The sequence below is a fragment of the Vipera ursinii genome, assembly GCF_947247035.1.
Source record: "Vipera ursinii genome assembly, chromosome: 5".
Taxonomy (NCBI): Eukaryota; Metazoa; Chordata; class Lepidosauria; order Squamata; family Viperidae; genus Vipera; species Vipera ursinii.
In genome coordinates, this window is record NC_139518.1 from 80,795,741 (window position 1) to 80,860,002 (window position 64,262).

The 64,262-nt window shown below is 39.8% G+C and overlaps 1 protein-coding gene across 1 annotated transcript; it reads left to right on the plus strand.

The window, feature by feature from the left end:
* The first annotated feature begins 6,389 nt into the window (after positions 1-6,389).
* PSAP (prosaposin) lies at positions 6,390-32,835 on the plus strand. Its single transcript, XM_083364801.1, has 14 exons — positions 6,390-6,517; positions 11,217-11,353; positions 16,183-16,257; positions 17,098-17,223; positions 17,491-17,685; positions 18,438-18,581; positions 19,433-19,489; positions 22,178-22,291; positions 23,999-24,094; positions 24,478-24,658; positions 24,807-24,970; positions 26,609-26,689; positions 28,600-28,707; positions 30,990-32,835. The coding sequence occupies exons 1-14, from the start codon at positions 6,472-6,474 to the stop codon at positions 31,023-31,025; spliced, it is 1,560 nt and encodes a 519-aa protein (XP_083220927.1). The 5' UTR covers positions 6,390-6,471; the 3' UTR covers positions 31,026-32,835.
* Positions 32,836-64,262: the final 31,427 nt, after the last annotated feature.

Genomic DNA, 64,262 nt, shown 5'->3' on the forward strand with positions numbered 1-64,262 from the left:
AGTCTCAACATCTTTTTGACATCATGGTGACTAAAACTGGATGCAGTATTCCCAGTGTGGCCTTACCAAGGCATTGTGAAGTGGTATTAACATTTCACTTGATCTTGATTCTATCCCTCTGTTAATGCAGCCTAGCATTGTGTTGGCTTTTTTTTAGCTGCAGCACACTGCTGGCTCATATTTAAGCGATTGTCCACTAGGACTCTGAGATCCCTTTCACAGTTACTATTATTGAGCAAGGTACCCCCTATACTATACCTGTGCATTTGGTTTTTCTTGCCTAAATGTAGAGACGGGGTCTTATTTTGGGGGACACATGGTACAAATGAGCAGGCAACTATTATTGAGCATGCTTTCTTCACAGTTATTTTCTATCTTGCGGGAAGAATTTGTTAAGCATTAATCAAAATAAGTGCATTTAATTGAATATTAAATCCATTCTTTCTTCTAGGAAGTAGCCAGCTTGATCTAATGGTTATTTATTTATTTATTCATTCTATGTATATGCCTGCTTATTAGGGCTTTCTTGTTCTTCCTTGTTCCTGTCACTGCACTTTTTTTTAGTCTGTCAGAAAAGTTCATTTCTAACTGTACATTTCCCCTGCTCTCTGCACCTGTGGTGATAGCTTATCTGGTAACCATAGTGACTCTCATATGTTCAGCTATGTTATGGTTTCAGACTGTTTTGTGCGCATGTCTAGAAAACGTTTCTCAGAGTTATTTTTTTATTCTCTTTCACTTTGCTGTTACTGTCTGTTACGTTAGGATGTAGTCAGCTAGCTCTCTTTATAATATATATTTAGTTTTTATATTTTTGTAATTAAAAAGGTATTTAGTAAGATTATGCGTCGTGTTTTATTTACTTCCTTCATGCACATCATGCATCCTCTGAAGCACGGTCCTTCGCCCTCTACTAAGGTGATTTATACCTTGACAGTTCCAGAGTTTTTTATGTCCGAACCTAGAAGCTATAATTCAAGTGGGGTGCAATTCTAGATAAACTGGAATGAAGAAGAGCACTCAAAATGATCAATGAAATGAAAAATGAGCCTTATAAGGAAAGGCCAAAGGAACACAAATCAAGATCAGCACATTTCTTTGATTTGTATTCATTTTATACAGGAATTATATAAAGGTCTTGGAAGAGACCAAGACTTACTACACAATACTGTCTTTAGAGCCCAGTTTCCAAGTCTCCAGAAGCAGCGGGGGGGGGGCAGCAAGGAATCCAGCTATGCCAATTGCAGTGATTATGGCATTTACGACGTGCAAGCTTGCTTCCTTCCATAATATAACTGGGCTAGATGCCAGAATAGTCACTTGAATGTTTTTTAGCTTCCTACAGCAAGAATGTGTGGTGCAATCCCAGTTCTGCTAACTATAAGATATTTCCCTTTAGGGTGTGTATGTTTTTATGCATCTGACACTGTCTAACCCAGGGGTGTCAAATTCAATTTCATTGAGGGCCGCATCAGCATTGCAGTTGCCCTCAGGGGGCCGGGTGGGTGTGGCCTGGGTGGGCGTGGCCTACTGGGTGGGCGTGGCTAGAGTGCATATGGCCTACTGGGTGGGCGTGGCCAGCTCTACATCGTTCGCCTCAAGGGTGCCTATGGGGGCCTGGGCAGGAGTGGGACAGATCTGAGGGTCTCTGGCAGAAGGAGGGTCTCAGGGCCAGGGCCAAGGCAGTGGGGGCCGTTCCCTCACTGTTTCCAGGATGGCTTCATGGGCCACATGAAACCACTTTGCGGGCCGGATACGGCCCCCGGGCCGTGTGTTTGACATGTCTGGTCTAACCGATATTCTGTTAGCTAATTATTATGGGCCATCACTTTGCAATTTGTTTGATCAAAGATATGGCTGGACAAGCGAGATGGCTTTATAAACTAAGGTAGTCAATTGCATTAGAGATGCAGAGGGCATAGGATTATAATAATAAAAAAATAAGAGTGCTCTGGAGCAGCTTTTAATCCATTAAATAGGATTTCATCCTGTTTGCCGGTCAAAACTTTTCCAGTAAGTACTTTTTAGTCAAGCTGGAATGAAGGAAGGAAAAGCAGAATCAAACACATTCTCAGTCCATGAGGGAGCTCGTGGTGTAGTACATTTCTCCTCGACTTAAGACCACAATTGAGCCCAAAATTTCTATTGCTAAGTGAGAAATTTGTTAAGTGAGTTTTGCTCCATTTTACGACTTTTTTAGTCACAGTTTTTAAGTGAATCATTGCAAGTATTTTTTTTTATTTCTTTTATTTTAATTCCATTTATATCCCGCCCTTCTCCGAAGACTCAGGGCGGCTTACAAGCTTAGCAGTAGCCTTCATTCTATGTATATGCCTGCTTATTAGGGCTTTCACACACACCCCACCAAGCGGCATTATTACAAAGTCAGCTTAATTGCCCCCAACAATCTGGGTCCTCATTTTACCTACCTCGGAAGGATGGAAGGCTGAGTCAACCTTGAGCCTGGTGGGATGCGAACCTGCACTAATTGCAGGCAGCTGGTGTTACTTAAGGAGGCATTAGCCCACTGCTCCACCAAGGCTCATTTTTAAGTATTAAGTTATGTGGAAAGAAAAATCTCCATCAGGGTCCAGTTTAAGCTGGGAATAATCAAAATGGAGACTGCTTTAGAAAGAAGGTTGCAGTTTATTGAAGAGGAGACTCAGACAGAAAGATGGCTCTGGGAAAACTGACCACATGTAGCAGGGAGTGGTGGGCTTTTATACCTTTCTGGGCTTTGTATTTGGAGTGCTTCCTGTTTGAGGCTTTGTATTTCCTGTGTCATGTACTTTAACTTGAGTCTGAGTGTGTCCTTTTGGTATTGGTGGGTTAATCCTATTATGCCCGAAAGGCAGGGCTTTTTTTCTCATAGAACGCTCAGAACGGAGTTCTGGCACCTTTTTTGGATGGAACCTTGTAGGGTAGGCAAGGCGGGTTGTATGACATGTGTGAGTTCTGGCACCTTTTTCTTTTACAAAAAAAGCACTGCCCAAAGGTCATATCTTGCTTCCCTGGGGCTGATGGCTCATGAGTGTTGGATTATTTTTTTTTTGATGTGAGGGATTGTTGATTCTAGGGATCTTTATCTTTCTAGTCCCACCTTCCTGGCTCCAATCTTTCTGACAAGATTATCACATCTGCATTTCTGCAGACCTGGTTTCTGTTTGGGGGAGAGAGACTTGGGGTGGGTGGGCGGGTGGGTTTCTGCCTTTAAGATCCTTTGGGGAAATATAATACTCTGCCTTTTAATATTCTCAAAAATATTTCTTTCTCGGAGGGGAGGGGCTGACTTCCCACAGTGACAAGGTTGTTAAATTAATCTAGCTTCCCCATTGACTTTGCTTCTCAGAAGGTTGCAAAAGGGGATTACATGGCCCCAGGACACTGCAACCATCACGAGTCAATTCCAAGTGTCTGAATTTTGATCACATGACCGTGGGGATACTGCAATGGTCGTGAGTGAAAACTGGTAATAGGTTAGTTTTTTTCAGCGCCATTGTAACTTCAGATGGTCACTAAATGAACTGTTGTAAGTCAAAGACTACCTATAGAAACCAAGAGATTCTGAGTTCTACTCCTACTTTAGGACTTTGGGCTGGTCCTTCTCTCTTAGTCCAACGTATCCCAGGGGGTTGTTATTATGGGGAAAAAGGAGGAAGAAGAAATATTATGTACGTTTGCTGCCTTGAATTACCTCATAAAGTAACAAAGGCAGGATTAATAAATAAATAAATATATAAAAGAAAAAACAGACGTCTGGCTTAAATGGAATAATATAAATTCAGCGACTTTTTCCAACCACGCTAGTGGGTAATGGGTGAGAAATGAGGAAGAGAAGGCCACTGACTAATTGTGGAGCTTATCTGTAATGTTTGCAAGTGAGGAACAGAGACTGCATCTTCCAGGAGTCTGCTCACAGATATTCAATAGTTGTTACATTTGATCTATTATATACCAAGATTTGGCTTATCTCTATCTAGAGCGATAATACACAAAAGGCACATTGATTAAATCTTTCACATTCAGAAAGAGAGCCAAGGACAGCAGTATAGCTGTTTAAAAACTTACAACAAAAATTTTTTTTTGTTCTTTTCATGCACACAACTGAAGTTTTTTAGACTCGCTGAATTAAAAATATGCACATGATAGAAGAAACAGTTCAGTTCCCCCTGACATTAAGATTTCCAGATATAGAATAGGGCTTACATTTTCCATTAACCAGAGGTCACTGATGACTTTGAGTGTGTCATTCTCTCTCAACCTAACCTATCTCGCAGTATTGTTAAGATTAAAATTAGGGAAAACCCCATGCAATCAATAAAGAAACTTCCACCAATCAGACAGTACATGCAAGAGTCAGAAATATCCGAGGTATAATATAGAACCGGAGGCATGAAGTAATTATGAGGGAGGTTACGTACAAGGGAGTAGTGGTTTGCAACTTGCTTTTAGAAGATAAATAATAGCACTCGGGTACTGAAGAACTAAACATGCCTAACGGTTACCTGATCTCGCATTTATTTGAACAAGCCGGCTTGGCCTGATGGGGAGGGGGTTGGGTTTTATTGTTCTTAACATTTGTATTTATTGTTTTTTACCTTGGGCATTATGTTTAATTCCTTTTAACTTTTGTATTTTTTGTATTTTATACATTTGCCCTGTTCACCGCCCTGAGTCCTTCGGGAGAAGGGCGGTATATAAATAAAATAATAATAATAATAATAATAATAATAATAATAATAATAATAATAATAATAAATAATAATAAATAATAATAATAATAATAATTTATTATCTCATAACGGAGTAACACATTATGCAGCAACGTTTACAGTCTAGTCCAGGGATAGGCAACCTCGGCTCTTTTATGACTCATGGACTTCAACTCCCAGAATTCCCGAGTCAGCATAGCTGACTCAGGAATTCTGGGAGTTGAAGTCCATGAGTCATAAAAGAGCCGAGGTTGCCTACCCCTGGTCTAGTCGTTCCCAAGTTTATTTTCACTGTAGATTCCATTATTTATTTATTTAATTTATTTTAATTTTATTTAATTTATATACCGCCCTTCTCCCCGAAGGACTCATTATTAGGCACGCACCCTTTTTAAACTGCTTTCACATTTATTTTTTAAGGATGACGGGGATTGTCAATCCCGCCTAGAGACAAACGGAAGGTCGGAAGGCTTGCAGGGCAAGCGGCGTCTCTTAAACATCGAGCCGCTAAACAAACCAGCAAGATTATTGAAAGTATTTATAAATCGTTTTTCCAAGCTGGCTCGCTTTGGATCAACCTGGCGGTTTGCAGTTTCGTAACTTCACCTTTGGCTCTTACAGTTAAATCCTCCCCCCCCCCCCCCGCGCTCCGGATGAGTCAGTGTCAGCAGATGGATGGGATGGGGGGGGGCGGGGAAACTGAAAGGAGACACAAACGCGCAAGCGCAGATCGCGAAAATATCGAGCGAGCGAGAAGGGACGGTCGCGCTTTCTTCCCTTGCGCAACGACCACAGAGCTTTGGAGGGCCGGCTTCTCCCGTGATCGCCCATCCACCGCGGCGCACGCGCAGTAGCTGCCTCCCTGCCTCTCTCCCCCCGCCCCCTCGGAGGCCCGGGTATATGCAAGAGTCAGAAATATCCGAGGTATAATATAGAACCGGAGGCATGAAGTAATTATGAGGGAGGTTACGTACAAGGGAGCAGTGGTTCGCAACTTGCTTTTAGAAGATAAATAATAGCACTCAGGTACTGAAGAACTAAACATGCCTAACGGTTACCTGATCTCGTAAGGGAGTAACACATTATTTATTTATTTGTTTGTTTTTTGTTTGCAGCAACGTTTACAGTCTAGAGCAGGGGTCTTCAAACTTGGCCCTTTTATGACTTGTGGACTTCAACTCCCAGAATTCCTCAGCCAGGCACGCTGGCTGAAGAATTCTGGGAGTTGAAGTCCACAAGTCATAAAAGGGCCAAGTTTGAAGACCCCTGCTCTAGAGTCTAGCTGACTCAGGAATTCTGGGAGTTGAAGTCCATGAGTCATTGCCTACCCCTGGTCTAGTCGTTCCCAAGTTTATTTTCACTGTAGATTCCATTATTTATTTATTTTAATTTTATTTAATTTATATGCGGCCCTTCTCCCCGAAGGACTCATTATTAGGCACGCACCCTTTTTAAACTGCTTTCACATTTATTTTTTAAGGATGATGGGGATTGTCAATCCCGCCTAGAGACAAACGGAAGGTCGGAAGGCTTGCAGGGCAAGCGGCGTCTCTTAAACATCGAGCCGCTAAACAAACACAACGCTTTGGAGGGCCGGCTTCTCCCGTGATCGCCCATCCACCGCGGCGCACGCGCAGTAGCTGCCTCCCTGCCTCTCTCTCTCTCCCCCCGCCCCCTCGGAGGCCCGGGTATAAAAGCGGCCATCAGCTGATTGCTCCCGCATTGCAGACGGCGGAGCTTCTGACGGCAGACGGTGACGATGCGGCGCTTCGCTTTCCTCCTCTTCCTCTGCGCGCTGGCAGCGGGTAAGCTTTTTTTCGCTTTCCGACGGCAGCCCCAGGGTGGACGCCGTGTGGAGGGTTGGCTCTCGCGCCCCCAGCCGCGCTGGTCTGAGGGGGAAAGGAAAAAAAAAAAAGCCCGTTAGGGCTGAGAACGAAGCTCGGTTTCCGCGGCCTGGGCCCAGGGGGTAGGCCACCTCGGCTCTTTTGTGACTGGCGGACTTCAACTCGCAGAATTCCTGAGGAATTCTGGGAGTTGAAGTCCGCCAGTCACAAAAGAGCCGAGGTGGCCTACCCCCTCCCCGGCTTTTGGGCCTTGGCTGGATTAGGCGCCTCAAAACTCGGCCAGTCGCTCCCCCTGTCCTCCGGCTTTCAGTGCCGGAGTCGGGCTGGGAGAGTGTGGGGATTACCGGCCTGGAGAGCACCGGACCGGAAAAGCGTCCAATAGGCCTCGCCCAATCTTTCCTGGCCGCTGGCAGAAACTGGGCTGCCGGTCCTTTGGGCCTGCTTTCGCCCGAGTCCCCGGCCTTGCGCAGGGGCTTGGCTGGGCGGTGTTCTTGTTTACCCGTGAGAGAGAGAGAGAGAGGGCGTCGCCTTGGGAGCTGCCCTCCTTCCGCATCGCGACTGAAATCCTAGGCCAGGGGTCTTCAAACTTGGCCCTTTTATGACTTGTGGACTTCAACTCCCAGAATTCCTCAGCCAGCTTTGCTGGCTGAGGAATTCTGGGAGTTGAAGTCCACAAGTCATAAAAGGGCCAAGTTTGAAGACCCCTGGCCTAGGCTTTCCTGCCCCCTTAAACTTGCCTTCCTTTTTATTAATTAATTAATTAATTAATTAATTAATTATATTTTATTTTATTTTTATACCGCCCTTCTCCCGAAGGACTCAGGGCGGTGTACAGGGCAATAAATACAAAAACAGGATACAAAAAGTTAAACGCGATTAAAGAAATGCCCAGGTTAAAACAATAATTAAGATGTATTAAAACCCCAACCCTAACCCATCAGACCAGGTCAGACTGGGGGTGGGGGTGGGGCTTTCATTTTCTTTCTCCCGCGCTCTTTAATTTAAAAATCCCAATAATTTAAATTAGAGTGAAAAATTCAGCTCTGGGGTAGCAATTATCCCAATAACCATGGGTGCTGTGTGTGGGTGTGGGTGTGGGTGTGAGAGAGAGAAGAAATGGTATAGCTGCCTGTTAAATGGCTTTGGTCAAGTTTCTTTGTCTCACTTTTGCGGTTTTCTCACTCAGGCTGCCTCTGAACCAAGGACAATGGTTCAACTGTTGTGGTTTATATCCTGACTTCCCTGTGTTCTTTTAAGGCAAAGCTGTGGGGGTTTGTTGGTTGTTCGCCTCTTCTTTGGGATATTTTTTTCCCCTCCCCTGTGGATAAGAAGGGACCTAAATGAGCAAGATACTGAATTTACCCAATAGGTGGATGGATAGCCTTTGTCAGCCACCTAACAGAGCTGAGGAATTGTTTTACCCAATCCTCTAGAAATTGTTTCTTGGCGTTAGTGCAGTTTTTTTACAATGAAAGCTGATGTAAAAAAATATTCTAAATAAAATACGTGGCAGAGCAGAATGTGGAGCACGCTATATAGCACTGAAGTTGGGATTTGGTGGCATTTATTTTTATTTTATTTTAATCCCATTTATATCCCGCCCTTCTCCGAAGACTCAGGGCGGCTTACAATCTAAGAAGCACAAACCAATGTGCTTAGCAATAGCCTTCATTCTATGTATATGCCTGCTTATTAGGGCTCCCCCCCCTCCGCAAGCGGCATTATTACAAAGTCAGCTGATTGCCTCCAACAATCTGGGTCCTCATTTTACTTACCTCGGAAGGATGGAAGGTTGAGTCAACCTTGAGCCTGGTGGGACTCGAACCTGCACTAATTGCAGGCAGCTGGTGTTACTTAAGGAGGCATTAGCCCACTGCTCCACCAAGGCTTTGAATTGTTGCTACATGGAGTTTTGTTCCGTTTTGGCATATTGACAAGCAAAAGGGCTGGGGAGGATAAGTGTATTGAATAGGAATAGAAATAGAGCTGGAAGGGACCTTGGAGGTCTTATTATACTCCAGCCCCCTGATGAAGCAGGAGATATGGATATGTTCAAAAATTGCCCTGGTGGATTGCTAACCATAAATTACCTAATGTTTTGCAGCTACATCATTAATTATTTCAACCCCTCAGGTGATTATTACTCTGATTCAGTAATCCTTAAGGGTGGTGAAAGCTAAATGATTGCACTTCTATCCCTTAATTATATCACCTACAACAATTTTGTGAGATAGGTTGAGAGAGAGTCAACAAGCCTAAAGTCATTCAGTAAAGTCCGTGGTTGTCTGAATCCAGTTGGTCCCGGACTACACTCCAAGGAAAAGCTGAACTGCTTAATCATGGTTTTTTAAAAAAAATTCAACTAGGCTTATAAAATTTTGTAAAATATAATGAACCACTGGAGAGTCAGGTTGCTGTAGTGGTTAAAGTATCTGGCTAGAAACTGGGGAATATTGAGTTTTAGCCCTGCCTTAGGCACAAAGCCTGCTGGATGTCCTTGGGCTGATCAGTTTCAGCCCTAGGGAAAAGGCAGTGGCAAACCTGTTGGGGGGGGGGGGGAAACCCTGCCAAGTAAACTGCAGAGGCTTGTCCAGGCAGTCTCTTCAGAATTGGGCTTGATTGAATGGAAGGAACAGAAAAAGGAACAAAAACTGTTTTAATGCAGTTGGCTTTTGCTTTCAATTTATTTTCTTAAAAAACACAGCACGTGCTATTCCTCAGATTAACCACCTACATGTTTTATCCATTTTGAGCAAGATTAGCATACTATTAATGAATATGAGCCAATACGTTTTCTCATGTCCATAGAAATGCAAGATATCCTTATTGGCAGTATGGCTTTTTTTTTTGTCTTTAAGCTTAGATTTGTCGATTGCAAATACTGGGGGGAAAACATCCTGGAATTCAACTGGATTAGTTCTTTGTTATTGTTAAGAGATTCTTGCATATTATTCTAATCGTATCTCGCTGGCTATTGACCTGTAACTGTTCAGTTATGGTTGGAGTGGCAACAAATGTAGCCAAACTTGTTGGTACCCATCCTATTTTCCCTCAAACAATTCCAATTTGCTAAGCAATAAGTTAACACTGACCCAAATAAACAGAATCCACTCTTCTTCTATACTTCACAGAGCAGACACCAATCTTTTCACGGATGACTTAACATACTCTTGTAAATAACAAATGGAACATAATATGGGCATAATTATTGGTATTCCCAACCTAATATTTTTGCAGCACACCCTTTTGAGACAATCACATACTTTCTATAGCTCTGAATAAAAGTCTTACACTTCTCAATTGGCAATTTGTCCCATTCGTCTTGAGCAAATTACTCCAGTTGTCCTAAGCTTCCTTCTCCCAACTCTGAGTTTCAGACTTTTCCCTAGATGTTCTGTTGGATTCAGATTGGGACTTGTAGCAGGGGAATTTAGAACAGTCCAATGTTTGCTTTTCAACCATATTTGTATGTTTGAGTCATTTATTCTGTTGGAAGGCACATACCCGTGACAGAGAGCTTTCTAACAGTGGCTATTATGTTTTGATCCAAAATTTCTGGCTAATCTTGTCATTTCGTTGTGTCTTACACAGATTTAAAGCACTCAGTGCTGGAAGCAGCAAGGCAAGCCCATAACATTATGGCACTTTGTCTATGTTACACAGTAGGGATGGTGTTATTTTCTTTAAAAGCATTGTTTTTTTTTCCTTCTGTGAACATAGAGCTGCTGTGATTTACCCAAAACGTTTTATCTGTCCAGAGGATATTGTCCCAGAAGTTCTGTGACTTGTCAATTTATATTTTAGCAAACTCCAGAATGGCTTCTTTTATGTCTGTCTTTTAGAAGTGGGGTCTTCTACCATGGATGCCACTTTCGATCAGATGGCAACAGAAAATATGACTTGATAATATCTCTATTATTAGTATGACTATGACTACTAATAATGTCTGTTATTGGTCTGACTATTCTGTTCAACCTGGGATCAATTTTCCTCTTGCAGCCCCATCTAAGGAGGTTAGTTATGGTTCCATGGACCTTAAACTGCTTGATAATATTAGTAAAGATGGTTGCGGGAATATGAATCTCATTGATAATCATTTTGTAGACTTTACATTTACCTTTACCGTTGTTGGCTATCACCTTCTCCTTTTTCTGCCCAGACATCTTTCTTCCTTTCTCTTGTCCAGCCATACAAAATGGCTGATTGAATGCTTTTTTCCTGATAGGCTGAATGATTGACTGATTTGAAGTCACCTATGGTACTAATTAAAAGGTTTTCTTGAAACATCACTAAAATAGAATAATCTCTTTTTAACTTCTAAGAAGTGCCAAAAAATAGTGTCCATACCATTTTCATTTATCTTATTATTTGCAAGAAAAAGTTATGTCATATTTAAGCCTAGTAAAAAAAAATAGCGTGAAACTGTAATGAAATGTAATGTAGGCATGTCTAACCTGCAGCACTGGACAGCTACTAATGCAAACCTACAAAATCATAATTAAAAAATAATAACACGCTTTATTTTTTTTATATATATACATTAACTGTATTGTATATTTGATATGCGGCTCAAGAAAATTCCTCTTTCTTCCGTGTGGCACAGGCAGGCCAAAAGATTGGGCATGCGTGATCTAATGCATTCTAATGCATTTATTTTCAGTTGCTTTGACAACTCCCCTGCTCTTGAAGAAAGACTGTGCAAAAGGTCCAGAGGTATGGTGCCAGAATTTGCGAACTGCATCTGTTTGCAAAGCAGTTAAACATTGTCAGCAAAATGTGTGGAACAAGCCTACTACGGTAAGTTATGTTATTGCTTTGCTGATGATTTCAGCTCTGTTTTTGCAGCTTGCCAAAGAAGTTTTCTTCTGCATGTAGACAGGAGTTTTCTTCTGCTCGTTGGTGAGATGGAGTAATGGAGCTCAGATCCCAAAGACCTGAGCCCTGTTTCTGCACCCCACCGAAGGCATTGCCGTCTGCACCCAGAGGAGAGATCTCCTAGAGATCAGAATGAGCTGAAACTCGAGCAGTGAGTTGGTTAGGCAGATAAGGCCAGCAGTGCAGGGTGCCTCAGGTGGGTTGGAATAAACACAGGAATATCTTTTCTTCATGGGCTGAAAATCCTACTTGAATTTTTCTAAATCTTCCCCTGGCACACCACGCTCCTCCCTGGAATTATGCTTAATGGTCTGTGTCGTTTAACAACTGCAACCAGGAGTGCCAGGATTGCATTTGACTCAGTCACGTGACATCTTGCTTAACGGCTTTGCTAAGCGATTGAGATTCTGTGCTCAGTTAACAGAAGTTTATTTATTTATTTATTTATTTATTTATTTATTAATGGGATTTATATCCCGCCCTATCTCCCAAGGGACTCAGGGCGGCTAACAACAACAGAACTTAAAGGTCTCTGTACAGTAAATTAAAAATAAAAATTTGAAATAAATTAAAATAAATTAAAGAATAGAGTTAGAGTTGAGGACTACCTGTGCTACCCCACGCTCAGTGTAGCCATAATTCCTCAGAAATAGATTATAAAACTTTGGGATACAATGAAACATTTAATATGAAAGGGTTCCTCATAATTGTGCTTATGTGTGTATGCTAAAATACTATTCCAAATATTGTAGGTTTTTTTCATTGTAAGCAAGAAAATCCGTGAGCCATCCTTTCAGATAAATTCTTTGGGGTATCAAGAAGAAGACTCGAACAGAATGGAATGTTTTTATGAATTAACTTGAATCTTAAATTCAGTAAAATCAATTTGACATTTTTTTAGACCTGCAATCACTGATGTTCTGTTACCAGCTGTTCCGGTTCTTTAATCCATAATTTAAAAATATCATTAGTGGTGAAGATGAAAGTACTCCTTAGTTTTTGATACAAAGATTTTCTGGGTTTAGTTTCAAACATTAACTCCAGCAGAGATGAAAGCACCCCATGGTTCTTGGCAGCAGCCAAAGAACCTGATCCTTCTTGAATTATCAAGATGTAGTTTTATTGACGGACATAAGTCATCCTTGTTCAGTGACTGCCTCATTTTGCAACTATTCATAGTTGCAGTGGTGATGAAAAAGTAACCTTGCAACTAACCTCATCCTTTGTAACTTTTTCAGGTTTGTAAAGCAAAGATTAGCTGCAGTGAGACTGTAAGCAGAGATGTAGAGTCACTTAGTGATTGCTTCATTTAACAACCAATTTTCTGGTCCCAAATGTACTTGCTAAATGAGGACTATATTTCAGATTCTGCCCTTAGTTTTCAGTATAATATTTTCCCCCTGTTTTTAAAGCAGAGTTCACCATTGAAGCGTTCATGGTTCTCAACGTTAGCATCCAGTCCATAGGTTAATTATTTCCGTGATTTCTGACATCAAATATGGGAATACAAGATTGCAGATTTAACAGTTCAGGAAACTTAATATTACTAATATAGTTATGTACAATATTATACTTTAAATTTTATAAGAAAATAAAATTGTAACGTAGCTTCTATAAGAACTAATAAAACAGTGTGTAAAATCTAATACAAAATAATTGTAACTAATCAGAGCTTCTGTACTGGAATCAAATGGATACTGAAGATTTTTTTTCTACAACCAAAGACTCATGTAAAATATTTAATGGAAAACACCGAAAAAAGCAAATTGCTTACTAAAGAATGCAGCCATATGTTTTGGCTGTACAGACTTATTTACAAAAAGACTTGGGCAGACAAAAATTATATTGTGATCAGTGAACAGTTCATGGAAATGGCTTAAAGGGCTATCACACGAAATTTTGCAACATTGTATGTAGTAAAAATAGTATTTGTTTTTTTTAGCAGTAGACAGATACAGAATTTCTCTGGTCAAATTGATGCAGAAGGAACTGTAATTTTTGTAAGAGAAACAGTGGATAGTGTTTGCTCTTATTCCAGCCCATAAGTGCAGATGCTTGCATTTCTTATAAAAGATGTTTTGGGATATGCCCTGATCTGTTTAAAAATATTTATCAAATCTCTTGAGTGAATGCTCTTCTGTGATTAGGAAAGGGCACTTTTTTAAAAAAAATCCCATTTACGGTATATCCCACCCTTCTCCAAAGACTCAGGGCGGCTTACAATTCTAAGGCACAAATCAATGTGCTTAGCAATAGCCTTCGTTCTATGTATATGCCTGCTTATTAGGGCTTTCGCCCCCCCCCCCCAAGCGGCATTATTACAGAGTCAGCTTATTGCCCCCAACAGTCTGGGTCCTCATTTTACCTACCTCGGAAGGATGGAAGGCTGAGTCAATCTTGAGCCTGGTGGGACTCGAACCTGCACTAATTGCAGGAAGCTGGTGTTACTTTAAGGAGGCATTAGCCCTCTGCTCCACCAAGGCTCTTTCAGGGCTCTCTCTTGCCCTTTGTGTATCAACTTCCCTCCTAAGTTCCCCTGTTTGAGACCCTAGTTTTGTCTGGTTAGCTACATCTTCAATTCTTAGTGTTACTTTTGCTTGCTCATGGCCCAAGGAAAATAGAGATAAGTGAAAAGGAGCAAAACTACAGAGATGTGGCATGCTTTCAGCTAGATTGAAAGCTGCCAGAAAAATAAGTGATTTTTTTTCCCCCAACTAATAGTTGCTAATTGTTAGCCAAGCTCTTGTTTCATGCTTTGAAGATCAAACTTCAATCATAAAATAGCACATGAGACATATCTAGGCAGCTGAAAACTTGTTCTAAAGCAGTGGTCTCCAACCTTTCCAGCTTGGCAGATCGGCGAGGGAGGGGTGAGGGGGGATGGTTTCATGTGCACACGCTGCTTTCACAAATGCAGCCGCATATGCACTTCTGTGGTCGCCCACCACTTCTGTGGCCTGGTTCCGAATGGGCTGTGACCCAGCACTAGGTTGCGGGCTGGGGACCCTTGTTCTAAAGAACTTGTGAACTTCAGCCAGGTTGTGTAACATAGAGAACCTGGCCAGGGCTGGTACAATTACATTAATATGTATCAGCTCTTCTTTGTGGAAAATAACAATCAGCATAATTGCTAAAAAAAAATTAATCCCATTTATATCCCGCCCTTCTCCGAAGACTCAGGGCGGCTTACAATCTAGAAGCACAAATCAATGTGCTTAGCAATAGCCTTCATTCTATGTATATGCCTGCTTATTAGGGCTTTCGGTCCCCCCCAAGCGGCATTTTTACAAAGTCAGCTTATTGCTCCCAACAATCTGGGTCCTCATTTTACCTACCTCGGAAGGATGGAAGGCTGAGTCAACCTTGAGCTTGGTGGGACTCAAACCTGCACTAATTGCAGGCGGCTGGTGTTACTTAAGGAGGCATTAGCCCACTGCTCCACCAAGGCTCTTCAAAGCTCTTTAAAGTTCCTTTAAGTGCCAATATAAGAAGTTCTATTTTTTTTTATTTATTAATTTCTACATCACCGATCTCACATAATGATTCTCACAGCTTACAACATAATAAAACCTATCAATACATGAATAAAAGCATATATTAAGAACAGAATTAAAAAGGTTAAATTTCCAAATAAAGATAAAAATAAAGGTACAAAATTCAAAAAGGAAGTTAACAAGAATAGTAGAAAGACACTACAGTATTCTTAGAATATTTAATTTATTCCATCTTTTATACATTCTTGAGACAATTATGCAGCTTAAACCCCATTTCATTAGATTATTAATCAGAATGTGGAATATTTTGTCAGACATTTTATTGAAATTAATAGTTATTACGTCCGTCAATTTGCAGTTCCACAAAGTTCAAAGTAAGCTGCCTAATGAAAAAAATTAGACAAGATTTATCTGGCAAGACAGTGAAAAAATCCACAATAACTTCTGGTTATTGTTGTGTTTTGAATTTTATTTTTTAAAGTTGTGCAGAATATTTGATTTAGAAACATATCAAGTGCAACATTAATAAGCTCTTAAATTCTTCTCTCATGCCTCATCCTTCAAATACAATTTTTTATTTTCTAGTAATCATTTTCTGAACAGGCAATCTCATAAGAACATTTTTAGCACAATCCATAATGAAGGAATTGTTGGCAAAGAAGACAGAAATGGTTGAGATGGCTAAATTCACTTCTTTGATCAGAGAAAATAGCGTTATCTATGTTTATTGCTGATTGGACACCCGTTATGGACTATTTGTGTAAAATAGGAAAAATGAACTTGTGATTTATGGTTTTGTTGATTAAATAGGATCAATTATAGAAAGCAGAGAATTATGCTGTAACCATAGAGTAAGAGGTAAATTTTTCATTGTACTTGTAACTGCTATAAAGAAGATTCGGAACTACTTTTTCTTTTTTTTCTTTCCCCTCCCTTAGCTTTCTCCTTGATTTCTTTTTATTTTCTTTTTCTTACTTTATATTAGTTTGCATTTATTCTTTTCTTCCTTTTATAAATCATTAATAAAAATTATACTAAATAACATTTTCAATATCATCTGGAGCATTGGTCTAGAAAGGTTGGGAACAAATTTAATGTATTTGTACAGCATGTGAACTAGAAAATTTTAATAACACTGTAAACCTAAGTAGTATTTGCAGCAGGACTGTCTTAACTGCATTTTCATTAGATTATACTTTTATCTGTCTAAAAATTAAATGTCATTTTATTTATCAAAATGGTCTTTTTTCCCCTCAGGAGAGTATTCCCTGTGACTTGTGCAAAGAAATTGTACGAGTGGTAGGAAAACTCTTAAAGAAGAATGATACAATGGTAAGAATTCTTTTCTTTAAAAAAATCCAATATTTTTAATCGAGAAGCAAAGTGCAGGATCTAAAAATGGGAGCCACTGCTATGTTGAAATATGCCTTTCAACCAAGGTTTACCATGAACGTATTTCCTAAAATTGAAGGTATTTTGATATTAAAATGCCAATATTGGATTGCGTTTATTCTTAGTGGGAGCTTCTAGGCCTATATTTTTTCATATTAGTACAAAAATGAGCTCATGCCTTAGAAAGATATTAATCAGATATACAATATAAAAAAATCCTTTAAATCCTTCCATTGCATAGTAAAAGACTGATCATCAGTTATACAAAATTCTCACTGCTTCTCCTCTGATGACAGAAGTTAAATCATCTGAATATTTATGTGATGCTTTGTAAAGGTTTGACTATGCTTACTTTCACAGTGTATATAATATTACTTTTTGTAGAAAGTACTAATTCCGCCTAGTATAGAATCTAGCAGAGATGGGTAATATATAGCTAAAATCACGTAACCAAAATTTAATGGCAAAACAAACAGTTTGGGCATAACATTTTCTGTTTGAAAGATGAGAATGGAAATGCAAAGCAACTCTTTGGTGTAATTTTTTCGAAATTATGTTAAAGTTGAAAATGTACAGTCTTGCCTGTTCTTTTCATGTGTCACATTGCTAGAAGACTTCTTGTGTCCTGCTGACCAATAAGCAGGCATAGTGACATCCAACCCAAAACGTTGCCCATATCTCTCTCTAATGTGATTTAGGAATTGAGCATTTCTTCCTGAATGAGAAAGGTGGGAAAATGTTCCTCTATGTTTATACCAATATACCTATCTTCTATTATAGGAAGAAATAGATGAATATTTCAACAAAATGTGTGAATTTCTTCCTGAATCAGACATGATAGAGCAGTGCAAGGACATAGTGGAATCTTACTTGCCAAGTATTCTGGATATGGTCAGATCAGAACTTGTAAGTATTCACTAATGCTACCAAAGCAGCTGATTTTATAATTTTTTTTAATAAACTGGACAAAATTAGTGGGTTTTACATTTTTCTTAACTCAATATTCCAGAATTCTCTGCAGCAGGGATCTTGGGGAAACATTGAATAGTAAAAAAAAGTCTAATGATTTCTGGAAGATTTGATTTTCTGGTTTTCAGGGGTACTTAGCTGCTTAGCTTTTACCGCATTTAGCATAGATAAAAATAAGTAAATTTGTGTGCTTTTCTACTCTAGGAGAATCCTGAAGTTGTATGCAGTGCACTCACACTATGTCAGTCTCTTCAGAAGCACCTGGCAGAAGTAAAATTACAAAACCAGCTTCAGTCCAACAAAATTCCGGAACTAGATTTCTCTGAACTGGCATCTCCATTCATGGCTAATGTGCCACTACTTCTTTATCCTCAGGATAAACCTAAGAAAGAAACTAAGGTGGGAATTTAAAACCGAAAATGGGCTATTAGGGCTGCTAATAACATCTATAATAACATCTGTAGTTGCTATTAACTTTTAATCTTGCTGACAGTTGAATAAAGAAACTCACAAATATCCAAAGCTAAAACTTTCCTCTAAACCCATTACCTTAATCAGAAGCCATAAAGAAGAAACTTTCAATATGCAAATACATTGCTTAATCATGTATGTGATGTTAATATAAAAACTATGATTCTTTATTCCTAAACTTTATCATGCATTCTAACTAAACCAATTAAAGGATGCTATTGTAACATTAGGAAAACTCAAGAAAGTATAAACAATTGTGGTTAACTCAAAGAGTATTTTGAGAGGTAAATGAATAAGTGCAACAAGACTATATGCTTTTCCTCTGGATTCTTGTTTTGGAAATCTTACTAGTGTTGATTCTGAATAAAAGCATGTTGCTGTTCCCAGTATACCTTTACTAAATCTTGTTAGGTTAAAATTACCTGATGCAGTGATACGGAAAAAGTAACGGCCCAGGTCAGAATGTTGCAGGGTAAAATTGTCTAGACTACTCAACGTAACTAGATTCATCCAAAATCTCACCAGCAGTGAATTGTCAGCAGATTTTACAGAAGATGTTTTCTAGTGCCTGAAGGCATGGAGTGTGTAAGACATTAATTTTTTAAAAAAATTATATAGCCATCCATCTGATGTTGCAATATTATGATATGGTTAAGATTTGCTTCATGTTTAACCTACAGGGAAGTGGAAATGTGTGTAATGACTGTATTCAGCTGGTAACGGATCTTCAGGACGCTGTCAGAAACAATTCGACTTTCGTTAGTTCTTTAATTGAACATGCCAAGGAAGAGTGTGAACATTTCGCCCCTGCCATGTCTGAAGTGGTAATTTTTTACTTAGTATTATTAATTTAATATTAGTGGCAAATAAAGTACATTGGCTTGGCATTTTAATTTCCTCAGCTTTGTCAATTTAGAAATTAAGTTGCCATCTTTAAAAGCAATATAAATGAAAAATCTGATTCTGACTATGAAGTAAATTTTATGGTCTGTACAGAATATGTAAGGGCAACTTTAAGGGGATTGTGTAAATTTGAATCAAAGCTTGTATTACAGAATAACTGGATGAGTGCCCACCTTTTAATAGCATCATTGTCACGAGAGAAACGTAAGATGGCAATTATGTATGCCTGCCTCCATATTGTATATAAAAAAGTGTGTTTGTATACATACGTGTGCGTGCACGCACACTATATGTATGTGTGTATGTGTATGTATAAAAATAAATTTGTTTTCGTAGATTTTCACGGGTACAGGTATGTAGGTCTTGGCGTATTCAGGTCTTTTCCCATGTAAGATTGAGAGTGTCTTGGCGACGTTTCGATGAGGTCCCACTCGTCATCTTCAGGCTGGTGTCTTCAGCTTCATGCTTCTTTGCTCGCACAAGCATATATATATCTGAACACGCCAAGACATACATACATACATATATATACATACATACATACATACATATATATATATATATATATATATATATATATATATACACACACACACACACACACACACATATATATATATATATATATATATATATATATATATATATATACACACACATATACATATACATATACATATATATATATCCCAAATATGTATTTGAAGAAGTCATTACATAAGAAATACAGTAATAACATCCATCCCTAATGTTTCTTTTCCTCTTTTAATAGTGTAAACGCTACATTTCTGAATATTCCTCCCTGGCAATTCAGATGATCACGCAAATGGTAAGATTAACATTGCTTATATTTTACTATCTTGCTCCAAAAATATAAAAAAGTAGGTCTGATAGCATCAAAAGTTATCTTGGCTAATCCTGTTGTACCACCAGGCTCCATTTTTTTAATTCTTGAAATTATTTATATTGAAGATACCTATAGGAATATGGTAGTAAGGACAAAATAATATTCATACTGGGAATCATACAGGGTTGACTGCATCACAGCATTTTTCATATGGCATTCAGTTGTGCTAATGTCCATTTGGAATATATAAACATTGAACTAATTTTATTTTGTAAAAATAATCATTATATTGTTAATTGGCCCTTCCCACTTGCATGTAAAGTTGTGGTGTGAACCATTTAGATACTTGATTGATTTCCAATTGTTAACTCTCTTGTGTTTCTTTTTCTCTATCCTGTCAACAGCAAGAGCAGGTATGTGAGAAACCTCCTCCCTCACTTAGAGAGTGTTGCTTGATCTCTTGCTAATGTAGTTGACAAATGTGATATTTTTGACAGATTCAAGGGATAGCGTGGCTGTGGAAAGAATCATTTTTGAGTCTAAAATGAAACCTTGGCCATTCTGAAACATTATGGGGCCTGCTTGACCCACATGGCTTTGAAACTAAAATTAATGCACAGAAAATATTACAAAGCCTGTAGCCATAATGATCAAGATAGTTTTAGGATATGATTTGGGAAGAGATATTGAGCTTCCTAAATAAACCTCTTTGGACCTTGCACCTGTCATGGTTTGGTTGTCAATTGCATGTTGCATGTATTTATAACTCGAGCTGTGGTGTTTTGTTTGCCAACTTTCATATGCCTTAATGAGGAAAACAGTGAAATGAGAAGGAGGATATTTCTTGGGCTGTGTAGAGATGGCATTTGTCGTTGCTTTCTTTCTGAGCCTAGAAGAGAGTTACTGGCCCAAGGTCATCCCACTGGCGGGACTAAAACCTAATCACTTATATTAAAACTGGTTCTCATGTCTTTCATAAGTCCTGTTTAATAAGCCGGTTGCATCATGCAGAGGCCGCGTCCACCTGAGCTCCGGCAATGCGAAAAAAGTCACGATACGTCACATCACGTCACGTGTCACAGCGAGTTTGACACCCGTGCTGTAGGGTTATAAATTAGAGACTGTTTTTAAACACTTTTAATGTGAAATACTAACTGAAAGGAAATTAGGATTTGGCACTGAATGTGTCATGGTTCCGATAGATGAATGACCGCTAAAAATTATAATAATATTTATATTTTCCTGGGCTCCAAGATCACTGCAGATGGGGACTGTAGCCAAGAAATTAAAAGACGCTTGCTCCTGGGGAGGAAAGCTATGGCAAATCTAGACAGCACACTAAAAAGCAGAAACATCACCCTGTCAGCAAAAGTGCGTATAGTCAAAGCTATGGTCTTCCCAGTTGCAATGTATGGCTGTGAAAGTTGGACCATAAGAAAGGCCAAGCGCCAAGGAATTGAGGCCTTTGAACTCTGGTGCTGGAGAAGACTCCTGCGAGTCCCTTGGACTGCAAGGCGATCAAACCGGTCAGTCCTAGAGGAGATCAACCCTGACTGCTCTTTAGAAAGCCAGATCCTGAACCTGAAACTCAAATACTTTGGCCACCTAATGAGAAGGAAGGACTCACTGGAGAAGAGCCTAATGCTGGGAAAGATTGAGGGCAATAGAAGAAGGGGACGACAGAGAATGAGGTGGCTGGATGGAGTCACTGAAGCAGTAGGCATGAGCTTAAATGGACTCCAGAAGGTGGTAGAGGACAGGAAGGCCTGGAGGAACGTTGTCCATGGGGTCGCAATGGGTCGGAGACGACTTCGCAGCTAACAACAACAAATTGAATTTAATAAAATGACTGCATGTATCTTGTAGAACGCTCATGTTTCATTGAAGTTCTGATTTTTTTTTTAATATGCACTAATGGACAGTTATGAGACATCAGGAAGAACACAATAATCTACACTTCTATTTGTTCTAAAGTATTTAGCTTTGTAAGAAAAATCAGTTGTGGACACATGTAAGCTGCTGAAATAAGTTCTTTGATTAAACTTAAAAATAACTTGTCCTGCTGTGGAATAGAAGTGCCAAAATTGAATAAAATTCAACCTGAAAACATACATAACATTTGAGGATATACTAAACAAGCTGTATGTGAACCAGTTTTTTGGGATGGTCCATATCCAGACAAAAGCATGCATTTTTTCTTTTGGATATATACCGAAGCATCATGTTGAAAAGAGAAATGTTTGAGAGAGGTAGAAAGCAAGAACAATCTCAGTCATGGGTGACAGATGTAAGGAAAGAGACTAAGTAGAGCGGGGAGGTCAGTTTTTTGACTGCACATAGAAAAGAGAAGAGAAAGAAGCAAAAATTAGTCAATTTTGTAAGACCAATGTGGATTTGATTTGATTGAAACCTGAAACAACCAAAGCTTTCTATCTTTTGATTCTACGGAACCACCGTTTGTCTGGAACAGTTTGGCAGAACTTCAGAGACACACCATGTTTTGGGCTTGAAAGAAAATGCGTTTTTTATTTCATGTACAAATAATAATATCTACTATTCTGCATGGTGCTTTGAGTTGCTTTTACATTACTGAAATTAGAGTGATGTTAAAACTAATTTGCTACCTTGTAGACTATAGAAGTAACTTACATTGGTGTTTTATGTCTTCAGCAACCACAGGTTATTTGTAATACAATAGGATTTTGTTCTTCTCTGAAATCTATACCCCTCCAAGCTCTGGTGCCTGCTAAAGTTATCTCTACAGCAAAGATGGACCCAGTTGAGGTAAGGCTTAGTACATAGCTATCTGAATGTCATTTACAGAAGCAAGAAGGAGATGAGCGTCGTAAATAGTGAAAAGCTCTAACTTATGTGATTATTTTTATGGATGTAAGTGAGAGATCAGAAGCCTGGAGATGGTAAAGGAGAGAAAATCTAAGAGACAGTGACAGAGGGAACCTCCTGATAAGTTAGAATAAAATGATATAGAACAAAAAGCTCCAGGAACGTAAAATTTTCATCACAGATGCTTGGACATCCTGTCCCAAAGTTCATTAATGCACTTTAGACTCATGGTAGCCTGAAAAATTGAACAAAACAATTTCTGAATGGCTCTTATGGGCTAATAAGAGTCTAATCTTGGCTAGTCTTCCACTGAGACCATCTTGGCCCCAAAATCATTGCCATCAAGATCTCAGTTGACTTAACCCTCTGGTGATGCAAAAACTAAAAGTAGTGGCACCAGCATCAAGGATCCCTGAACTTTGAGGGTTCCTAAGGCCCGGAAAAATAAACTACTGTATGAACAAGCACACTGTCTATGGTGGCTTGGCGTTCTTGGACTCTCCTCTCGCTTGCAGTGATTTAGTTTCTTTACGCGGGTCTTGACCATTCGTATCATTTTTTTTTAAAAAAATCATATTTTGTTTTCTTGGTAGCCATTTTGCTACCCTTAACCTTGACTTGAAAAGTTGGACTCCAGAGGTTTCTTCCGGTGGGGATCTGTTCATGCTGCACCTGGATGAAGTGGTTTTAAGGCCAGATTCCCCCCTGCTTTAAACTCGGGCCAGATCCGCATTTCATCTAGCACAAAAGAGCGTGCTACCGAACTGCTCAAGCCAAATCTTCTCTAATTAATGCATCTGGCTCAAGCTGGGGCTGCAATAAGACTCTGAGAACATACCCTAAAAGTACCTCAAAGGGATAATGGGTCAATTGTTTGTCTCTTCCAAAGAAGAAAACCAAAGGATTTTTTTGTCCTGTTTAGCAGAGTGTCAAAGAATTCCCTGGCATGTGTAGCCAGGAAGAGCAGCCCTTCCTTCCTATTGACAGCATACCCCATAAATGTAGAACTTGTGTCAACAGCCATAATAGTTACCATTAATAGATATTTGTAATGCAAATCCTTATAAAGCGCTATCAAATAGATAAATGTCTGCTCCTTTGGGCCTGGACCTATCTTCCCTGAGTTACAGGGAGTGCCGTGATTTATGATATTGGCCCATTGTGGAAAGATTGCTGCTGTAATATTCTTTTCATGTTGAAATGAGTGAGAATGGAAACTTGGGTTAATGTGAATTAACGTTTCTGGACGCTAGAAGGAGAGGGTCTGCAGTCCTACCCTAATTTAGAAAGAAATGAAGTAGCCCAAGGGTTGACAGCTAAGTTTTTTTTGTTTTTACTGCATTGTGCTAACCATTGTACAAATGCCGCAGTAGTTGCTAATTTTATGGTGAACAATTGAATATCCAATACTGAAGTCAGAATATGAGTAGAGAGGTTCCTTCAGGTGACAGCAGGAAGTTTTAAGCCTTGCCTTCTTAACTAGTGAGATAGAGTTAACTCTTTCTAGTCAGGTCCAATTTCCAGTGACCCAAAATATACTTCAGCGTACGTCCAACTACTGTTTCATGTTTCTGTAGCTGTGGATGTCTTGTTTTTTTTTTTGTAATAATAACTACTGCAAATAATTCTTTTGGCTGAAATGTATAGACCAACCCGAGTCACAAGGAAGCATTCTCTCTCTGTGAAGTATGTACTATCATGGTAGAAGAGGTGGCCAGCCTTCTGGAAAGCAATAAGACGGAGGTATGCATCTTCCACGAAATATATTAGACTGCTAATATTACCTGTTATATAATACAGTTTGCTCTCCACGAGCTGTGCTTTGTCTAATTTGATCAAATGAGGTGACAGGTGGCTTCTGACAAAATGGCTTCCTTTGCGGTGGCAAAGAAAGGATCACCAGAGGAGCTCATCTTGCAATGTTCTTGCCGTACAAAATGAATATCTACTTTATTCACTTCAAATAAATAACCCATGCTTATTTTGTAAATTACGATTTTTAAGGCTGCATTTCAGTGTGCCATTGAACCGTACTATAGTTTGCATGTTGCTAATTTGACCAGATGCTTAGAGGCCTTGTGATGATTAAACGTGTTAAGTCTCAAAGTAATTGTCTTTGTACTTAGGAGGAGATGATACATGGAATGGAGAAAGTCTGTTTAGTGCTACCGGAAAAAAGCCGAGAGGAGTGCAAGGACTTTGTGGAAGTTTATGGGAAGTCTATTCTTGACATGCTGTTGGAAGCTACTAGTCCTAAAATGGTGTGTGTGATGCTGAGATGCTGCAAAAATAACATTTTACCACCTGGTGAGAACTTGGAATAATCCTTTGCTACATAATCAGTGCTTCTGTGTTTGATTTGGATTTTACTTTGCCCGTATTGCTATTTTTTATTCAGTTATGTAAATATAGAAATTTAACTTGACATAAAGACCTTTGCTTTGTGTACCCTCAGAAGAAATTGTTCCAGTGCAATCAGAATTGGGAAATGTCTGTGATGTGTGCAAGATGATCGTTGCTTATGCAGACAAGGAACTAGCAAAGAATGCTACCACTGCGGAGATTGAAATGTTTCTGGAACGAGTCTGCCACTACTTACCAGAGTCTGTTAGTGACCAGGTAATTAATGTGCTATTGTGTGTTAAAACTGCAGTGCTGTGAATGAATTCTTCTGAAAATTTAATCTGTGAAAGCAGAAAGAGTACAGTTACAAATGATTGCTACTTTGTAATGACCTCCACAAAGCTGGACACTTTAGGTTCCAGCATGTTAGAGTTGGGTTCTTTCAAATCATTGCCTAGTGTTGTGAAAACAGACCATTTTATTGGGTTAGCTTGCATCTGTTATGATGACATTTTCAAAATTTAACACTTAACATAAGGAAACAGTTGCCTTGAGCTGTAATGTTAGGGTTGCTTCTTTGAGGAGCAGATCACTTCTGTGCTTTAAAAGAAGTTGATGTACTGTAGAGTAAGTGAGGTCCTGTTTGTATTTCATAACATAAGCTGTTCTGAAGTTGCAAGCTACAAGCATGATGCTTAGGAATTTGAAATATTCCTTTGCTTTTCACCTGTCTATATGATACTCCAGTGGATTTGTGTCCAAGAATCAGTGGATGCATTTTAATTTATCTACTTCTATACCAATTCTGTACACAGTCATTCCCTGCTTAGTGATTATGACAGTAATAACAATACAACTCAGAATTGATGCAGGGTGTACCATCAAGATTTCATGGCCTGTTATCAAAAGCCTTCAGCTTGAAACCAATTGAGGTCTAGTCAGTTTCAGGCAGGAGCCAATGTTCTAATCACCCACAGGCCATCCTGCTTACAAACAGTAATTGGACGTGGAACTTTGTTCCTAAGCAACATAGTTCTACAGGCCAATGTCACATGACCTCACTCATGTGCAATGGCAGATCTGGCAGTTCTAGTTGCCATTGTTAGGCAAACCCTGTACCATCACTTTGACCTCTTACTGGGTTTCCCCGTGGACTTTGCCTATCAGAAGCTGGCAATGAAGATTGCAGATGATAATCAAATGTAGGAATTCTGCAACAGCTGCAACTATAAGGACAGGTCAATAAATGCCCCTGATTCAGTGCCATCATAACTTCTAACCACCATTGAACGTTATACAAGGTCTACCCGTAATTGCAGTCACAGAGCTGAGCTTATTAAACTTGCTGTTATTACTTTTTAGGGAAATGCTATGTAGTGGAGAAAAGCGGCTAAGGAAAAGTTAGCTTGTTTAAGCCATCTCTTTGTCCTGCAAAAAAAAAAGGGGAAAATGGATCAGGCACAGGACACAGTATGAAATAACTTGTATCTGAATGAGGTGGCAGCAACTAGCAGTCTTCATTGTGTCTCTCTGTCACACACACATACACACACACACACACACACACACACACACACACACACACACGTTCCTTTACAACCATTTCATATGACCATCTGTCTGCAAGCAATATAAATCCTTCCGCTCCCCGCCATCTAGTCAGATTCCGGTCCCTAAATGAGAGGATTTATTTAACTTTGTAACAAATAAGTTATGTGGTTAGATTAGGTCTGCAAACTTAACTGTGAAAAATCTAGCAGATATCAAATATCTCATTGAAATCAATAGTAGCTTTGGCTAGGTGGCACTTGGTATAACAAAAGGCTCTTAAATTCAAAAGTTTCCATCTAAGTTACATAATCAATTAGTAGATCCTATTCCATTTCTCATTGATGCTTTATTTGCTATAAACAGTGTGTCCAGTTTGTGAAGGACTATGAGCCAACAGTTGTGGCACTTCTGGCAGAAATGATGGATCCTACTTTTGTGTGCAATGTAAGTACCGCAAATTAGAATATTTACTTATGAACTACACTTCAGTGTATGTACTGTTAAATAAATAATTGGCTTGGCATTTAAATGGTTACAGTGAGGGGAAAAATTATGTGATCCCCTGCTGATTTTGTATGTTTGCCCACTGACGAAGAAATGATCAGTCTATAATTTTAATGATAGGTTTATTTTAACAGTGAGAGACAGAATAACATCAAAAAAATCCAGAAAAACGCATTTCAAAAAAGTTATAAATTGATTTGCATTTTAATAAGTGAAAATCCACGGATTTTCTATGAGATTAAGGTCTGGAAACTGGCTGGGCCATCCACGACCCATTTTCAATGCCCTGGCTAAGGGAAGGAGGTTCTCACCCAAGATTTGACGGTATTTAGCCCCGTCCATCATCTCTTTGATGCGGTGAAGTTGTCCTGTCCCCTTAGCAGAAAAACATCCCCAAAGCATAATTTTTCCATCTCTGTTTTTGACGGTTGGGATGGTGTTTTGGGGAGTCATAGGCAGCATTCTGCCTCCTCCAAACATGGCGAGTTGTGTTGATGCCAAAGAGCTCGATTTTGGTCTCATCTGACCACAACACTTTCACCCAGTTCTCCTCTGAATCATTCAGATGTTGATTGGCAAACTTCAGGCGGGACTGTACATGTGCTCTCTTGAGCAGGGGGAATCTTACGGGCTCTGCAGGATTTCAGTCCTTCACGGCGTAGTGTGTTACCAATTGTTTACTAAGTGACTATGGTCGCAGCTGCCTTGAGATCATTGACAAGATTCCTCACCGTTCTCATGATCATTGAAACTCCACCAGGTGAGCTCTTGCATGGAGCCCCAGACAGAGGGAGATTGACAAGTTATTTTGTGTTTCTTCCATTTGTGAATAATCACGCCAACTGTTGTCCCTTTCTCACCAAGCTGCTTGGCGATAGTCTTGTAGCCCATTCCAGCCTTGTGTAGGTCTACAATCTTGTCCTTGACATCCTTGGACACCTCTTTGGTCTTGGCCATGGTGGAGAGTTTGGTATCTGATTTATTGATTGCTTTTGTGGACAGGTGTCCTTTATACAGGTAACAAGCTGAGATTAGGAGCATTCCCTTTAAAAGAGTGCTCCTAATCTCAGCTCATTATCTATATAAAAGACACCTGTGAACCAGAAATCTTGCTGATTGATAAGGGGATCCAATACTTATTTCACTCATTAAAATGCAAATCAATTTATAACTTTTTTGAAATGCATTTTTCTGGATTATTTTTTTTTGTTATTTCTCTCACTGTTAAAATAAACCTACCATTAAAATTATAGATTGATCATTTCTTTGTCAGTGGACAAACATACAAAATCAGCAGGGGATCAAATATTTTTTCCCCCTCACTGTAGATACCTACTGTCACAACTGAAAGCTATTTATGGATAGCAGGTACCAAAGAAAACTCAATAATGCTTTATCTTAAAGTGATTTATTTATTCTGGATTTATCTAATCCAAAATTAAAGCAGAAAAATAAGAATAAGAATCTGGCTTCCCCATTGTCTTTGCTTGTTGGAAGGTCGCAAAAGGGGATCACATGACCCTGGGACACTGCAACCGTCATAAATGTGAGTCAGTTGCCGAGCATCTGAATTTTGATCACGTGAACAGGGATGCTGGAACGGTCATTAGTATGAAAAACGGTCATAAGTCACTTTTTCCATTGGCTAAAATGCCCTTTGAAAAGCTGGGGTTTGTTCTTATCTTATTTTCTGACCCAACCAAGGCATAACATAACTTGTCCGTTGTAACGACAGAGATTTCTTTGGTTCCTTTAGCATTCTTTGTAGAAATCCTAATAAGTGAACGGACGGATCACACTTTTATTACAGTGAAACAGTTAAACTGCAGTTACTGCCTTTCACTTTACAGAAACTTGGAGTTTGCTCAGCATCCACTAAACCTCTTTTGGGATCGGAATTGTGTGTCCGAGGACCAGGGTACTGGTGTAAGAACATGGAAACTGCAGCTCAGTGTAATGTAAGTATTTTTGTGTACTTCTGAGCAGACATGTAGATAGAGACAGAAACCCAGCAAGCAGCATTTCCTTATGCCAGCTAATATGGGAGAGGTTTTCTACAAAGCAAGAGCACCCACTAGAAGGCATGAGCAGGATCCACTGCATGCTGCAGTGACACAGCAGGGGTGCAGCTTATGCACCTAAAATTAGTTGTCACCATTTGGGATTGGTGAATGCCACAAAAAAAAACTATAGTTTCTGCCTTTTTGAAGGAGGCTGTAACACCAAAACAAGTAAATAGAGAATCCTGAGTAATTAAAGTTTCTAAACAACAAAGGTGTTTAAAATGAACACATTGGTGGATTAAAATGCCTTTGAGAATTAAAAACCTATTTGACCACATAAAAAAAAATACAGACCCTGATATGTTTACTGGAGAGTTCATTCCAAAAGGTTAAGCTTGCCATTGAAAAGGCTTGTCCATCACATCTCTAATATGAGAGAGTATCAGAGCAGGATGCAATAGCGAAAGAATGAAATGTTTTTGCTTCTCTTCCGTTGTCTGTACTGAATAAGCTCAGTAATGAGCTCTTAGCTATTCCCTCAGACACGAGTTTTCTTCTGTCTGCATCCTAATCCTGCTTTGTTGTCAGCGGAGGGATATACTAAGGAAGTGAATGGATTGTGCATAGCAGAAGAGAATGCAGAATGTCCAGAATCAGTCATGTCACATGGCCAGCTCCTCCCCATTGTCCATGGCTTCATGGATTTTAATTCGGGCTTCCAAAAGGAGCACCTGCATGTAAGCTGGAAAGTTGTCCAGCATCCTTTGGAATCAGCTAGCTTCTGGGGATAGGCCACGAAGTCGTAAATTGCTGTAGTCGTGGCAGTCCTGCCTTGGATGTTCTGGAGAAGATCAAATCTAGTCTCATTTCTGTCAGTTGGGTAGTCAAGCAGGATGGGCAGTGAACCCTCAGAACCCAAGTGCCTGATACCAGATGTAAACATTCTAGAATGACACGGAAATGGAAGAGAGAGCCTGGTGAGAGTAAAATAATTTCTATAGACAATGCCAGTTCCCTTTTGCAATTCCTTGATTTGTTTTAGTATTGTACTAGCAAGCTAATCCTACCCAAGTCAAACTGTGGATGAATGAGGAAAATGTTATGACTTGTTTATTTGGTCACAGTACGGCAGGCCAAAATGCTTTACCCTAATTTCATCTAGGGAGTGAGTATCCAAAAGAGGGGATGCTGTACTGGTTACCTGGCACCTCTTTACCTGGAATGGTACTGTCTTGCACAATGCCATATGTATCTTCCCTAGGAAGGCATTCCTTTGTGCCTGTTTTGTTATCTCTGTATGGCAAGCAGACGTTTTTTGTTCGAGAAATTTTTAATTCCACTTTGAAACGTATTAACTACTGTGCCACATTTGGCTGGAACGTGAAATAAAATTAAAAAATGAAATAAAATGGCCCTCATTCAACCTCTGGAACAGCTCCCTCCCCCTTTGACGTAAATCTCATGGTTTAGGCCAGGGGTAGGCAACCTTGGCTCTTTTATGACTCGTGGACTTCAACTCCCAGAATTCCTGAGCCAGCATGGCTGGCTCAGGAATTCTGGGAGTTGAAGTCCACGAGTCATAAAAGAGCCAAGGTTGCCTACCCCTGGTTTAGGCTAACACGAGTAGGATTGTTCATAAGGGGTCAACCTTATTAGTTTGTGATTATTATAGCACAAACTGGAAATCATAGTTCAGAGTACAGCAGGAAAGGTAAGTGGGAGGCTGGGTGGAGCCCAAGTTGTAGCTAGGCCAGGGGTAGGCAACCTCGGCTCTTTTATGACTCATGGACTTCAACTCCCAGAATTCCTGAGTCAGCATAGCTGACTCAGGAATTCTGGGAGTTTAAGTCCATGAGTCATAAAAGAGCCAAGGTTGCCTACCCCTGAGCTAGGCTGTCAGAGCTGCGCTGTGAGAAATTTTCAGACCGCTAGATGGCATCAAAGCATTATGGTTTCTATCTCTCTTTCCTGCCATCTAATGATTATCTAGATTTTTTTCCCCAGTTTAGATTTAGCAAACTGAAGTTTTGAGCCAGCTAAAACTTATGATGTTGGTTGAAAAAGTTGTAAATATTCAATAAGCAGCAACTTTATAAAATCCCAGAAATTTTTGGGAATGGCTTCCAGGCACACTTTGCATAACCCTGATATAAATCATGTTTCCTCTGATTATGCCTTGCATATCTCTTCTCTTTCTCTCTCACACACACACCCTTCCTTCTCTCTTTCTCTCCCAGGCTGTTGAGCACTGCAAGCGTCATGTGTGGAACTAGGAAGATACATCATTTTGGCCAGTTCTTTTTTTTCATTCTTGGAAGAAAATGGAAGCCAAGGGTTCAGCTAGTAAAAGCTAAATCTTAGTGTCTTGATCTTCTCCCACTCCATTTCAAGTACCTTTTTATGAATTGCTTAGTAGCAGTGCTACTATCTTGGAAGGATCCACTGTTTTGACTTACTGATACTTCTAATTCCAGTTGTAGGCCTTTGCGGTACGTGAGAACATACTGCCAGTCATTGGTCAATTGGGTTCAGTGTTTCCGAGAAGGAGTAATATTGTGTGTGTGAATGTAAGTAAACTAAGGACAGTGCTGGTGTGTCTGGATTTTAATTATTATTTTTTTAAAAGACATTCTTGCTGATAATTAAACCTAAAATGTGGGACTGCAGTGCTCTCTACTGAAATAGCTGTTGATACCCTTTTGTGTGATCAGTTAACTTTGTAGACAAATCTTCCAAATAAATTCTTAATTGCTGGCTTAAAACTATATAGACAGAGGCAATCCCGTTCCTTCCGAAGGGATAACTTAGGTATGCCCACAATTGTGTCATAATTAAAAGTCTTAAGTCCCAATGCCTGTGTAGCTAATAATGAATGTTCATTCACAACGTAAGGAGCAGGCAGGACTAGTTGATAGTGCAAGTTTGAAATGCTTACGAATGATCAGCCCATTATTTTTTTTAAACAAATTTAGTAGCTTCTCTTTCAAGAGGTGCATTTCATTTGGCCCACCTAGACATCTAGTGCATGGAGCTCTTTCCCTCCATTTTGGTAAGGTGTATTTTCTGAAATTAAAATAAAAAAAAGCTTGGTAGAAAAAAACAGGCTGAGTATCAGTTTTCTTGTTGGATTGTACATTTATCTGTTAGGATTGTCTTTTCTTAACAACCTATCCCTCTACAGAAGAGGTCCCCACAACCCTAGGCTGTGGCCCCCAGGTCGCGCAAGCAGTGGGGGCCACGCGTGTTCATGCACAAAGCTCCACGCGCCCACTGTTTTCCAAGTAAAGATATGGGACCACTGCTCTTCAGTGTTACCTCTACTTGCATAAGTTGACATTTTCTTGGATTGTAGTGGGAATAAATCAGAACCACGTATGAGCAAAATGTTAACTGGTAGTCATGACTTTTACGTGAAGACAGCTGGGGTGTGCTGGGTTGGGGTGGGGAGCAAGTACACAGACTCAAAAACAGTGCCGCTTCTTGAACATAGGTAAACAAACCATAAAGCCCTTAAACTTCTGACTTGGTTTAAAATACAGATTTGTAGAATGGAATTCCTAAAATAATCAACTTCAGCATTATTGTTACAGTTAGGAATATTTTTTTTTAAATTTTATATATCTTGGGTGCACTTTTGAGGGCATTGACTTGAATTCTTCAGACTGATAATTTTTTGTTTTGCCTGCTACTGGCTCCAAATTCTTGCTGCTTTGAAATAAGTATATAATGAAAAAGAACAGCAAGTTAATATAGATGTTTGTTCTGTAGTGTTGTACTTAATAGTTCCTTTGTAAGAGATTGTAACGTGTTGCTGGAAATTATAATACACTCCCTATAAAAGAAAAATGGCATTCTGTGAGGTAAAACACATTTATGTATAGAATCCAGTTTCTTGCTGATACGAAACGATTTCATACTTTTTGGACAAATTCTTACAACTTAATGTAAATATGATGTGCAGAATAATGTCTTTACCTTCAGAAATGAGCTGGGAAGATAAGCAGCTGCTTTAACAAACCACTCTATTCTGTTTCTTTTTTTTTTGCACTAAAGCTTCTGTAATTCAATAAATATGTAACTACATTCGTCAGTATTTTTTTAAAATTATTTTAATTGTTAACTTGGAAGCTAATATATTGAGAGATAAAAGTTGAAATGTTGATAATTTGTGAGTAGTAGAGCCATATCCTGGAAATTTTAAAGAGTAGCCTAAATGAAGAGGGATGTCTAGAGCTCCTGTATAATGTTATAACTCTTTTTGAATATGGTCCCTATTCCCTATTCTCCAAACACATAGGGTGGGTTTAATGTACTATTCTCCCTATTTGTAAAGCTGAAATATTAAATTTGAAGAGCCCCAATTCATGTGAACAATTAAATCATTTCATATAGCTTATAAATTCCCTTTTTCTCAATTCTCAATTCTACTATTGTTTTTCTATAATCAGAATTTTGCAAGACAATAACTGAATTATAAACAGCAATATAGCTATGTGCCACTGGACAAGAATATTGCCTTCTGCTCCTACCTATACCAAGTACTTACAATATCTGGGTCATGATTATTTTTCTACTACTGGCATTTCTTTGAGTTTTTTCCCCCTATTCCTAGTTGAACTAATTCATTTTGTTACAATGGGTTTTTTGAGTGCTTACGTTTCTTGAAGTTACAAGCTTAATCTATGGATACGCTACAAATTGAGCAAACTGATTCTACAAATGTAAATAGTGCTCTAGCAAGCACAAAAAATATTAAGCACTGTGTTGTACTTCAGTCTTTTGTGTTCTTCTAGGATTCCTCCAGGCTTACACTACTACTTAAATTTAATGGCATACTTTGAATGCCATTGCATTCTTTTCTGAATGAAAAGAAATGGATATGGTCTTATTTAGCCTTTTTATTTCAACCCAATATACTTTCTCCCACCTCAGTACAGGGAGTTTGCAGATTGGGGGTTAGGGATACCCAGGTTTTGGGGGCGGGATGGTGGTGGGAGGTCCTGAACAGCCTAGAGTTGGGTCATTTTTTCAAAACCAATCAGTCTTCCTTGGGCAGAGGGACAAAGCAGTCAGAACAAACTCTATTTTGCAAGCTTATCACAGATTTGTTTTACTATTATAAGAAGCTGTTTGAGAATAACCACATTTTTTTTTACAAAACAACACTCTGCCTAAAGCTGTACCATTGCCAAAATAGTATACGATCTTCATGTAACAACGTATTTATATTTCATATTTCCTAACTCCCTCAGAGGTGATTGGCATAATAAGAACGTGAACTCTTACTGAATTGGAATTGTCTTTAAAAGATTTTGAGCCTAGCACACACACATCTCTCCATTTGCTTAGACTGGAAAAAGAAAGAGGGAGAAGTCACCCATTCTACCTATTTCTGAATAATTCATCATTGGAGAGATGCTTTGGGGAAAGTGGTGGAGCCTGTTAATAGGCTTTCCTCTGGCATGTGGGAGGATACATTAGGGATTACGGGAGAAAGGCTGAGTCAAGGGATCCAGAAGAACCAGCCTGTCGTATCTCAAAGATTATGTTGTTCACTCCTTCATAATAGGCTTCAGGTAAGCACAAACTCTTTAAGCAAAATATAGGACAGCAATTATGTTGCATATATCTGATTTGATCAGGAAAGCTCTATTTTTCATGAGTAACATGCAGACATTCCTGCTGGGGAATAAGGTGTACACATCCATTTGTCCTTGAAGAAAATTACCTTGGGGGGTTTTTTTGTAGACTGCATTCCACCTAATTCTGGATGTGAATCAGGTTTGCATTGATTATTGCTATGTAATTGCCCAGCAGCTAGCTGAACTTGGCTTGAACTGCAAAAAATCAGTCTAGTTAGATCGGGCAGCTAATTTTGGTCTTACTGTTAATTACATTAATGTATCAGCAAGTTGCCAGCAGTCAAATGCAGGAGTCACAAAAGGAAGAATTCTCCCGCTTTCAAGAACTGAAATTGACTTTAAAGAAATTGCATATGTAATTTAAAAGACTTACCAAGCTGGCCTTGTGCTTATCATCTGTTGGGGTACTGTAATATGCTTTATGTGTGTGTTCCTTTGAAGGCTATGCAAAAATTGCAATTGGTATGAAACAGCAGCTTATATGTTAACAAATCATAGTCACCATGGTCTTACTTTTCTCACACACGCACACACACACACACACACACACGATAAAAATATAAAAAAGCTGAAAGTACAAAAAAGAGAAAATGAAATTAGAAAAAAAGATACAAAGTTAGCTTGCAATCTTTTACAGTACTTATAAGTAAAATTATAAATTTACCCTTTATAATTACAACTTTTCTATTTTACCTCATTGAAAAAGTATATAAATCCAGAATTTTCTAGCTTTTTTACATGCTAGAAGAAAATATGCACCAAACACTAAAAATGTCTATTCACATTTCCACAAATTTGAACATTTAATAATAATTAGAAGTACCTTTATATATTTAGATGCTTTCTCTGGTGACCTACACCAACGCTACATTTGATAAAAATTCTCTTTAACCTAATGCAAATGTAATGTTCCAGCTTTATATTATAACCCAAAATTTTACCCCACTTTATCATATATGACTTTTTTTCAAATTTTAATAAAAATTTATATGTTTTAGCAATTGTGTGTTCATAATTTGTCCACAATTCTACTTTATGGTTCTATTTCAGACATTATTAGTATGACATGTATATCCCTCTGCCACCAGTTCTTTTGATTTTATTTCACATTGCTGGAGAAGAGTCCTGCAAGTCCCTTGGACTGCAAGGCGATCAAACTGGTCAGTCCTAGAGGAGATCAACCCTGACTGCTCTTTAGAAGGCCAGATCCTGAAGCTAAAACTCAAATACTTTGGCCACCTAATGAGAAGGAAGGACTCACTGGAGAAGAGCCTAATGCTGGGAAAGGTTGAGGGCAAGAGAAGAAGGGGACGACAGAGAATGAGGTGGCTGGATGGAGTCACTGAAGCAGTAGGCGTGAGCTTAAATGGACTCCAGAAGATGGTAGAGGACAGGAAGGCCTGGACGAACGTTGTCCATAGGGTCACGATGGGTTGGACACAACTTCGCAGCTAACAACAACAACATTTCTTCTTAAAATGCTTCTTGTGCTTTTTTAAAGCCACAAAAGTGTTTTCAAGCATAGATACCCGGGTTTGGTATCTATTTCTTACTCTCAATATGGCATGTCTAACAAAGAATGTTTAAAGCCACATTTATCTTGACCTTGTAGCACAAATATCCATGTTATCCAAATGTCGGGTCATGTCCTTTTACCTCCAAAAGCCTATTTCTCAGTAGTAGTACTACTACCCCACCACATCAGCAGTTCACCTCCCAATGTTCCTCACCTGATTTATTTATTTATTTATTTTAATTCCATTTATATCCCGCCCTTCTCCGAAGACTCAGGGCGGCTTACAAGCTTAGCAGTAGCCTTCATTCTATGTATATGCCTGCTTATTAGGGCTTTCACCCCAAGCGGCATTATTACAAAGTCAGTTTAATTGCCCCCAACAATCTGGGTCCTCATTTGACCTACCTCGGAAGGATGGAAGGCTGAGTCAACCTTGAGCCTGGTGGGATGCGAACCTGTAGACCCACCCACCATAAGAGCCATCACAAGACACTGGTGACTCACACCTGACTTATCACAAGACCCTGACCTGATGGGAGCCTCCCCTGACGTGACCTCACCATCACAAGACTTTCTACACAAAGTCCTCATAAACAGAAGAAAACCTGACATCCCTAAATTCTGCTGAAGATATCACGTAGCCTGGTAATGGAATATTTGAAAACAACCCACAAGCTCTTAAGAGCAAATCTTCACCCTCATTCTACACCCGAGCTACAGATATTCGCCATTATTGCAGTACCACTCTCATCCAAACCTATTTTGCAAGCTGCAAAAGAGTAGTTCCTAATTTGCTGTAGTCATAAAGATGTTTTATGGTTGTTGCATGACCACCGGTTATTGCGGGGTTACCACCTACAATTCAAAGTGCTATTTTTAATTTCTAAACCGGTGTTTTTCAACCTAGCAACTTGAAAATGCATGGACTTCAACTCCCAAGAATCAGCATACCAACATCTTAAAGTTGCCAAGGTTGAAAAACACTTTATGTTTGTCTTTTGACATTTTGTTTTTTTTTATTGAAAAGTTTTTCAATACATTTTATCTTTAACAACCCCTCCCCACCCACCCCCTTCCCAGCCCTACCCAACCCTCCCCCCTCCCCTTCCCCCCCCCCCGTCCCCAACTTCCCAGAGCTAAATACAAGGTATAAAAGTAAAAACAATCATAAACAACCATATGCTAACAACAATAAACTATTAAATCTATCGCACTTTAGCTCTTATAGAGTGACTACAAGCAATACAAATATCACATCAATACTTATTCAAATGCTAAATGAAACTTTTTAGTCCCATATTTATTCTGGATATAATCAATCCATTTTTTCCACTCCGTAATATAACGTTGCGAATGGTCTTTTAAATACGCCGAGATCTTTGCCATTTCCGCCAGGTTAGACACTTTTAAAGTCCATTCTTCTATAGTCGGCAGTTCCTCCTTCTTCCAATATTGACCTACTAAGAGTCTTGCTGCCGTAATTAAGTTCAACATCAGCTTAGTGTCCACAACAGTAGTATCAGTAATTATGCCCAGTAAAAACAATTGCAGACAAAACCTTATCCTTTTCTTAAATATCTTCTGTATGTTCCACCAGATTTTAATCCAAAACGCTTTAACCTTTTTACAGGTCCACCATATGTGAAAATACGTTGCGTCTTCGCCACCACACCTCCAACATTTAGGCTGATAGTTCGGATACATAATTGCAAGCTTTTTGGGATCTAAATGCCACCTATAAAACATTTTATAAAAGTTTTCTCTTAAATTTTGAGCTTGTGTAAATTTTACGTTTCTCACCCAGATCTTTTCCCAAGTATCCATTGTAATAACTTCTTGAATATTCTGAGCCCATTTTATCATGCAATCTTTAACAAGTTCTGTTTCTGAGTCAATTTCTATCGATGCAAGATATATCCGTTTGATATGTGCTGGACCCTGATTTCTAATTTGCTTTACCAGATTTTCATCAGTCATTGAAAAACCAATTTTCTGATCTTCTTTCCACCTGGCCTGTAGTTGCCCATATTGAAACCAGGTTTGAACAATCTTCTCTTCTCTTAAAAAGTTATACGGCTTCAAACACCATACATTCCTCTCCAAACTTAAGATTTCCTTATATGTAGTCACATCATGTTTGAACCCAACATTTATGTTTTCTATTGCGTGTTTCGGTATTGCCCATAAAGGTATCTTGTAATTTAACTTATGTCTATACTTTTTCCAAACTCGCAACAAAGCATGTCTTAAAATATGCACCTTAAACACATTATCTACCTTCTTATCATACAATAAATATGCATGCCAGCCAAATAACAAGTCATGGCCTTCAAGATTTAATAATCTCCCTTGTGTTAAATTAATCCAATCAGTTATTGCTGACAACGCAGCAGCTTCATAGTATAGTTTAAAGTTGGGCATTCTAAGACCACCTCTTTCACACGTATCCTGCATAATCTTAAATTTAACTCGTGGCCTTTTCCCTGCCCATACAAATTTATTGTTACCCTTTTGCCATTCCTCCAAGTTTGAGTCCTTTTTAAGAATGGGTATCATTTGAAATAAGAACAGAAATTTCGGCAAAACATTCATTTTCACTGCTGCGATTCTTCCCAGTAATGACAATTGTAACTTTTTCCAGCTGTCCAATTCTTTTTGAACTTTACCCCATAGCTTTTGATAATTATTTTTATATAACTTTGCATTTGAGGGTGACAAATAAACCCCCAAATATTTAACCCTTTTGACAATTTCAAATCCAGTTAACCCTTCTAAAACAGCCTTTTGTAATACTGTCATGTTTTTAGCCAATATTTTAGTTTTTTGTATGTTAACCTTGAATCCAGAAACTTTCCCATATTGCATTATTATCTCCACCAGGTCCACAACAGAATTTTCTGGCTGGTTCACCGTAACAACCAGATCATCTGCAAACGCCCTCAATCTATAATCCTGATCTCTTATTTGAATTCCCTTAATTTTTTCTGAATTCCGTATTTTAATCAATAATATCTCCAATGTTAAAACAAATAATAGAGGTGATAACGGACACCCTTGCCTTGTGCCCTTTTCAATATTACATACTTCAGTCAGACTGTTATTTACTATTATACTGTTATTTACTATTATACTATTATACTATTAGGGCATTACTGATATAATGCCCTAATTGGTTGTAAAAATTTATCCCCAAAATTCATTTTATCTAATACTTTCATCAAGAATTGCCAATCCAGTTGGTCAAAGGCTTTTTTAGTGTCCAAAAAGATCAGCGCTGCAGGGATCTGGTTGTTCCTTTCCAAAAATTCCAACAAGTCAACTATATGCCTCACGTTATTTTTCATTTGTCTACCACTAATAAACCCAGTTTGATCACCATGAATTATCTGTTGCAGTACCTTCATTAATCTTTTGACATTTTGTTATAAGACCATGAAGAACCAGATTCACGGTGTTTTCCAAAACTTAATGTGGATCAACAGCCTCACTGTAGGCTTTCCAGAAGCTGTTGAGGACAAAGCTGTTCCAGAGACCATCTGGAGGGTAAATGGTTGCCAGCACTACTTGCTCCATTTACTGTATTTTTAAACTGACTATTTTGCATGCTGATTTTATCCCTTTTTTATCATGTTTAATGCTTTTTATGATGTGAACAATGGTTTTTGGGGTCTGACAACACCTAATAAATTGGAATCCCAACCTGTCTATAACCACATAGCTTCTTGAATCATTTTCCTTCCCTTAGTCCTCAGTTGTAGCAGGGAGAAAGGGAAGAAGGGGCACATCCTTATGAGCTGTCAGCAAAGAGGCTATTATGCAGAAACCGGAGTTGCTTCTTTCAGCTGGGAGTACTCCTGCACTTACAAATGATGCAAATTAATTACATGGGTGTGGTAAATGGCAACTTGTGAAAGCTTTAGTGGGTGTTAAGTACTCCCCATCTTGTAGCTTCTTGTGGGGCTGTTTGTTCTAGAGGAGAGGCAGGCACCATCACCGAAGAGATGGTTGACGCCAGGACCATGGAAGGCTCGTGGAAGAGTTGGGTATTGCTGTTGGTGTTCTCTCTGGCTTTCTATCAAGGTAAAGAACAAGAGTTTTGTTTTATTCTTGAAAAGAAGCAGAGGTGCTTATGATACTAGGAGAAAAAAAGGCACAAAGAAGTATCGCTAGGGAGAAATGAAAAAGACTCTGAAACTGGGACTCTGGTAAAGTCCACTTAAAGTCTAAGCTAACCCATTCCTTCTTATATGTAAAATTGTTATCCTGTCCTAATCCCTAACCCTTTCATGGTCTCGTGACAAAAGAGGTAATTTTTGTGACCTAGACAGAGTTGCTAAATATGGAGGCCTGAATATCAGCCATAAGTTGGGCTACTCTTCCTGTGTAGATTTTGTTGTTTGGGGTGACCAACAAGTGAGCTGGTGGCATTTTTTTAAATACCGCATCTTGTGCAAACTGTAAGCAATGATACTACTAACTATTGAAATGGGAATAGCATTTAGCTCTTGAAGCATGGGGCCACTGTAACATCTGCTATACTCTTCCTGTGTAGTCCAGTTCCGCAAGATTAAACTCTCCAAAAATCTTTTAATTTCTCTCAGAGCTGCTGCTTGACCCATAGCTGATGTGTAGCCATTAGGAACAATGCTAAAGAATAAGAGTAAATTGTAAACAGCCTGGCATTTAACAATCTTCTATTCGCTTGACCATTAGAGGACGGGATATCCCTTTTTATTCCTTGTAGAATAGATGTTGACTTTGAATCTATAACAGACAGATACTTTGAATATGAGGAATTTCTTGGCTAAAGACTATTCTTGCAGAACCTGTTTTCAGAGTTACAAAGCATTCTCATTTCAGAGCAAAATGCGTGTACGTCAACCAACTTAGGTGTATCATCTGATAAAATGTGTGTATGATACTCCTTCAGTGTCTGTATTACTATTGGTACATGCCAATAGTAAATGATCATTTGATATTCTAAGAATATGCAAAGATAAGGGATTCTTTTTGCAACAATTTTATTGAAGATTATGTGTATTAGATTAAGAGATAAAACTAATAGTATAAAATAAAGATAGAAGAAAATAAGGGCAGGAAAAAAAGATTAAAAAATAACTTCTCAGCAAGTATAAGCATTTTTAACAAGTTATCACTATTTCTTAAAATAAAACAATCTCTTAATCCCTTCATCACCATATAAGGTAAAGGTAAAGGTTCCCCCGCACATGCGTGCTAGTCGTTTCCAACTCTAGGGGCCGGTGCTCATCTCTGTTTCAAAGCCGAAGAGCCAGCACTTGTCCGAGGATGTCTCCATGTTCATGTGGCCGGCATGACTAGACGCCAAAGGCGCACGGAACGCTGTTACCTTCCCACCGTAGTGGTCCCTATTTTTCTACTTGCATTTTTTACATGCTTTCGAACTGCTAGGTTGGCAGAAGCTGGGACGAGTAACAGGCGTAACTCTATTACGCAGCACTCAGGATTCGACCCGCCAAACTGCTGACCTTCTGATCAACAAGCTCAGCGTCCTAATCCACTGAGACACCACGTCCCATATATCATTCTTTATAAATAAATGTTTAAAATCTCATTGCCCATTCTAATAACGTCCATTAAGGCTTACCAGAAGTAACTTGTAAATGAAACAAACGAATGAAATCTTTCCTTTTACCTTTATATCTCATTTTCTGTTATTAAGCTAATCTTTCAAACTTTTATGTTAAAATCTACCAGACATACCTATTTTAACCTTAATCAGTTAATTTAAAATGCAGCAAATAAATAATTGCCCTTAGAACTCCTTATAAACAAAGCCTGAAAGCATCATCTTTCACTCCTGGCCAAAGAAAATGCATTAAATATTTCCAGAAGTAACCCATCTGTTTTAATCTTGGTCAAATAAACCATTTTTATGTTCTTTGCCCCTGCTCCCAGCAATTTTAATCTTTAGTCTCTTCAAATAGTGCCCAAACACTTGGTTTCTTTTCATTTTCTCATTGTCTCTTCTCACAAAATCACTGGCAATCATTAAATTCCTTTGCTAAATCCAAAATATACAGTTTATTCTTATGGCGTATTTATGCCCTATTACTATTTTTAGTTATTAACCAGTTTCATTTGTATATTCAATATTTTGTTTTTTTTCTGTATCATTCTTGTAGCTTGACATTTTTAAATCCACATTCGAATTATTTTCAGTCTTGCCCAGTAAAATTGGTTTCTCTTCCATCTATATTGATAATGGCAGAAATCTTTAAAACTATTTTGTGAGTTCGTTGTTCACAAATATCTTAATACATCCATTGTTTCATTTCCTTTTGGTGACCTCTTGTGTCCACTCTTCAAAGTCTCACATGGTACTTTGTTTCCAAGTACAAAAACATCAACAGTTCCCCACGGGAGACTTATAATCAATTTCCAAACTTTATTAAATTTATCTAGATCCTTAGTTCATTTATAACTTTCTAAACATCCTTTTGTTGCTAATTAAATATATATATAAATCCTTAAACACATACTTTATACTGCTTGATTGAAGGAAACTAACCCAATGAAGTCCATAAATACTTGCCATTTCAAATGTTCTCAATAGAAAACAGCAATAAAAAATTTCAAAGTGATTAAGAAAAGAGGATAGGCCACGCTTTTGAGTCCTTAAAGGCTGATTGCCACCATGAACTAGTATGTACTCCCTTGACTCCTGGCCACTCTATTTGTGATCTGACTACAAAAACATTTTTCCTTCAGTTTACTAATGAGGAGCAACTGTCGAAAGTACACATGGAATATCTCATGACCTCTTCTTTCTCCGGAGAGATTTTGCTAATCTGAATCCTGCATCTGTCTGCAGATTTTAGCTGTAATGTAGTCCCTGGTTTTTTTCAGGGACATATTCAATTTGCCATGTACTCATTGGTAGTCCCCCAAGGGTGAAGATTTATAATCTTCCCATGTGAAAGTGCTGATGGCAATAGTTTGTTTAATAGGCTACAATGTTGAACTCAATGGTGGGGAAAATTTTATGTTATTCCATAAATTTACATGATTGATTCATGCTTTGAATGACTTTCTTTTGGGCCCTCTTCTGATATGTGTCCCCAGGGCTTTTTTTCTCATAGAACGCTCAGAACGGAGTTCCGGCACCTTTTTTGGATGGAACCTTGTAGGGTAGGCAAGGCAGGTTGTATGACATGTGTGAGTTCCGGCACCTTTTTCTTTTACAAAAAAAGCACTGTGTCCCACACATGTAACTGTAAAGCTAATAGCTATATGAAGTCTTAAGCTGTATAGATTGATAACCTGAGGATTTATATCATTGTGAAACTACTCTAAACTTGTTGAATGGATGGAAAATAGAGGGTCAGAACACAGCATCTGAAGATGATGAGTACATCACATCTCGCCTCATAATGATGTAGAAACCTGTATCCCGTGCTGTCACTTCTATAAGGTTACTGGGTCATGCAAGGAACTGGAACTTTAAAGAGTTGATTTCTTCCTGCATGGCCAGTGACCATAAGGTCTGCTCGGTATAGAATTTAGGACAGCCTGTGGTTTTATTGTTCACTAGTCACTTGCAAAACATAAACTTTCCAGAATATTAGCTATGATTCAAATACTGATTAGTCAGGAGAAAGCAGGAACCATTAATTTTCGCTCCTTAATAATCTTAGGCTCAGTAAGATCATTCGAAAGAGTAGAGGAGACTTACAGGTAAGCATGGACATACACAGCTCCTTCACCATCACCACTGCTCACAGCCCTTAGCTTTGGAAATGTTTCCTATCATTTCAGCTGGACCTTACATTGCTTGTTCATTTCTGTTGTTTTTTTTTAATCCCATTTATATCACGCCCTTCTCCGAAGACTCAGGGCGGCTTACAATTTAAGCACAAACCAATGTGCTTAGCAATAGCCTTCATTCTATGTATATGCCTGCTTATTAGGGCTTTCAGCCCCCCCCCCAAGCGGCATTATTACAAAGTCAGCTTATTGCCCCCAACAATCTGGGTCCTCATTTTACCTACCTGGGAAGGATGGAAGACTGAGTCAACCTTGAGCCTGGTGGGATGCGAACCTGTACTAATTGCAGGCAGCTGGTGTTACTTAAGGAGGCATTAGCCCACTGCTTCCCTTGGCTTCTCAAAATTCACACATCATAACAGACCCTACCCTTCTATGCTTGGTAGGGGAACCACAGGCCCTTCCTTGTGTCTTTCTGAAAGAACCCCAAGGGATTGGTTAAACAGCCTGACAAGGTAATAATCTCCTTTGTCTGAATGAAGCCAAATTGGATCTGAAGTCATCTTTAATGATTTAGCTTTCTACCAACAAAAGTTAGAACAACACATGACTTGCGATTCTTGACACCTTCAAGTTGGCATCATAGTTCAGTTTTAGTCTCCCCCCCCCCAAAAAAAAAATCTATCTTCAAGATCTAATGAATCACACCAAGTCTTCTGTAATACTGCCACCCTCTTCTCTGGAGCATAAGCAGGAAATTATACCAAGTAGTTTTTCACGCCTAACTTGCCTTGAGGAAGACCTGTAGTAGGAAGTGTATATAATAGTCATTCCTAGGATCCTGGGAGTTACAGAAGGCACACCCCAACCCCCACATTATTGCATCACAGTCAGATACATTGCTTACAAGCCATATGAGACTTGTCCTTGCCCGCAGGACTCTTCATATGCACATACAAAGCTTGACAAAATGAAATAATGAAAGCTAAAAGTTGTATAATTGCAATCTGAACAGCAGCAGCAACAAGAATAGTTCTTTTTTTGTGGGGGGGGAGGAATTATCAGGATGTTTGGAGTGCTCATACCATCTTCTACCAAAATGTAAAAGCCTTGGTTGATGAGTTGTCTTTCATATCATATGTGGTGAATTTATGCTCATCATCCTAAGCTCACTTCTTTGCTGCTATCTTTAGAATCTAAATTCTTAGTATATGATTTTGAGGGTCCCTGTAATCTGAAAGCAGAAAAAGACTAACTTGACAAGAGTGGAAAGAGACAGAAAACTGTGTGATGTAAGTAGGGAAAACAGTTGCGATGCATTTGTATAATTCATATGTGTAGGCTTGCAAGAGGGCAGGGCTTTTTCCTCCGGCCTTAATAAATATACAAGTTTCATTTCAAATTTATAACATGCATATGTATATTGAATTCTGCATAGTTCAGGCAGTATGAAAATACTAATTCTGAGAGCAATTACACTGATGAAAAGGAATGAGTAAGTAAGTGGTTCTATGTTCTTGTCTAGGAAATCTCCAGTTTGTCTTTCACTGAGATTCATCTGTCTGGGTCGAATTTTTTTTTTAAAAAAGCACACCTGTATTTTACCCCATTATAGCTCTCATGCTTCAAATGTTGCTAAGGATGACATCTGTGGATGATCTCTAGCACATGGATTCCCTCTAAACTCCAAACAATAACTAAACCCACTGCAATTTCTGCCATTGCTAATATGGAGATATATATATAGGTAGCCCTCAACCTAAGTCCATAATAGAGCTCGTCCATTTTGGTCATAAGTTGTAAGGGTCATTAAACAGGGCTACCTTGTGGCCGTTTCGCTTACGATCCCACCCCTGATCTCCGAATGCATAGAGTGCTTTGGATCTGAGACAGCTAGCATAGGCCCAGACTGGCCTATCCCAGGCCTCCCCAAGCCTCCCCACAGTCCTTCAAGCACCCTTTGCTCTGCTTGGGCCTGCTTTCCCTTTCACCAGGTTGCTGCAGGCCTGGGGCCTGCTTTCATTCACCCCACTGAAGCCCACACCTCCTCCCCACCCCTTGTCACAGATCAGCCACTTACCTCTCAAAAATCTCTGAAGCTCCAGGGAAGCAGAGCAGACTGCACTATTCCTAGGCCACATTGGTGCCCCATGAAAGTAGCCGCCATATTTGGAGCAGCCACAATTCCTTCTAGCCGCTCGGAAAGTGACCGTTGCCTCCAGACCGCAGCCACATGGCCCAGCACAGGGGTCCGCAACCCCCGGTCTGTGGACCAGTACCAGGCTGCGGCGTGCCAGCAACCGGTCTGCATAAACAAGGAAAGCCCCGTTCACGGGATGCAGGCAGCACACAAAACCACGTGGTCTCTGATCCGTGGAAAAACCTCTCTCCACGTAACCGGTCCCTGGGGACCTCTGGCCTAGCACACCAGGGGATGGAATGGCTTGCCTCCTTCCTTAACATGAGCTCCAGAGATCTTTGAAAGGTCAGTGGCTGATCTGCGATGGGACGTGGGAAGCTGGTTTTGGGGCCTGATGGGGTGAGAACCAGGCCCAAGGCCTGTGAGGGCCGGGTGGAGGTGAAAGCCGGTTGAGACCTGTAGGGCCCTGGCGAGGCAGCATGAGGGGAGATTTGTGTGTGTGGGGGGCTGCTACAGTGTCCCTATGGTTGGTCATAAAGGACAAATGACAATGGGGACACTGCAGTGGCTATAACTTTGAGATGGGGTTGTAAGTAGCTTTTGTAACTTCAAATGGTTGCATGTTAAGGACTATCTGTACTGAGAAAGTTCTCTAGTCTTGTTAATTTTTATAGAATTAATTTTAGAAGAAGACGATTCCCTGAGATTTAAGGTGTACTTATTCAGGTGACCACAAATACGCACGCCCCCGCACTAAAGAGCTGCAATTCAGATGATGCGTTCTTATTAGGTTAGAGCCAAACGGTTGCATGGATGCACACAAAGCTGGGAAACCACTTCAGAGGCGGTATATCATTTTATCTACAATCTGAATATATTATTTGCTTGAGCCAATAGTTACTTTTTGCCCCGAGGCTAATGTGGAAACATTAACATGCTTGCATATATCAAGAGTATGGTGTGTTCAGCGCTTCAACTGCAGTAGGAGGCAATCGTCTAGAACTTACAAGAGCATCCAGCCATTCAGGGCGAGGTCAGCCTGCATATTTATTTCTGCTTCCTTCCCTGGGGAGATGCTCCATATTGTCTGTGTTCCCATGATTGCAAGTGTTGCTTCCTCTGCTATGAATGTATTCATCCATTCCCTTGATATTTATGCATTTAATAACATTTGATTTGATTTGATTTGATTAAATTTATATGCCGCCCTTCTCCCTGAGGACTCAGCGTGGCTCAACAATAAAAATGAAAAAACATAAAGTAAAAAATTTAAAAAAGAATTAAACAATAGATGCAATAATTACAATTTAACCCAGTAAAAAGCCTAATTAAAAACCGTAGTCAGTCCAGGCCCGCTTGTTGGAACAACCAGGTCTTCAGGTCACGGCAGAAGGACCAAAGGTCAGGGGCAGTCTGCAGCTCCGGGGGCAGTTCATTCCAGAGGGTCGGCACCCCCACAGAGAAGGCTCTCCCCCTGGGGGTCACCAGCCGGCATTGCCTGGCCGACAGCACCCTGAGGAGGCCGACTCTGTGGGAGCGAACCGGACGATGGGAGGTTGACAATGGCAGCAGGTGGTCTTGCAAGTACCCTGGGCCTAAGCCATGTAGGGCTTTAAAGATTATTACCAGCACCTTGAATCGCACTCAGAGGGTAACTGGAAGCCAATGCAGCTTGCGCAGGAGTGGTGTAACATGGGAGTACCGAGATACTCCCATAAGCACGTGAGCGGCCGCATTTTGCACCAGTTAGAGCCTCCGGGTGCTCTTCAAGGGCAGCCCCACGTAAAGAGCATTGCAGTAATCCAGGCAAGAAGTGACGAGGGCGTGTGTAACTGTGCATAGGGCATCTCGGTCCAAAAAGGGGCGCAACTGGCGCACTAGGCGAACCTGTGCGAAGGCCCCCCTGGTCACGGCCGTTAGATGATCTTCCAAATTAAGCTGTGAATCCAGGAGGACACCCAAGTTGCGAGCCCTTTCTGAGGGGGCAATACCTCCCCCCCATCAAAAGAGATGGAACTTGTTGGACAATACGAGATGCCGGTATCCACAGCCACTCGGTCTTGGAGGGATTAAGCCTGAGCCTGTTCCTTCCCATCCAGACCCACACCGCCTCCAGGCACCAGGACATCACGTCAAGGGCATCACTGGGTTGGCTCGGGGTGGAGATAAACAACTGGGTATCATCCACATATTGGTGATACCTCACCCCAAAGCCACGGATGATCTCACCCAGCGGCTTCATATAGATGTTAAACAGGAGGGGGGGAGAGAACCGACCCCTGAGGCACCCCATAAGTGAGGGGCCTCGGGGTAGATCTCTGTCCCCGTGCCAATACAAACTAAGAAATAACATTTGCAATGATGCTTATATCATATCTTATGTGGAGGAAAATTGGTTGTTGCAGATCTCATCACAACCATGAAGTTGCTCAGTGAAGTTCAGTGATGGAGGATGGAGTTAGGCCTACGTCTCCTGTGCCTACACTTTCACAGCTACACCACACTAGCTCCAATATACATCTGAGGATGGGGGTTGAGGAAGAAAAACAGTGACATAGTCAGTGACAGGGAGAGAATGAAATAACAATAACAGAGTTGGAAGGGAGGTCTTCTAGTAGTCCAACTCCCTGTTCAAGTGGGAGATCCTATACTATTTCAGTCAAATGGCTGTGTGCCCTATGATTCAGAACATTAGAGATGAAAAGAAAATGGGGACAGAAGGAGGGGTAGGCATTTAGGTCTTGTTGATCATTAGCTACCCTGTTAATCTCTCCTTTAGTTACTGAATATCAGCATCTTCAAATTTATTTCTTTACATCTAACAATGGAAAATCTTTAAACAAGTGAATGCTGAAGAATTCCCCATTGCTGATTTTTAGTTTCCTTGTTGTTACATACAAAAATAATCAGTTCCTTGGCCATGTTAGAGATTATTCAATGCAACTTTTTGATCTTCAGTGTTAGCAAAAATATTTTCCACAAACATAACTATTTTAGAAAAATATTGAGTGTTTTTGCTCTCTTAACTACAGGTATATCTCAGATTGCAACTGTGCTATTCCCAGATACATTTATTTCATAATGGTGACCAGAGGCAACCACAGGATCTGATGCTTCTATTACACAAATCACAAGAATATCATATTACAAAGTATTTACAAAGAGACAAAGTTTGCATCACAATGGCACAACATTGCTTTCATCATTTGCCTACTCTCTGGATATTAGGGCAGTCTTTACCGTTAGACCACATAACCATCTTAAATAAAGATTTCAAGAATGTTGAATAGTGCTAGCAGTTTAATCTATGATGCTGCCCATCTTCAAATTGTTGAAATAAGATTCAGACTTTGTACAGCAAATAGAGGAAATACTATTTCACTCTTTGCTTATGATAGCAAAATGCCTATGACTCATCCAGTTGCTGCATAAAGAGGGTAGAGAATTCTTTGTGCATTTTGATGTGTCCAAAGATTAAATATGGATTCCCGCTCCCCCCCCCCGAACATTTGGGAAACAGCCTTTATCCTGGTCTATAGTACTTCCTCAGTATAAGAAATATGGCATAAGATAACCTGAAATAATAGGCATGGTCATCTTCCTTTCCTTCCCCCTCTTTCTTTAAATTAAGGGGATAATATTTTTGTGCTAGTGTTGAAGATTCTGTTGAAATCCCCATCTTTTCACAAAGCCCTAATTCCAGTGGTGGGATTCAAATTTGTGAACAACCGGTTCTCTGTGTGGATGCCGCTTCCAGAAGTCCATTCTGGGCCTGGGCAACAAAAAATTAGCTACTGGTTCTGCTGAAGTGGTGCAAACCAGCTGAATCCCACCACTGCCTAATTCCCACTAGCTGTCAACACTGTAACTTCATTTTCGGTTGCCACAGTTGAAGGGGAAGGAATGTGTGCTTTTAACGTTAGACAAAACAATAAATTGTCCTGTGGAAAACAAGGTCATTGCTGCTGGGGTTTTGGCGGGCAGAGCTTTCCTTTAGGAAGCCCGCCAAGGTAGTTTATTAGGGGAATATGATTAATAACATATTACTGGGGTGAGAAGTTCAACTTTGATACTTTGTAACCTTTGGGAAGGAACTTCAGTCTTGGTTTCACTTTTGATTGTGGCAATACTTTGTAACCAATAAATATGTTCTTTAAAGAAACCTAGTCTAGCCTTAGGGACGCGGTGGCTCAGTGGGTTAAGATGCTGAGCTTGTCGATCAGAAGGTCGGCAGTTTGGCAGGTCGAGTCCCGAGTGTCGCGTAACAGAGTGAGCGCCTGTTACTCGTCCCAGCTTCTGCCAACCTAGCAGTTCGAAAGCACGTAAAAATGCAAGTAGAAAAATAGGGACCACTACGGTGGGAAGGTAACAGCGTTCCATGCACCTTTGGCATCTAGTCACGCTGGCCACATGACCATGGAGACGTCCTCGGACAAGCGCTGGCTCTTCGGGTTTGAAACAGAGATGAGCACTGGCCCCTAGAGTTGGAAATGACTAGCACGCATGTGCGGGGGAACATTTATCTTTACCTTTAGTCTAGCCTTGGAGTTCTGTTTTTACTGTTCTTGTCTATCAGAACCATGACACTAGCTTTAAAATCATTTTAAGGTATGACAGGAAAATCACAATTCCAACTTTGTTTTTTTTAGAGTCATTGTCAGATGTAGCCTGTGTTCACAGCCTAGGAAGCATTTTGAAGTAAATTACTGAAAACAGATAATAATCTCAACATACCAGTTTTTGTTTTTTGAAGAGGAGTCTGCAGGCAGATTTTCCTAGGTCTTATACTTACAGTATGATGATTTTTTTAAAAAAAGTAATAAATGTTGAGCCATATTAAACTCAGTGGCGTAGCGTGGGTTGTCAGCACCCGGGGCAAGGCAAGTAATTTGCGCCCCCTAACCCGTGGGGGCGGGCGGGCGGTGACGTCACGGCACCGCCGAAAAGATGCACCCCACAGCGGTGTAGAGTTTCCAATAAGAGTCGCGCGCTTGCGGGATGCTTCCGGGTCCCTCTTGAGGGCGGCTGGGCGGGGCTCCGACCTGCAAGAGCCGTTGCATTCAAGCTCGCACGTGAGCCCCGCTAAATAAAGCCACGCATGTGCACGAAGCTAGGCCGGCCAGCCGGCGGGTCCGTCTTTGCTCGGCCAAGCCTGCCGGGGCGCCTGCGGGGCGCTTGCGGTTGGCCTGAGCCTGGGCGGAGAGTTGGGCGCTTCTATTTATTTTATTCAGTTTATGTGGCCGCCCATCTCACCTGCCGGACTCGTTTCGCTTTGCAAGAAAGAGCAGCTCGAGAGCGGAGCCAAGCCGACTCTGTTCAGCCCTTGGGGCTCCCTGAGCAGCTCAGTACGAGCGCGCCCCCCAGATGTTGCGCCCGGTGCGGCTGGCCCCCCCTGCACCCCCCACGCTACGCCACTGATTAAACTGTGCTATGTGAAAATTTAAATTGGCAGATCCGTTCTGAACACATTTAGCCACTTTGTAAATAATTTGAGGTAGCTGTCCAAAATTTTAAGCAAAATAGATGAACGCCAGGATGATTCAACCATCTTGCTAAGCTAGACTTCTTCAACTGTTTCTCCAAGATCAGAGATCTTTTCCTGAGTTTCTCCAAAATTCTTCCTGAATTGTAATATGAAATGTGCTGGGTGAATAATGACACCCTCAAATAATTAGATTAAAATGTCTGATTATTTTGGGAGATGTGATCTCTGCACTGGTGGTCACAAAAAGTTTCATCTCGTTGCTCCTGACCTTCCTGAATTCTTATTGGATTTTGCTGAAAGCATGCAGGTGTTTAAAGTCATTATTAGTACATATCCCTTGTTCCACATCATCATGTTACAGCAAGGCTCTGTTTCATAGAAAAAATATATTCATCTACTTCATCAACTATCCATAAATCCATTCAATAAAGCTATTCACTCCGGATTTTATGATATGGTAGTTCAGTTATCAAAAATTCTAATTACTTTTGTATTTGGTGCCAAATACACCTTGTTTTCCTTTGATTAAAAGAAACAGAACATCTCATGTATGTTGCAATGAGGTAGTTTCCTAGGGCAGGGGTAGGCAGCCTTGGCTCTTTTATGACTTGTGGACTTCAACTCCCAGAATTCCTGAGCCAGCCAAGGTTGCCTACCCCTGTCCTAGGGGATTCAATAGTTACAGATGTGGGTGAAATGGTTGGGTTTATCACCCAAACAGGTAGGATATAAATAAAAAGGTGCATAATAATAGTACTTTAAATACATATAATTAGACCTATTAAAATCGTGCCACATCTTTATTATTCTTTATTAATTACAGATTTATGTTGTAGCTATCTAGGAAGCAAGGGTGATTGAGCCTTGGTCATCAGCAGAGATATAGCGAAGGAATGAAAATGCTAGTTTATTGAAGCGAAAATCATACTGAGATTGCATATCATGCCATTACAAAATTTAATCAAAACAATAGACTCAATTATCCAATCTTTGAATGAAGGAGAGATTCATTGTTAAGAAATTATTGTACAGTGAGGCAATCATTGAAAGAATTGTTCCCCAAAATTAGGTCACATAAAACTGTAACACCCTTTTCCTTAAGGTAAAGCAATTCAAGTCTAGAAAAATCCCTTTATTGGAATTTTTGACTTTTTTAAATGGAGCCTCTGGGAGATCATTTGTGTGCTTGTGTTTCCCATGATTGTGCCATGTCAGCTTAGGGGACTATAGTCCCATCATCCTAGCCATCGGAAGGAACAACATAGGGCTAGGGGCAATGATGTTGGGAAACTAACTTAGTTAGAGAATCTCAGGAGGTTTGTTGAGAAATGGGAGGAATCATTGCAGCCAGGTGGGCATGACTGGGTAGGCGTGTCCATCTGAACACTGCCAGGTGGGTGTGGGTGACTGGGCAGGGAAGGGAGGGGCTGGATTTCTCTCCCCCCCCAATTTGGTGAAACAGAGCATTTTTTCTTGCTGCTTTCTGAGCAGAGATTTCTCTGCTAGGTTTGGGGGGGCTGTTTCAGTATATGGAGCACATGAGGATGATCAGGGCTGGATATAACTTTTACATTTCTTTAGAGTTATAAATCCAGATATCTCACTGAAGCAAAGAAGGGAGTCATCATTCTCAGTTTGGTCAAATTCATAAAAAAATGGGGAAGGGGAGGGTGGAAATGGAGGAGAAGGAGGAGATAAACAGAAGGAGGGGAGGGTGGATATTTTATATTTTCAATAGTTTGACATGGTTCTGTTGTCCCCAGTTCTGGTCTGAGCCTGGTGCTGAGTCCAATGAAGAACACAAGGTTTTCTTTTCTTTTATTGAAGAAAAGGGAAGCTGGCCAAAATGCCAAGGAACCTCGAACCACAGGATTAAGGAAGTTTTATACATTTGAGGGGACGCGGTGGTTCAGTGGGTTAGGACGCTGAGCTTGTCGATCAGATGGTCGGCAGTTTGGCGGGTCGAATCCCGAGTGCCGTGTAGCAGAGTGAGTGCCTGTTATGCATCCCAGCTTCTGCCAACCTAGCAGTTCGAAAACACGTAAAAATGCAAGTAGAAAAATAGGGACCACTACGGTGGGAAGGTAACAGTTCCATGCACCCTGGCGTCTGGTCATGCCGGTCACATGACCACGGAGACGTCCTTGGACAAGCGCTGGCTCTTCGGCTTTGAAACGGAGATGAGCACCGACCCCTAGATGTGGAAACGACTAGCACTCATGTGTGGGGGAACCTTTACCTTTACCTTTATACATTTCCAGTAGGGAGAAGGCGGTATAAGGTGGGATATATAAGAAATATCATCTAATAAACATTCCAATAATGATCTAACAATGATCCTATTGGTCTCTAGGTAAAGCGCTTGTCCGAGGACGTCTCCGTGGTCATGTGGCCGGCATGACTAGACGCCAAAGGCGCACGGAACACTGTTACCTTCCCACCGTAGTGGTCCCTATTTTTCTACTTGCATTTTTACGTGCTTTCGAACTGCTAGGTTGGCAGAAGCTGGGACGAGTAACAGGCGCTCACTCTGTTACGCGACACTCGGGATTCGACCTGCCAAACTGCCGACCTTCTGATCGACAAGCTCAGCATCTTAACCCACTGAGCCACCGCGTCCCTTTCATTGGTCTCTAGCTGTCCCCTATTCCTAAGCCTTGGCTAATGAATGCTTCAGGACTTATCCAATACACATCCTATTTGCTCCTGCCATCTCTATTCCTAACTTCTAGCTGAATTTGCAAGATATCTAAGTCTTTGTTACTTTTATCAACTTTCTCATTGTTACAAGCTTTACACGTGCATATTCCCTGTCAATAAGCATTCTTTGTTCTTGCCAAACTCTCCAATTACAGACTTCCTAATCTCCTTTCAAGTGTATGCCAGAATCTTGCTTTGTTTTGGCATCCAGCCCATCAGTTCTTGCTGTGACTCTTCTCCCACCCCACCCACCCCTCAAAAATAGCCTAACAATTTAATTTTGGATACCACCGTCCATCTCTACGTTTTGGTGCTATTTTTGGAATACGTTCTTTTACTTCTGCATAATCCCTGAGCAAAATCTCACCATCTGAGCTGTAACATTAAGAGAGCTCACCTTCAGTAAAGAATGGAGCAATTAGTCACCGTCAAATGCAAAGTTATATAAAAATAATTATGAAAAGTTATGGAGAAAAATTCAAAAAGAATTGGAGAGCTGGAAAAAATTACAATTGTCTTTATTGGGAAGAATTGCAGCAGTGAAAATGAATGTTTTGCCAAAATTTTTATTTTTATTTCAAATGATACCTATTCTTAAAAAGGACTCAAATTTGGAAGAATGACAAAAGGGTATCAATAGATTTGTATGGGCAGGGAAAAGGCCATGAGTTAAATTTAAGATTATGCAGGATACACGTGAAAGAGGTGGTCTTAAAATGCCCAATTTTAAATTATATTATGAAGCTGCTGCGTTGTCAGTGATAAGTGACTGGATTAACTTAACACAAGGGAGATTATTAAATCTTGAAGGCCACGACTTGTTATTTGGCTGGCATGCATATTTATTGTATGATAAGAAGGTAGATAATGTGTTTAAGGTGCATATTTTAAGACATGCTTTGTTGAGAGTTTGGAAAAAGTACAGACATAAGCTAAACTACAAGATACCTTTATGGGCAATACCAAAACATGCAATAGAAAACATAAATGTTGGGTTCAAACATGATGTGACTACATACAAGGAAATCTTAAGTTTGGAGAGGAATGTATGGTGTTTGAAGCCGTACAATTTTTTACGAGAAGAGAAGATTGTTCAAACCTGGTTTCAATATGGGCAATTACGGGCCAGGTGGAAAGAAGATCAGAAAATTGGTTTTTCAATGACTGATGGAAATCTGGTAAAGCAAATTAGAAATCAGGGTCCAGCACATATCAAACGGATATATCTTGCATTGATAGAAATTGACTCGGAAACAGAACTTGTTAAAGAAGGGCTGGGTAGGGGGTGGGGGGAGGGGTTGTTAAAGATAAAATGTATTGAAAAACTTTTCAATAAAAAAAAGAATGGAGCAATTCTCGGACTTGTTCATAAAAATGGCAACTTGTGGTATCTTGTGGTAGTCTCAAAGCTGCTTTTCCAAAAGGCAACTGGACTTTCTTTTTTTTCTTTCTTTTGCCTTTTGGTAAGCAGCTTTGGGACAACTATGATCTGAATGATTGAGAATCTTCATAGACATATTTTGTGGTGCTTGCCCTCTGTTACTGCAGAAGGAAAGGAATTATTGTGTGCCTTGGAGAAAGTCCAACTCTATTTAAAGCAAGCTAAATTATATAGGTATTTAGCAGAAGTTCTAAGAAGGCTTTCTATAAACATGAAGCAAGAATTGGGAGTTTTTGTAAACCCTTCTGCAATCCCATGTCAGCTTTCCATGATTTGACTCTGTTCACAGCATCCACCTAACCCATGTCATTTAGAAATTCAATTGAACATCTATAGATATTAATCTTTTTCTTGCAGATTAATTGCCAAGTATCTTTATATTTATCCAGTAATAACAGTGACAGTAAACCACTGGAGTTTAGTAAGATTTTAATCAGCTATTTAGCTTCAGGGGTTGTATTGGCCATGCATCTTGGAGGACCTATAATATCCATAAGGAAATTTGATTGAACATCTCTTGACCTTTTTAAATAATCATAATAATAACAATAACAACAACATCATCATTATCATCAACAAAATAATAATAATAATAATAATAATAATAATAATAATAATAATAATAATAATAATAATAATAATAATAATAATAATAATAATAATAATATAAATACATCAAAATACATCAAGAAATTGCAGCTTCCTGCAATAACTCCAGCAAAGCTACAAAAAACTGCACTACTCGGAACATTTTACATTTTAAGGAGATACCTGGTTGATACCTAGGATGCTGGCAGCAACCCGTGTCAACCATTAGTGCCAGTCAATTTGAGTGTTCAGTTGACTGAGTTTCATGTTTTATGAATCAAAGTTTTATAATAATAATGTTTGAAGGGATCTTGGAGGTGTTCTAGTCCAACCACCTGCTCAAGAGGAAACCCTAGACCATTTCAGACAAATGGCTGTCCAGTCTCTTCTTAAAAACTTCCACTGTTAGAGCATTCACAACTTCTGGAGGCAAGTTGTTCCACTGATTAATTGTTCTATCTGTCAGGAAATATCTCCTTAGTTCTAAATTGCTTCTCTCTTTATTAGTTTCCACCCATTGATTCTTGTCCTGTCTTCAGGTGCTTTGGAGAATAGTTTGATTCCCTCTTCTTTGTGGCAACCCCTGAGATATTGGAACACTGCTATCATGTGACCCCTCATCCTTCTCTTCATTAAACTAGACATACCCAATTCCAGCAATCGTTCCTTATATGTTTTAGCCTCCAGTCCCCTAATCATCTTTGTTGCTCTTCTCTGTACTCTTTCAAGAGTCTCAACATCTTTTTTTACATTGTGGTGACCAAAACTGGATTCAGTATTCCAAGTGTGGCCTTACCAAGGCATTATAAAGTGGTATTAACATGTCATTTGATCTTGATTCTACCCTGTTAATGCAGCCTAGCACTGTGTTGGTTTTTTTGGCAGCTACAGCACACTGCTGGCTTACTTTTTTTCACCATTGAATTTCATTTTGTTAGATAGCGCCCAGTGTTCAAGTCTGTGCAGATCCTCCTGTATCTTAAGCCTGTCTTCTGGAGTGTTGGTTATTCCTGCCAGCTTGGTGTCATCTGCAAATTTGATGAATTCCCCATTTATTCCATCATCCAAATTGTTGATGAAGATGTTGAAGAGCACTGGGCCCAGAACAGAGCCCTGGGGCACCCCACTACACACTTCCCTCCATGTTGATGCAGTTCCATTGAGGACCACATGCTGAATATGGCCGGTCAGCCAGCTACGAATCTATCTGGTGGTGATGCTGTCTAACCCACATTTTTCTATCTTATCAAGTAGTAGGTTGTGGTCTACTTTATCAAATGCCTTACTGAAGTCCAAGTAAATTATATCCACAGCCTCCCTCTGGTCCACTAATCTTGTCATCTGGTCAAAGAATGCAATAAAATTTGTCTGGTATGATCTGTTTTTGACAAACCCATGTTGGCTTTTGATTATGACTTACTTTGCCTCTAGGTATTCACTAAGCTGTTGCTTGATGATCTTTCCCAGAATCTTCCCAGGTATTGAGGTCAGACTGATAGGTCTGTAGTTTCCTGCATCCATTTTTCCCCTTTTTTTGAAGATGGGAACATCAGCTTTTTTCCAATCCTAGTTCCCCAGTGCTTCAGGATCTTTGAAAGATATAGTTCAGTGGTTCTGAGATCACATCTGCCAGTTCCTTCAGAACCTTGGGGTGTAATCCATCTGGCCCTGGTGATTTGAACTTGTCTATAGTGGACAGGTGCTCACCATTTTCTTGCCTATCTTAACTTGTGTTTCTAATCTGTTTTTTATGGTACTGTTTTTGATAGGTTGGACTGTTTTTTTCTCTTTGTGTAAACACGGATGCAAAAAACAAGTAGTTCTGCTTTCTCCCTGTTGCTTGTCACCTTATTGCCACTTTTCCCCACTAATGGACTAATCATTTCCTTAACTTTTTTCTTGTTTTTTTACATGTTTTACATGACTAAGGTCATATGTTTGTGTTTTTACTAGCTAATTTGTTATATGGTGGTGTGTATGTCCTAGATAAAATGTTTATTGGATAGTATAGTTATACCAATAAAAGGAAATCAACAGTCATTCCAGAGCCAGTGGAAAAATTTCAGATGAGTATTGTTGAGGAATAAAGCAGACTTATTGGCTAGCCATTCTCCAGAAGGACACCAACTTAAAACAACATGGAACCTCTCCAGAAAAAAATGATTTTGAATTATTTCATATCTTTGTCCTGTTATTATTCATAGTTATTACCTACTTATATATTATAATCTAGGGGATGCGGTGGCTCAGTGGTTTAGGACGCTGAGCTTATCGATCAGAAGGTCGGCAGTTTGGCGGGTCGAATACCGAGTGCCGCATAACAGAGTGAGTGCCCGTTACTCGTCCCAGCTTCTGCCAACCTAGAAGTTCGAAAGCATGTAAAAATGCAAGTAGAATAATGGGGACCACTACGGTGGGAAGGTAACAGCGTTCCGTGAGCCTTTGGCGTCTAGTCATGCCGGCCACATGACCATGGAGACGTCCTCGGACAAATGCTGGCTCTTCGGCTTTTAAACAGAGATGAGCACCGGCCCCTAGAGTTGGAAACGACTAGCATGCATGTGTGGGGGAACCTTTACTTTTACATTATAATCTATGCTTCAGATGTGCAGTTTGGCAAGGGCAAAAGAAGAAAACACTCTCCTTCCTGTGCACAATACAATATTGTACATGCTGTATTCAGTTGACTCATCTCCATTTCGATGATTTATACTGAATCTAAATTAATTAGGTCTAAATATGCTTCAAATGTGCAACTCGGTTGTTTTTTAAAAAAACAGGGAGATGAAAGGAAGGTGTGGAGCAAGTAAATTATGTTCTAACCTAGAAAATTATGGATAATCAAACATTCATTTCTCTGTGGAGTAAGACGTGACGCCCTTATCCATTAAAGATGAAGCGAGAAACCAGGCCACCAATGGGGAAAACTACTGTGGTAAACTTTATTATGGTGACCTATTATGCACAGGTTTTCAGCAGACCCAGAAGACGTGAAAGGCCTATTCTTCAAAATCAGCACACCCTCATTAGTTGTTTGAGCCCTGCATCCTCATTTTAAGGGCCCTTTTCTTCTTTATTCCAAGACGGGTGTGTCATGTAACAAGACACAGTGTGGAGGAAAATGTAATCTCAGGAACACAGTGGCTCAATGGGAGTGGGTGTGAGCCCTTCCCAACTAGTAGAACTGCTGGAGCAAGATGAATGGAACCCACATAATTCCAGGGGAAAAAATATTCTCCAAGTTCCAGCTGCTTCCTCTTCCACATTTCCAACTTTATTCTTTTCAAAGGATCCATGTTTTTATTTGATCCTTCATCAGGATGAGACAAATAACTTGTTTGGGGAGTCTTTTTAACCCTCCATCCCCAAATTTTGAGCAGGCTTCTAGTATGACAGATTTATTTATTTGATTTGATTTCTATACCGCCCTTCTCCCAAGGGACTCAGGGCGGTTCACAGGGCATATATAAATAGCAGTACAAAAATTAAAAGAAAATTAAACCAATGCCCAATTAAAATACAACAATGATAGAATACTAAAAACCAATTAAAAAACCCATATTCCCCCATCAGGCCAGACCAGCTAATTCAAATAAGTGGGTCTTCAGCCCGCGACGGAAGGATCGAAGGTCCGATGCCATCCGGAGCTCGACCGGCAGTTGGTTCCATAATGCCGGAGCACCCACAGAGAAGGCCCTCCCCCTGGGGGCCACCAGTCGACATTCCCTGACCGGAGGCACCCCGAGGAGGCCCTCTCTGTGGGCACGCACAGGGCGGAGGGGAGTTGACGCCGGCAGCAGGTGGTCCTCGAGGTATCCCGGACCCATGCCATGTAAGGACTTAAAGATCATAACCAAGACCTTGAACCTCACCCGGAAGACAACTGGTAACCAATGCAGCTCGCGGAGCAAAGGTGTAACATGGGAGTACCGGGAAACTCCCAAGACAACTCTCGCGGCCGCATTCTGTACCAGTTGGAGCCTCCGAGTAGTCTTCAAGAGAAGCCCCATGTAGAGAGCATTGACCTTATTTGTATAAATTTTATCCCTGGTTCAAACATCCCAAAATTAATGCATTTGGATTATCCTAGGAATTTGTTTCTCTAAGCATTAAAACTGTAGCCTGTGATTCTACCATATCAAACTGGATTCCTCCTTAGGAGAATGATTGAGCCATCAAAATACAGAATACATCACATTCCTGCATAAAACAAATGCATTAAAATTATTCCTCTTCATTATATGAATTATCAGGGTATGCTTAAGTCGACAGAAGGCAAATCCTCATAATTATTTTAACTCTTGCATAATTCTTTAGTTGGTAAACTCTTTAATGTTCACTTCCTTCTAAATTTAAAGGAATCTATTTTACCTCCTATGTTTAATTGAAACACCAGGAGGGTGGCTGATTCAGAAGGAATTGCCATACTGTATATGTGAGAATTTAGTCCTGTTCTTTCTAGCTGCTATATTTCTGGAAATCATTTTTCTTACCCAAGTAAGCTTTGGAAGCAAAATTTCTATGGACGCTTACATCTCAGGGAAATAGACTTAAGGATCAGATACATTTCTGTTCCTATTTTGTCTTTATTCCAGCAATGAGAGGCAATAATCTTTGTACTGCATTAGGGGTGTGTGTGTGTGTGTGTGTGTGTAGATCTTTTGTCATTCGGATTTTTCCCCACGTAGAATTGGAGGTATCAGGGCAACGTTTCGACGAAATCTCATCCGTCATCCTCAGGCTGGTGACTTCAGCTTTGTTTTTCTGGGAGAAGTGTATATCACATCTCACATCACATATCATAGTGTGTATGTGCGTGCGTACAAATCAATCCATACATGTTTTCTGACCATTTTTATAGAACAAATCAAACACACAGATGCATACCTGCTTCCTGAGAAAGCAAAAAGGAAGAAAAAGAAAAACCAAGAAAATGACTTTGGCCTGTAAAAGCTGGGTAGCTCAGTACATATTATAGTGTCTTGCATGTGGACACTACAAAAACCCAGTAAATAATTAGCAAAATATGTATATGTATACATTTTAAGAGATTTTTTTTAATATTGTAAATTTTGAAAAATATTTGTTTTTCCTGCTTTGCAACTGAATTACAGCCTGACTTGAATACAGCTCTCTGGATTCTTTATGTCTGCTGTTATGTATAAAGTTATATATAGTGTTATATACAGTAAATATATAGTTATATAGCAAGCTTCAGTTGTGTGAATGTAATCATTTTAAATGGCTTGTGGCTGAATATATTAATTTTGTAAGCTGGACAGAACAATCTGAGCCTTGGTGGAGCAGTGGGCTAATGCCTCCTTAAGTAACACCAGCTGCCTGCAATTAGTGCAGGTTCGAGTCCCACCAGGCTCAAGGTTGACTCAGCCTTCCATCCTTCCGAGGTAGGTAAAATGAGGACCCAGATTGTTGGGGGCAATTAAGCTGACTTTGTAATAATGCCGCTTGGGGGGGGGGCAAAAGCCCTAATAAGCAGGCATATACATAGAAGGAAGGCTATTGCTAAGCACATTGATTTGTGCTTCTTAGATTGTAAGCCGCCCTGAGTCTTCGGAGAAGGGCGGGATATAAATGGGATTAAAAAAAAAACCACACCAGCCTTGAAACAGATAACAGAAACAATCCGATTGTGATATACAGCATCTTATGTCTCAATAATTCAGATTGCTGAAACTTTAGGGAAAAAAAGAGATTTGGGGTGTTATGATAAAGAAAACACCACCTACACAAGTGTAGATAAGTAGGGTGGAGAATTATGTAGGGAAAATCTTCAAAGAAAAAGCATTTCATCAATGAAAAAAAAAGATTTTGAGATTAAGAAACAAATGGATAGTGAGGTAGAAACTAATTTACATTTCTTATTCTAAGTCTATCCCAGAGTTAAGATAATAGAGAGAGACTGTAGGAGGATAATAGGTTAATACAGAGAGGCTATGATAGGGTAATAGGAAAATGGGAATAGTGATGGGAAAATGGGATGGGATAATGAATTCCTTGTTCAATGTTTATGCAGAATGATTATACAGAGTGATCTCTGAAAAGTATGGGAAATATTATTGGATATGTCAGGCACTGAGAGCATGATTTTACATATGCAAATCTCAAGAAAATGTGTATTAATACACAGGTATGAAAACTATGCTATGCTAAACCAATCTTTTGTCATCCTTCGACACACTTTCCACCTGCTTTAACCTGTAATAAATAGAGGTGTTTGTGAGTGTGTGTGTGGCCTCATAGCATGATTTAAAGATTCATATTTTATGTTTAAGATCCCAAAGAATTTATATGTACTCAGAGAAGTTCAACAACTTTTCAAATACTCTTAACCATGCATGCCCATTCAGTGTTAAGCTAGTGCTTAATGTGCAAGGGTGGTTTTTTTCCCCTTTATTTACAAAATGGAAGGTACTGCTGAAATTTCTTTAACAAAGTGAATATTTGCCCTGGGCATATATAAGGATCCGAGGTAACAAATGTTTTTGTTGTTGAACCTGTTTTAGCCTGGCATAAAAGACACAACTTACACAAGTGCCTCTTGCAAAGGCTATTAACTGCTCTCAAAACAATCCTGCCCTACAATATGCTTCTCTGAAATGGTTTTCATTTTGCCATATTTGACTTGAATGTACATTGTCCCAGCTGGGACTTTTCTGTTCTTTCAAAATCACAAAAATAATTCTGCATCTGCTCTCCCTTGATAATTAAAGAGATACGTAGGCCCAAATCAAATCTTCTACCGAGATGGCACCTTGGGCATGGATTCATCCTATCTGTTACTTCCTTCCCCCTCAAAACCAGCATTCTGTACTTGGTAAATAGAACCAAATGTTATTTTGTTTTAATGTATTTTCTTAAAACTTCTTCCACTGCCCTCGTTACATGGATGACAATGCCATAATTCTAATTTTGAGCACTGCCAGCAGAGGAAAGAAGACACACTGTGCAAATGTACAATATGCATGAATCTATAAGAGAGTAAAATATAATTAGAGCTTGAAAATCTTGTTTGTGCTCTTCTGGTGTCAGCATCTTCCAAAAGTTGATACACAGTTGAAGTATACTTTTATAAGCTGCACAGCAGGTTACTTATCCTCAAAGTTAGTTATTTGTTCCATGGAATCTCCCCTTTTAGTATTCACTAGACTACCTATGATCTAACGAGTCATCATTTCAGAGATATTTCCTTATCTAAATAAAGAAACAGAATTATCACGAGTGGAAATGACTTCTAACTTCCAGTTGGTTTCCCCACTGAGTTTTTTTTTTTGTGGGAAGGTGGCATAAGCATTGGAAATTTTCCCTCTCCCTCTCCCCTTCCCCCTCCCCTCCCTCTTCTCTTTCCCTTTTCTTCCCTGCCCCTGTTTTTTCCTCCCCACCTTTCCCTTTCCTTCTCTCCCCTCTCCTCCCCTTCCCGAGTTGCATACCCGAACAAACTACAGTAATGACGCTGTTTAGGAGACAGTACATCAGAGGGGAAAATTCACTTACCTTCCCAGGAAAGGTTTAGTTGTCAAAATAATAACAGCTCTTGCAACGGTTCCTATTCTTGCTTATACTCCAAATAACGGGGGGCGAAACCCACATGCTTAGCTTTTGCAGGTTTTAAACGCAGTATTTGCATCAGTCTCTCACAGAGTTTGAACTGACAAAAGATAGCAGTCACACTGCACATTATTATAGAAATGTGAACTCATATTCTGCAGTATATAAAACCTGCAGAATTTTGGAAATAAAAACGATGATTCAGCTGATTCCCACAGTGTAGAAAAACCACACATGGATATATAGGATTGGAAGTATAAGTGCACACCTGCAGACCATCTCTTTTGGTCTTATGGTTATACTCTATTGCTATTAGTGGAAATTGTGAAAGAGATGCTATACTATCTTCTCCCAAACTTTGAATCTAGACAGAAGCTCCTTCATACTCAAGAAATAGTGTGTAATATGTTGCAAGAACCTACTTAAACACCACAGAGTTGTATCCAACTATGACAATGAATGTTGATGACAGCAATGAATTAATCGCTCCCCATAACTTTTACAGCCCCTTTTTTTTGCTTCTATATCTGTTCTTGAAGGACTGGGCCATTTATGGAAGTTGTGGGAGAGTGGCTGCAATAAGGACAGTAGGGGAAAGCAAGTGGGCTTTTGAGCTAGAAAAATGTATGCAGATGAACACTAGATGGCAGTAGAGTGATACAGAAAACTAACCATTTGCTTCCATC

Excerpts from the sequence above, each read along its gene's own strand:
- PSAP (XM_083364801.1), top strand. The coding sequence starts at position 6,472 with ATGCGGCGCTTCGCTTTCCTCCTCTTCCTCTGCGCGCTGGCAGCGG. Across the intron at positions 6,518-11,216 it reads CCTCTGCGCGCTGGCAGCGG|TTGCTTTGACAACTCCCCTG; the intron begins GTAAGCTTTTTT and ends ATTTATTTTCAG. Across the intron at positions 22,292-23,998 it reads CAAAGATGGACCCAGTTGAG|ACCAACCCGAGTCACAAGGA; the intron begins GTAAGGCTTAGT and ends TGAAATGTATAG.